Source organism: Nyctereutes procyonoides, unplaced genomic scaffold (assembly GCF_905146905.1).
Source record: "Nyctereutes procyonoides isolate TBG_1078 unplaced genomic scaffold, NYPRO_anot_genome, whole genome shotgun sequence".
Taxonomy (NCBI): domain Eukaryota; kingdom Metazoa; phylum Chordata; class Mammalia; order Carnivora; family Canidae; genus Nyctereutes; species Nyctereutes procyonoides.
Genome location: NW_026575042.1, coordinates 5,170,793 through 5,242,881, shown reverse-complemented (window position 1 = coordinate 5,242,881; position 72,089 = coordinate 5,170,793).

Below are 72,089 nucleotides of genomic sequence, written 5' to 3'. Positions count from 1 at the left end.
TAGATATGTCTCCTGAGGCAAGGGAAACAAAAACAAAAATAAAGTACTGGGACAATATCAAGATAAAAAGCTTCTGCACAATGAAGGAATCAATCAATAAAACTAAAAAAGCAACTATGGAATGGTATAAGATATTTGTAAATGACATCCAATAAAGAGTATCCAAAATATATAAAGAATTTATAAAACTGAACACAGAAAAAAACAAATAACCCCATTAAAAAATGGACAGAAGACATGAACAGACATTTCTCCAAAGAAGATATCCAGATGGACAGCAGACACATGACAAGATGCTCAACATCACTCATTATCGGGGAAATAGATATCCAAATTACAATGAGATATCACCTCACCCCTGTCATAATGACTAAAATCAACAATACAAGAAACAATGGGTGTTGGTGAGGATGTAGAGAAAAAGGAACCCTCATGCACTCTTCATGGGAATGTAAAATGATGTAGCCACTCTAAACAGTATGGAATTTTCTCAAAAAGTTAAAAATAGAACTATCGTATGATCCAGCAATTGCACTACTGAGTATTTATTCAACTAATACAAAAATACTAATTCAAAGGGATATGCACACCCCTATGTTTATGACAGCATTATTTACAATAGCCAAGATATGGAAGAAGCCAAAGTGTCCATCACATTGGTGAATGGATAAAGAAGATGTGAGCTATATATATAATTCAGTCATTAAAAAGAATGAAATCTTGCCATTTGCAATGACATGGATGGAGCTAGAGAGTATAATGTCAAGTGAAATGTCAGTCAGAAATCATGATATGATTTCATTCATATATGGAATTTAAGAAAAAAAACAAATAGCAAAAGGAAAATAAAAAGAGAGGGACAAACCAAGAAACACACTCCTAATTATAGACAACAAACATGGCTATGAGAAGTGGGTAACAGGTTGGGTTAAATAGGTGATGAGATTAAGGAGTGCGTATGTCATGATAAGCACCGGGTAATGTATGAAATTGTTGAAACAGAGCAGCCCTGCTGGCTCGGTGGTTTAGCGCCACCTTCAGCCCAGGGCCTGATCCTGGAGACCCGGGATCGAGTCCCACGTAGGGCTCCCTGCATGGAACCTGCTTCTCCCTCTGCCTGTGTCTCTGTCTCTCTCTCCTCTCTGTGTATCCGCATGAATAAATAAATAAATAAAATCTTTAAAAAAAAGAAATTGTTGAAACACTATACTGTACACCTGAAAGTAATATAACACTGTATTTATTTATTTATTCCACAAATATTTATTGAGCGTCTGTTATGTGCCAAATATACATGACATGAAAATTATTTCTTGAGAAACTAGTGTGCATGGTAATGCACAAGGACTAGAACTACAAGCATTAAGAAACCATAAACTTGTGTTGTATGCCACCTTATTCCAGATATCATTCTAGGGACTTTTGCTCAGCAAATTATTATCCATTTACCAAGACTCAATTCAGGCATCAAACCTTGGTGGTATTGCCTTCTTTACACAGACTGGGATTACCTCTGTCCTTTGAACATACTGCTGTTATGGAATTAATCAGTCCATAGTACCTATGTACCCTGCCTCTTCCCTTATTCAGGCTTCATGAGGCAATGGCTGGCATCAGAAACATCAGAAGTTTCCTGGTATATAACATCTCCTCACAATATTTGTTTAATCAATATCCTTTCTATAAGGGATATTGTGGTGTTCTGCACACTCCACCATCTTCTTTCACAGCTGTATACCTTGCCATAATCATATACGACTCTGAACGTCCACCTAGAGCTTCTTACTACATCAACGGAGGCTTCAAATTAGTTTCTCCCTCTGCCATTAAGGCCTCTCTTAATTCCTTGCAGATGTGTCCTCTAAAAGTACTCACTGAGGAAACGTGTACACAAACTTTCATCTTAGAATCTTTTCTAAGAAACCCAACCTAAGACAGCTGTCTTACAATGTTTTCTTTCTTTATTTAAAGAAGATTTTATTTATTTATTCATGAGAGACATAGAGAGAGGTAGAGACATGGAAGAGGGAGAAACAGGCTCCATGCAGGGAGCCCATTGCAGGACTCATTCCCAGGACCCTGGGATCATGACCTGAGCCAAAGACAGACGCTCCACCACTGAGCCACCCAGGTTCTCCATAAAGGAAGAGTTATAATTTTACATAGTAAAATAAGAACTTTGGTTTAGTCTGTGTTTAAATCACAGGTTTGACTCTCTACTTCATTATATTACTTCAACCAAGTGGCTATCATTCTGAACTGCTGTTCTTGTATCCGTGGAATGGAGAGTTCAGTATACCATGGCAGGACTTTAGAGATGATTAAAAATAATATGTGAAAAAAATGTCTGCCACATGATTGACATTCTGATAGTATCAACTGTTATAATTGTTTAGGGAGTGGGAATGAAAGAAAAGGCTGCAAAGGGGCACATGGTAAATCCAGGTTGGCTGGATCAGAGGCCATATTTATGTACTATAAATAAAACTAAGGAAATATATGAACAAAACTGCCCTAGTATCTGGGTTTTTTTTTCCTGGCTATATTTTGCTTCTATATTAAAGTAAATTTTTTTAAATTTTTTATTTTATTTTATTTTTTTGACATGAACAGAAATCTCACAGAGGAAGACATAGACATAGCCAACAAGCACATGAGAAAATGCTCTGCATCACTTGCCATCAGGGAAATACAAATCTTTTTTTTTTAAATAATAGACTCAAGATACATCTTGAGGATGGGGAGGGAAAGATGTTTACTTCACAAATTTGAAAGACAACATTACTTAGTAACATGGCTTCAGTGTGCAAGAAATGTTTCAAGTAGGAATTGATTCTTTAATGTGGAGAAACCAGTGAAAATCTTTCCAATGATATTCTGGGGAAACTTAGCAGATGAATGAATGCTAAAAGAGGATGAGGGATTTTTTCTTAGACTTAAAAGACTGAGGCACAGAACTTAGGGACATTTCATTATTTAAAAGGTCACAGAAGACATTCAGCTCCCTTTACTTCTAATTTGAATTCCTTAAAGTGTACAGGGTAATATTAAGAGGATTAGAAGGGTAAGCCCAGAAGTACAGGCTCAGGAACAGATCTTCCCCTCAAACTCTGCATGCTCTCTCATTAATGGTAATGAAACAAGTGGAGTGAAGAGTGGTGTAAACTGTTTAATCCTGTCCTCAGTCACCATGCAAGGAGATGAAGTAATTCTGTTGTTCAATATGATGGTCACTGATGCCAATTACCTTCCTTGGGGGAAAAAAATGAAATTCTAAACACTCTTCTCCTCACCTCCAAAGGTGTTTAGTTTATTATACCCATGACTCTAGTCCAAAATGATTTATTAGCATGGCTCCATTAATATTGCTTCATCATGATTAAATCCTTTATTTCTCTCTTTTTTCCTTAGCTGATAACTAAGCTAACTCTAACCAGCTATCTTGAATAGGTTCTGTATCTTTCTGCTTCTGACTGTTAGGAGAGCTTTTGGTATCGATTTTTTTTAATTTTTATTTATTTATGATAGTCACACAGAGAGAGAGAGAGAGAGAGAGAGAGAGAGAGAGGCAGAGCCAAGGCAGAGGGAAAGGAGGCTCCATGCACCGGGAGCCCGACGTGGGACTCGATCCCGGGTCTCCAGGATTGCGCCCTGGGCCAAAGGCAGGCGCCAAACCGCTGCACCACCCAGGTATCCCCTGGTATCTAGTTCTTACAGCAATATTAAAGTAGAGCAGTAACCAGAAGCCAATTAAAAATTCAATGAAAAACAAAACTTGGAAATTCTTCTCCTTGTCTTAAATGCACACCTTATGATCTGAGCTGATTAGTAAAGCCAATCAAAAACTGAAAAATACAGATAATTGAAGACGTGTTCAAATGTCAGTATATTCCTCCAATCAATTTTGTTTGGCCCCAGAGTATAGTTCTAGACATGAATTAGGAGCCCACTGACCATGATGATAACATAGGCAATGTATTCCTCATTTGGTCATCTGTGTGTAAATCTCAAACTTGTCTGTTACTAATTTCTAATTTAACCTAATTGCAATCAGAGAAACCTCTTTATTACTTTATTTAAAATCGTTTTAAGTTTCTTGAGTCTTCTTTTCCTTTTAAGTCCTGGCATATAGACTATCCCTGCATGAAGTTTCATGTATACTTGAGAGAACGAACCACTGATCTCCTCTTCTTTCAGGCAGAAGAATGCATGTCCTGCTGTTGCTGCGTGGATTTTTCTGTCTGTCAGGTCTGGTTAGTCGCAAGTGTTGTTCACATCTTTCATTTCCCTGTTGATCTTCTGCCTATTTTTTTCTATCTATTATTGAAAAGGGTTTTTGAATTCTCTAACTACTCTTGTTGAATGGAATTTTTCTCCCTTCAATTATGTCAGGTTTATATCTGTTTTGTAGATGTATATATAGAGTTGTAATATCTTTCTTTTTTGACTCACAACTTTATCATAATAAATATCCCTCGTTTTTTCTAATAAAAAACTTCTGTCTTAAAGGTTTTTTGGGTGGGCATCTAATATTAGTATAGTACTCTGGCTTTCTTTAGGCTGCTGTTTGTATGGTATACCATTTCCATCCTTTTACTTTCAACCTGCTTTTTTTTTAATAAAAAGTGTCACTATATAGTAAACATCTATTTAGATATTTTTAATGCCATTCTACCAATTTCTACACTTTTATGGAATGTTTGATCTCTATATTTAATGTAATTACACAGAAGGCTGTATTTACATTTGCAATTTCACTATTGGTTTTCTATACATCTTACGCTTTTGTTTCCCTGTTCTTACATTATTGCCTTCTTTTGTGTTGACTAGATATTTTTCTAGAGTTCTATTTCTATTTTCTTGCCTTTTTTAAAAAAAAAAAACTGTAATTCCTGAGATGTTTTCTTAGTGGTTTTCCTGACAATGGTAACTAACACAGTAACTTAAAACAATGCATTTCAGGTTAATACTATCTTAATTTTAGTACTATACAGAAATATTGTTCCAGTATGCCAATATAATTTTACAATTTCTGCATAGTCTATTTTTCTTTAAAAATATACCCACACTTATAATATATGTATTTTTGAAGATATGTCAATAATTTTGCTAAAATTCACCCACAAATTAGAGCCAGTAATATCAAAGAGACAAAGGATTCATTTTATAGGAAGCAGAGCAAAGGTCATATCAGTTAAGGTATTCCCCCCAATTCTTACATACTGATAGTATTCAGTGCCAAGGTGTCTTATCCCTGGACCAGTGCTCTTTCAATCACAAGGAAAAATGACCCTTTCTCTGGAGTATTTTAGCTCAGAAATTCATTTTTACAGAGATGTATCATTGATGATCTGGAAATTCTACTGACTCAAATATTCAAGAGATACAACTGTGAGTCTCTGACTCTCCATCATTACTCTCTTCATTTGGAAATGTTCTTAGTTCCCCTGAGCAACAAGGATCCTGCCTGCAAGGAAATGATGATTTTAAATCTTTATTATTTCAATTAACACAAGAATCTAAGTATAAAAGTAAAGTAAAAAAATAAATAAATATCATCTACATCTCCTCCTCAGGTGAGCAAGTCATTAACTTACTGCCTACTCTACCTTCAACTCCTCAATCCCTTAGTGTGTATTTGTATTTATTATTACTCCACTGACCTAACTACAAAACATAAAGACAGCATTGGAATGGGGGAAAATGCCCTTGAAATGAAAAGAGGAGAAGCTCCCCCATGCAGATACCAGAAACCTCATTAGAATAAATGAAAAGAATCACTGGACTACAGAAAGCACATCTTCTCACACAGAGGGCTCTTCATCTGAGGGCTATTCATACCCTCGGGATTAAAATCACTCTGTGGACACTTGATTATAGAATAAAGTCCAAAAATACCAGTTCTTGTCCTGTCACATGGCTCAACCAATTCATCCAGGGGCTAACCTTTTATTCTCTGTATAAGTCATGAACTTGATCATCAACTGCATCATCTGTATGATTTTTTCCCTGTTACCTTGGCTTCCAGCTCAACCTTACATAGAATATCACTGAAGAAAGTCTCTTGGCTTCATTTCTAGAATATTGAGAGTTCATGTGTGTATCAGTCAGTTTAAGTCAAGTTAGTATGCGATAATAAATATTAAAAATAGTGAGTTGAAACAAAGATTATTTTTTGTCCACATTAAATATTGATCATGGATGTGTTCAGTTCTCCTCCATGTTGCCTTCACCCAGGGACTCAGAAGAAGTCCTGTTTTCAAACACTGCTTGCTTCAAGACTGAGGGAAAAGATCTCATAGTAAAATACACACTGGCTATTAAAAATGTTTCCTTAGGAAGTACACACATTGTTCATATGCTCATAGTTCACTGGACAAAGCAAATCATCTGACCAAACTTGATGACAATGGGGCAAAGGTATATATAATTCCCCTGCAATGAAGAGTTCTATGTGCAAGGTACTCCATGAAGAGACATGCAGTAAAGAAGTAAAATAATCCATGAAAATTAATATAATAAAAAAAGAAAATTAATATAATATACCACAAAATTTCATTGTTATATTTTCTCTAAGAAATTGAAGCTCAAACGTAATGCTTCCCAATAGAGTTTTCAGTGAAAATGAAAATATTCAATATTTGCAATATTTAGTATGGCAGCCACTAGCCACATTAGTTGTGGCGAACTGAGAAACTAAATTTTTAATTTTGTGTAATTTTTATAAATTTAAATTTAAATAACCACATGTGGATCTCAGTTACTAACTATATTGGGCAGCCCTACTCTAAAGCTTATATTTAGAGAAAAGGAACCAGAATACCACCAGGTCCTAAATAAAATGAACATGGTAATGATGCTTGGGGGAAGACAGAATGGCAGGAAATGGAGGGAAATCACCCAAGAAAGTCTCCATATGGGTTGTAACAGTTTAAAGCAAAGTGGAGTTTGATCCTAATAAGTTCCCCTATAGAGGTAGCTGGCTGCTTATGGATCATAGAAAAAAAATGCTGATGTGGCAGTACAAAATGCTAATGTGATCTTGAAAAGCAAACAATTTTTTTTAAAAATGAAAAATGACTCCATGTTTCTGGAATGAAGACCAAGAACACTTCTCTTCAAAACAAGAATTTGGAAAGAAATGTATTTTGGAATTTCCAGGACTATCCAGAGTCGTGAAACAGATTTTTCAGATTTCAAGAAGCAACACTGTCCTAAGACTTTAGCCATAACAAGTTGTATCCATGCCCTCCTTGAAACAGGCTTTACAATCCATACTCACTGTACACAGAGTAAACACAAATGCTTGAGGGTTTCTCCTGACTGTGGGATACACACTGCTTGAAGCTCTATATTCTGATGCCCTTGTCATTCTGCATGTTTAGTAGAGACATAGCCCTGTCTCTTCCTTAACCTCAGCCCAGCCCCGTCTTAGCTCCATTCCCAGGCTTAGGACCCCTGATAAAACCTGAAAAAGCTAGTCCAGAAGTGGAGTCTGCACTTGTGTTACAGAAGGGAGTGGTGGTGAAGGATGAGGCTCTGGAATCAGGGACCCAGTTTGAGTCTCAACTTTGCCACTGAAAGCTATGTGACCTGGAGTAAGTTGATGAACTTCTCTGAGTCCCACTTACCTCATGTGTAATATGTAGACAACAGCACCTACACCATTCCCTCTGAGGAATATATGAACTAAAGCTTTAAAGTGTTTGGTCTATTTTCTGTCATAAGGAAAAGTACTCAGTGAATGGCAGGCTTATGTCCATAATTTATTCCAGCTCCTAAATTTTTTTTAAAGCTTTGTTTATTTATTTGAGAGAGAGAGAGAGAGAGAGAGAGAGAGAGAGAGAGAGAGAGAATGCACACAGAAGCAGGAGGAATAGAGGAAGAGGGAGAATGAATCTCAAGCAGACTCTGCACTGAGTCCAAAGCAGGGCTTGATCTCACCACACCGGGAGATCAGGACCTGAGTTGAAACCAAGAGTCAGATGCTTAATTGACTGTGCTATCCAGGCACCCCTCAACTCCTCATTGTTTTTTAGTGGGAGTTAGCAAAAGGGGGAATATTTATTTAAAATTAATTTAAATTAATTCACCTAAGTCTAAACATTACCACATCTAATTTATCAATTATGCCTCATTGTACACCCCTTGACATACATCTTTTATGTATTTGCATTGAAAAGGATGCCAGAAAGACTTGAATGTTAATTCTAGCTCTAGCATTTCTTAGCTGGGTGTATGCACACACTACCTTCAGATTGGTCCCTTATCTTTGGAATGAATATAATCATATCCACCTTGTGGATGATTAAATGATTAATTGTACATAAAGAGCCTATACCACAGCATCTAGAAAAGGTACTCTGAATTTCTCTGTACTCTTACTTCGTTGCTGCATTTGGAGATTTCCGATACACAAAAACATTCAATATCCTCTAATTTTATTTTTAAATTTTTTAAAAAGATTTTCTTTATTTATTTGAGAAAAAGGTAGCAAGAGAAAGCACAAGCAGGGAGAAGGGGAAGAGGGAGAGAGAGAAGCAGGCACCCCGCTGAGCAGGGGCAACCCACTGAGCAGGGACACTCCCCTCCTTTCCTCCCTCTCGAAGCAGGACTTGATCCCAGAACCCTGGGATCATGACCTGAGCTGAAAGTGACTGAGCCATCCAAGTGCCCCTGTCTCTAATTTTATAGTCGACTTCTGCCTTGTCAAACACTTATGATCATACCTGTCATCTGAAACAAAACTCAAAAGAGTACATTTTAATAGTAAGGAGGGAAACCTTATATAAGCCTAAGCATTTACTCTACTGGGGCAAAGAAAAATGCAAAGTTTAACAGTACATTACAGTTACATCATATAAAAGGGGAATTTGATTCGTGTTGATGGCTTAATCCTAATATAACATAGCAATACTCCTCTGGCTGCATGAAAACTGTTTCCTTTGACAGTATCTTGAGACTTTTCTGCTTAAGACAAAGATGGAGACAACAGAGAGAAAAACACAGAGATATGACCCTAGAACTGGTATTTATTTCAGGTACCACCAGCGTTCTATGAATCTTTTGGGGGGAACATGCAAACTTGGTGGATAGGGATTTGCCTGGTACACTGACTTGTCTGACATGAGGTCAGTACTAATCAAGTAGCAAAAATTTATTATTTGAGCATGGATGAAATGTATAAATTGTCCAGCCTTAGTTATGGCTGTTTCAGTAGAAGCATTGGGAACACTAAAATTCATAACAAGAACTATAATATATGTCATTGTAGCCTCACCAAATTATTAAAACTCAACATACTTTACTGCATTGTTGTATTTCAAAGAGATAGCATACTTTTAAATGTCTCTAGGAGATCTAATTGGAAACTGATTTCATTGATTTATTATTCACTTCATTATTCAAATATATATTAGAAAGCTTCTATATCTCAGATACTAGACTAAGTACTGTAGATCCTAAACAAACAGAACACACTCTGGCTCTCAATGTATTCAAATATTTTTTTGGCGGGGGGGGGGGAGGGAGGATGGGTCACCTCAGTTCAACTTGGTATATATCAATACAAGTCATGACTTAAGAACAAGCCAATCCACTCAGTCATTACTCACCCCCCATTTTTCCATCAACCTATTTCCATTCCATCAGAACACTTGCTTCTAAAAGAAAGAATCATTATAAAAGTAAAAAATGTGAAAAAAAATGAGCATGCAACTGCTAAGGATGCCTTAACAAAATACCACAAACCGAGTGACTTAAACATCAGAAGCTTATTTTTTCACAGGTCTAGAAAGGTCTGGAAGTCCAAGATCAAAGCGTCATCAGGGTTATTTTTTGATAAAGATTCTCTTCCTGGCTGGTAGATAGTTGCTTTTCCACCATGTCCTCTCATGATCTCTTCTCTGGGTATGCTTGAAGAGAGAGAAAGAGACACAGAGAGAAAGATGGAGATAAAGAGAGGTCTGCTCTCTCTTCCTCTTCTTATAAGGACACCACTCCTGCTGAATTACAGCCCATCCTTATGACCTAATTTGACCTTAATTACCTCCTCAAAGACCCTATGTCCAAATACAGTCACATGGGGGGCTAAGGTTCAACATAAGAATTTGAGGGGGGACAAAATTCAGTCCATAAGAATGGGACTGTTAAAAGATAAAATTTTGAAATTGCATTGTGCATGGACTAGGAAGAAGCAGAATATTAATTGAATGCCCATTTCAGACATTGCATCCACTAAAGACATTTGTAATCACTTAACTGAAACACAACTCACTTTTTAAGTAATTTATAAGCAATACACTCCTCACTAGGATTTTGAAAGTAACATTTTCTTTCCATTCCTTCAGCTCACATTTGATTGTACTGGCAGGAAATCAAGACTCACAGAGCCACCTCCTGTCTAATAAAAATTAACATACAGTAATAATTGGAGGGGCACTTGCACATAACATAGAATGGTGCCAGTTAGAAATATTGCACTGAGTTCAATGTGTATATTTTTCTAAAGGCTGGAGAAGGCAACTTCAGTCTCTATGTCAAAGAGTAAAGATTATTTTTGAAAGTAGGAAGAGAGGGCAGCCCTGGTGGTGCAGTGGTTTAGTACCACCTGCATCCTGGGGTGTGATTCTGGAGCCCCAGGATTGAGTCCCATGTCGGGCTCCCTGCATGGAGCCTGCTTCTCTCCCTCTGCCTGTGTCTCTGCCTCTCTCTCTCTCTCAAATAAATAAATAAAACATTTTTTTAAAAAAAGTAAAAAGAGAACAATTCCTGAAAATCTTTCTTCATCAGTGTATTTTTATGAGATTCCCAAGGTTAATTTATTCAGGGTCCCCGAAGTATCCCAGCACCCACAAAAATGCAAACATTTGTGTAAAAGTGTTATGAAGAGCAAAAAAGCCAAAACGTCTTGAAGTTTTGTGATTTTTCTGGAAAGTACCTTGAGAAGAACCTGACTAGAGGTTCATGCATGGTCTTAAGAAAAGTTATCTCCATTCCTGCTAGGGAAGCTGAGAATTCTGATTAGAAGTGATCTGACTTGGGAAAAATCATGCATTATTCTATTCAGCCACTCCCTCACTGAGTCTCATCACAATCCATCTTTCCCCATGTTGAAGCAAAGTTTACCAGATTGAACCAGTTATTTTATTTTTGGCAAAATAGCAGGGTGTCTAGACTGATCTAAGAGCTAAATAAATATTCTCCCTGAGAAAGCAACTTAGAGCCAAAATTAATCGGTTTCATGCTAAAAAATTTTAAAATTAAATAATTACTAATTGAATGAAAATTCCAGACAGTTATTACTTTCATTCAGCGAAGATTCAGAAAACACAAATGTCAAGAGTTAACGATGCATGTCAACAACTCTATTAATTTCAGAAGTTATTCTTACTTAAATGCAATGAAATCTGTATTTCTTTAACAATCTACCAGCATGACGAATTTTCTAAAGTTTTAATGACAGATAAAGACATGTTAGAAAAAGCTTATACAATAAAACCTAACTACACTGTTCAAGCTAGGAGGCTCAATGTCAAAGAAATAGTGTTATTGTTTCTTTCTACTGAAGTAGCTAACATGTTTCATTTTCCAAGAATCTTGGCATTCTCTAAATTCAACATAATATAGGGCCTAAAAATTAACTTTTCAAAAAATGCTGAGCGTCAAATGTCAGGTGTAAAGTTTTCTTTTTTATTCCCATTGTATTTCCAATGTTATGGGAAATAAACAGAAAGTGATTTCTCCTTTTATTGAAGAGGACAGGCAACATGTAACAGTGCAAGAGGAAGGACCAGGATATGGTATCACACCTGTTAAGGTTGACAAAATCGTTTCATCTGGGACACAAAAGACAAAAGTGTCTGTCAATTATGATTCAAGCAAATAAGACAAGGGAAAATGCAGAACAATAGCAAATAAACAGGGATTGTCTATGAGGAAGAAGTGAAGAAGTAAATTCATAAGTGTCAGCCAAGTCTCAGCAACAGACTCACACCAGAGAATGCATGGGAATAAAGGAAACATGAAGACCCAGATAGACACTCTGGTCTCCAACAGCTGAAAATGTAGTCTGCAGAGCAGCAGCCCTATTGTCACCTGGGAACATGTTAAAGATGTAGAATCAGAGGCCCCACCTGAGGGCTACCAAATCAGAGTCTATATTTAACAAAATCTCTAAGTGACACATATGCATTATGAGACTTGAGAGGCATTGCTTTAGTTTTTGCTTCCTGATCAAGCTGTGTGTCATTACAGCATTCATAATCTTAGATCTCATGTAAATTATCTACTCTCTCAAAACTCCTTTCCCCCCACCCTGCCATCCTTAACCTCTAATGATACACTTTTCATCTTCTTTTAATAAGTGTAATAAAATTCTTTTTTTAAAGATTTTATTTATTTATTCATGAGACACAGAGAGAGAGGCAGAGACACAGGCATGTGAGAGAAACAGAGAGAGAAGCAGACTCCATATAGGGAGCCCGATGGATACTCAATCCTGGGATTCCAGGATCATGGCCTGGGCTGAAGGCAGGCATCCAACCATTGAGCCACCCAGGCATCCCAAGTGTATTAAAATTCTTATTGAAAACTTAAAACAGATACTCATGTGTATTTGTAATTTTTGGCATATAATTTTGGTCAAATGAAAAATTAAGGACATTATTATTTATTAATTACTATGGGATTAAATATTTTCCTATTGGGAAAAAATTTGTTTCCACCATGCATGGTATAGAAAACAATTTCTAAATAGATTAAAAGTTACGTGTAAACAAAGACCCTTAAAAACCTAAACAAGATGTACTGCCTTATCTCAAAGTAAAAAAGCCTTCTCCAAATATATTTTCAAAACTAAGAGACAAAAGGAAAAAATATTTATCTTATTATATAAAAAGTGAAGACTACTTTATGTAAAAATACAATAAACAAAAGTAAAAGAGAAACCACAATCTGTGCATATTTGCAAAATAAAATGGTAACAAAAAGAACAATAAGCTCATTAAAATGAAAGCTTTTACAAACCAATAAGAAATACGAATGCCATGAACATGCCATGAATTTCATGCTAGAACATGAAATAAATAAGCAATTCATTAAGGACAGCGTTAAATGCCAATATTCGAAAACCTATTCAGGACCATTAGTTAAAAAGCATATAAATCTCCCCCCAAAATAATAATGAAGCACACTATCAGGTATCAAGACCCATTACATTTTCTGAGTAATTGTGACAAGGTAGTAGTGATGTAAAGAGATATAAATGGACTCTGGAACAGAATAGAGGCCAGAGTACCACACTTCTATGGTCAATTGATTTATGACAAAGGAACACTTGCAGCAGTGGAATAAAGAATGATACTTACAATAAATTGTATGGAGTGAACCAAACATTGTTGTTGAAAACATGCATCTTGATTCCTACTTTATATCATAAACAAAAGCTTTTCCAGATGGATTGCAGACCTAAATGTGAAAGGCAAAGAACCAAAAATTTTAAGAGAAAGCACAGGAGCATATCTTTATGCCTTTAGAATAGGTAAAGACTTTTTAAACAGAACAAAGATCTGCAAACTATAAAAATTGGTAATATTGGATTTGTTGAGATTAATATAGTTGAATTTCATCAGTAGTTATCATTAAGAGAGGGAAAAGGTAAGCTACAGGCAGAAAATATTTGACTGTATCTAATTGAAAAAACTCATCAAAAATGTATAACATTATAAATCAGTTCAAAAAGGCAGTTAAATGAGAAAAGAATGAGCAAAAAATAGATAGACACACAAATGTACATATATACATAAAGTGTATCTAAGGTGTCTAAGACTCTCATGGTTTTTTGAAAAAAAATGACTCCCTTTCTTTTTCTTTTCTTTTTTTAGTATATTTTAAAATCATGACCCCAGAGTTAAAAAAGAATGGTTATATTTCAATCTTCACAGTATAGGAATCATGTCCAATATCCTTAATTCATAATATTACATTTTAAATAGCACCATCAAATCCATATCTAAACTGATTTTACCCATGGAAAATCTTATTCCTAGCATTAAAGTAGGCTAATGGATCCAACTTTTGGGTTACAAAGTTATTCATCACGTCAGCAGAAAATCAGCTCCATGTTGAATGCAAAATACTGTACAACACATCTCTCAGTATAACTAGCACAATAATTTAGATTATCAGCCTCCATTAGATTCTTAAGTGTGTGTGAACACTATGATAACATTTGCATTTTGAAAATAATGATTTTCTTCTTCTCTCTCATAAGTTTGGTCATTAAATTGTTATTCAAACCCTAGCCCCAAAGTTAAATGGTGTTCTAGGGAAGTTAAAGTCAGTATCATGGACAGGAAATATTTAACCCAAATGGCTTAGGGGATGCTGGACTGCCTTATAGTCTGTCCCTACATTAACCTAGATATAGACAACCAAAGAAACCTGGAGATAAGAGTGGTCACATCTCAGAAAGAAAAGAGGTTAGCTTCTCTCAGATGCTTTTGGTTCTGTTGAACACGGACTGACCAAAGAATTGAGCCATGTCAAGAGAAATGGTGCAAACAGCCTAACATAGCAACCAATGGAAGTTACGGAAGCTTCTCAGAGACATTTGTAGTGTGAGCAAAATAGGAGGTGAGATTGAGTCTGCTAGAAGCCACAAAACTGAACAAGTGGAGAAACTGGAAAAAAGATCATTTAAGTATTTTAATGCTGTGTAAATAACCATACCAAAACATAATGTCTTACTTGCTCACAATTCAAATAAGTTAGGAATTCAGCCAAGAGTGCACTGGAAGCATCTCCACTCTATTGCATGGTATCAGGGTCCTCTACCGAGGTGGCCAGATAGAGGGGGCTGACTGGGATTTCTGAATGAGGGTCACATGTCTGAGGCCTCATTATATCTTCTAGCTTCCAGTGCTCCTCCAACCTCTTCCATTTGTCTTCTCCATGTAACTTGGGATTCCTCAGAGCATGGTAGTCACAAGGATTCAAATAGTGTTCCAGAAGGATGAGCCTCATTGTGAAGACCTTATTAGGAATATGCTGGCATCACATTTGCTAATGCTAAATTGTCCATGGCAAGTTACATATCCAAGCCCACAATAAAGGTGAAGGGGACTATCCCAGGATGTGAATTCCACTTCTGTCATCTGGAGATAGTGGTATATTCGTAAATGTTTAACAACCAGCTCTCCAAGTAAAATAGCTCTGATTTGTCACATTTGACAAAATTCCTACTGTGACCCATTGACGTTACCAAAGCCATGAGCCAAAATAACAAAATATGGAGCTGGGTATAATCTGGAGTTGCCTCTCAAGAGCCAGTATGTGCTATCTCAAGCACACTACTGTCCGGACACTTAAGCTGTGACAGCATTCACTAGGGACTAAACCTAGACCAGAAAGACAAGAAACATGACTGGTGAGATCAGAAGAGCTGAAATAAAAAATGCACATACATTCCAACCACACCAGTCACCGACCCAAATGCCATGCCTTGGAGTAGAAAGGTGGGAAGGATTTTAATTCTGAAAGTACAAACATTGACATATTTAAACTTCTACATCAAAATCAACTCAATGGATTGATCTAAAATATAGCATTCCCTATGCTCCAGTGGGATGTGGGTTTGGAATACAGATCAGATCAATTAGAAAAAAAAATAACAAAATTGTATTTTGAATGAGGATTTTTATTTGAATGGACAGTGCATCTCCGATAAAACTAAGGACAATCCCTAAAGAAGAATTTGTAATTCTAATTCTAGCAAGTTAGGGTTGGGGGGTGGTGCAGAAAAAAAGATTAATCACTTCTCTGAATAATAATGGGAATTAATAATTACAAGGAAAGGAGAAAGTACAGTACTAACGATGAGACAGTTAAATAACTGCTCCTTCATTATGGATTTAGTCCAGATTTAGAAATCAAGCCCTGAGGCCCGGAACAGCAAAGGAGAAAAGTTAACATACACCCTCTTCCCACAAACGTATGCACACACAAAACAGCATACACACACCACATGCACATACACACACCACACCCCATACACATACATGCACACCACACACACAGACCCCACAATGCACATACCCCGTAATGCACACACATGAGTGCTCACAAACTCCCTACATCACACCCTATACACATACATACACATATCACACATACCACATATACACACCCCACACATGTACACACACACTCCCCACACCACAGCTCATACACATACATGCATACCCACACACACACACGTACCCCATGTACTATACCCACAAACATGGGCACATACACTCATGCCAACCCCATACACATACATACACACACACCACACACTCGTATACATACACTATAAACATCGCACACATGCATGCACACACACACATTCCACACACCACATAACCCACACCCACACCACACACACCCCACAGCACACACATGCACACACACCACACCCGATACACATATATGCACACATACCATACACAAACCAAACACACACACAAACACACACACATCACCTGTGCAGTAATACATGACATTCCACACTTGGCCTTAGGAACTGGGGATAAAAGGAACTAATGAGAATGTGGCAAAATAAAAATGATATGCCCAGTCCAGGGAGCCGGTATCTTTTCAAGCCTATTTTTGCCAACTGGAATGTGGCCTTGTTTTGCTCCATATTCTCTTCTTTTTAAGAGAACCGGGACATACACATGTTTAAATGAAATCCCAGAACTTCATGTGTCTTCAACAGACTCAAATTTCTATTCCTTTTCTCTTCCTTTCTTCCTTCTTTCCTTCCTATTTTATGTTTGTGTTTGTTTGTTTAACATCATATGGTTCAATGTTAAATGTTAAAACCAAGCAATTTTACAGGTTTTGGTCAACTGGTTTGTAACCTCTGGTTTAGACAGCACCTGTCCTGCGGATCAACTTCTGGACTTCTAAGGAATTCATCTATATCTTTGATTTAGTCTCTATGAGAGTTCTTCCCATACAGGTGCTGGTAGGAATTAGTGATTAACTCCAAGCCATACAACTCCACATCTAGTATCATTTCCACCGCGGCATGATGTGTGTTAGGCTATGGAAATATGATTTACCTACTCTTTATTAATATGAAACATTAAAACATGATATTTTATAGGAATATGAAATTTTAGGTCTATGGTCATGATCAAATATATTTAGTTGATGTATTAGGCATACATGCAGAAGGCCTTTCTTAAAAAGAGTGGCAAGGAGTATTCTGCATCCATCTTGTATTCCTCAGTATATAGGGTCACCCAAAGTTCCACAATGACACCACTCCAGAGTCTCAGGACGCTGAAAGTTCTGTAGCAGAGCAATTACCAGAATAAGTCTGTTGATGAGTGGCATTGGGTTAAATCTCAGTTCCAATGTTAATTTACAATAGAAATTATGCGGGTGTCCCAAACTCCCTAAGACCCATTTCCTTTATTGTGGAGATAAAGGTAATAATGTTATATATCTCAGAGTGTTACGTAGAGGGAAAAAGGAAATAACAAATGTAGAGACTTTAGCACAGGGACTAAGTCCTCAATTTTGTTATTTTATTACAGAAATTGTGAGTCAGCTTGTGGCAAAGACTCAAAACATTCTGATTACTCTGAGAACTTGAAAAAATTATATTTGCTACTCTAATCAGACTCAGAAGATGGTATAACTTTCATTTTTACTGCTACTGCTTTTCATTCTGACTTACTTGTACAAACACCCCTTCACCCAAAAAAGGAGGAGAAAAAGTCCACAAGAAACTCCTGTGATAATTGTGTAACATATATCTATATTATAATACTGTATTCAGAAGTTTTCTAATTTACATATAGAGTATATTTCTATCTGCAGGAGTCCAGTTGGACCCTGTCTGAATTTGGACAATTGTTTAGGAAAAACTCTAAGTCAGCTTAAGTATCAAACAATTCTTTCTACATTGATGGGATTATAGGCTCTTTGGCTCTTTAAAAAATTTTTCTTCTCATCTCTTTTTTTGACATTTTCTTATTTAATAAACATGATATTTTTAAAACCACAAAAATGACTTATTTTTAAATGAAAATAATTAGTTCAAGAATGATAACATTTGCAGGTGTTTCATTGTTCTTTATATGAATTAATATAATTAAAATAAAGCTATATCAGTACTTGCCAGTATTACTGAGACATTTTTAGCTTTCAGAATTTGACCAGGATGACCTTGAAATGCAGACTGAAGTTTCCCTTAGGTAGAAAGAACTGAAAATTCAAGCCATTTACATACAGCTTGAATTGCATAAAAACAAATTTATATATTTTATTGAAAAAGTGACTTAGCTGGGCTACTACTCAGAGCAAGTGTTTTAACTGTTCTTGCTTGTAACATAATAGTTTAAATCCTGTATAACTTAGCTGTTTCTGTGTAATAAGTCACTCCAAACTTGGTGATTTAAAATAAGGAACATTTTTAGCTCATAGATCGGAGAGTAGGGCTAAGTGGTTCCTTTGATGTAGCTTAAATTTAGCTGATTTCAACTTAGCTCACTCATATATCTGTGGTCACCTGGTGGGCAGCTAGTCTAGAATGGCCTCACTCACGTGTCTGGTGATTAGCAGATTGTTGGTCTGGTGAAGAGGGTGATGGATCAGCAGTCTCTCTCCTCTTCCAGTAAGCTAGGCTGGAATTGCCCAGATAGTGATTGCAAAAGTCCCAAGGAAGTAAAGCCTAGGTCTGGAACCAACATACCATCACTGGTACTAGGTTCTTCTGTTCAATAAAAGTTACAAGGCAAGGGCAGATTCACAAGCTGAAGAAAGAAACTACCTCTTGATTGTAGGAGTAGAAAGTCATATTGCAAAAGGCATCCATCAAAGAAGTAAAGAATCAGGGCACCTGGGTGTTCAGTGGTTGAGCGTCTGCCTTTGGCCCAGGGCATGATCCTGGGGCCGTGGGATCAAGGCACACATCGGCTGCCCACAGGGACTCTGCTTCTCCCTCTGCCCATACCTCTGACTCTCTCTGTATCTCATGAATAAATAAATAAATTTTTTTAAAAAAGAAGTAAATAATATAAACTATAAACCTTGCTTATATTCACAAATATGGAATCAAAACCCTCATAGGGTCAAATTGCTGGGACTTGAACATTAATAGTATTCATACAGTAGGGACAGTGTGGCAGTATGTAGGGACATCAACATTTTAAGTATAAAATATATCTAAGAGCCTAATGACAACTCATTCTCGTACTGTCACTTTTCCATTTTCATGGAAATGGAAATGTCACTTTTTTGTTTCTCTTATCAAAAAGAAAAGAAAGGAAAAGAAAAGAAAAAAGCAAGAAATTCTGTTTAGAAGGGCCTCATTCCTTCAGCATGCCTTTAATGTAAAACCTCCCAGCTAGGACCAGCAATCTGTTTCCTCTTCTCTTTGCAAAGTTAAAATCAGACTGTGGGTCTTCAACATGCTGTTCACAGTTTTACTCAATAACTTCTGTAGCAGCTCCAGACAATAGCTGTGTTTTGATGGAGAAAATCAGTGGTGGGCTTTAAATGAATGTAAATTACATGATTGACTACAGCTATAAATTGAGCAAGATTATTTTGTTAGAAGTAAACTTCACTTACTGAGATGTACAGTAAGCAATTAGAAAGTGTGTTTCTCTTAGGTAAAACTAAGTTTATATAGTAGGTAGTAGTTTATTTGTTAAGTTTATATACTAAGGCTGGGTAGAAAGTGGAAGTTGAACAGCAATGCATCTGATACTGCTTTCCACCTGCCTAACATACTTCCCTTCCTATCTAATGGAAAGACAATCTAGGGGGATGAGAATGTGGCTGGCACCAAAGTGCCCAGCACTGGGTGATTGATCATGGTTTGTCTAAGCTTATATTGCTAAACTTGTCCTTACCTTTCCTAGCCTCCTTTATAGATAGGTTGCCATGTCACCAGTTACTGAAAACTGGAAAGATCTGCCAAGGGCAAGAATTGGAAAAATTTGTAGTTTTTAAAGACTGCATAAATGCATATTTCTTGCCCTCTTAACTTATTTTGAAATATACTACATATGATACAATATGTGTTACTACATATATATTACATTACAGGCCCTATAACACATAGAAATGCAATATATTTGACAATAACAGCAAAATGGAGCTGGGTGGGCAAAAAGTTGTATCAGAGTCCTTACTCTGATAAGGTGAAAAGACATCATAAGGTAATTGGATTCTACAGGAACAAATGAAGAAAACATGAAATTGTAAATGAAAGTTATGAGATAAATGTATACTTGCTCTTATTTCTTCTCTCAGCTTTATTCAAAGACATAAAATTATATAAAATGATAATGGTAACATCATGCTATTGGGCTTGTAATATATATAGATGCAATACTTACTACAATAACAATACATAAAGGACAAAAGAGAATATGACTACAGAAGAGTAATATTTATTTTTTATTAAGATTTTTTATTTCAATTCTAGTATAGTTAATGTACAATGTTATATTAGTTTCAGGTGTACAATAAGTGATTCAACAATTATATATATTACTTGGCACTCATCATAAAAGTAGTCTCTAATTTCCATCCCCTATTTTACCCAGCTTCCACTCTCTCCCCTCTGGTAACCATCAGTTTGTTCTCTATGATTAAGAGTCTATTTCTTGGTTTGTCTCTCTCTATATATATTTTTTTCCTTTGCTTGTTTATTTTGTTTCTTAAATTCCAGGAATGAGTGAAATCATATGGTATTTGTCTTTCTCTGACCATTTTTTTTTTTTACATTTAGCATTATACTTTCTAGGGCCACCTAAGTTGTTGTAAATGGCAAGATTTCATTCTTTTTTATGGCTGAATAACATTCTATTGTATGTGTATATATGTATATCATCTATCTATCTATCTATCTATCTATCTATCTATCTACACCACTTTCTTTTCCATTCATCTATCAATGGACATTATGGACACTTCCATAATTTGGCTATTGTAAATAATGCTGCAATAAACACAGAGGTGCATGTAGCCCTTTGGATTAGTGTTTTTGTATTTTTTTGGCAAATAACCAGTAGTGCAATTACTGGATCATAAAATAGTTTAACCTTTTTGAGGAACTCAAAGGAGTAATGTTTTTATATTTATATTTTTAATTTTATATTTCAATAGAATTTACCATAAATCTGAAGTATATATTAATAAAGTGCATATAGCAAGTGCAGTAAAGGAATTAAAATATTACACTTGTTTACTAAAAATTATTAAAAGTGCTTGAAAAAAATTGAAAGAATTTAAATAAATGGTAAGCCATCTCACAATCATGCTTTAGGTTATTTATGCAGATTACAATGTCCCCAAACTAATATACAAATTTAATGCAAAATCTATCAAAATCCCGGTCAACTTCTTTGCAGAAACAGATAAACTGGTCCTAAGTTCATATAGAATTTCAAGGGAATCAGAATAGCCAAAACAATATTGAAAAGAAAGACAAAGAAGATTCATACTTTCTGATATTAAAACTTACTACAAAGCTGTAGTAATCAAGATAGTGTCCTCTGGCATAAGGATAAATATATAGATTAATAAAATAGAATTAAGAGTCCAAGAATAAATTCTCACTTTTCTAATCAATTGATTTTTCAACAACGATGCCAAAAATATACTATTGGAAAAGAGTAGTCTTCCACAAATGGTGCTTAGAAACTGGTTATTCACGGTCAAAATACTTAAGTTGGGTTTCAACTTCACATGAAACAAAAATTAACTTGAAATTGATCACAGACCTAAATATAAGTGCTAAAACCCTAAAACTCTTAGGAGAAAATATGGGACTTTGAGTCAGCAAAGACATATTATATATGAACTCCAAAGCCCAAGCTATAAAGGGAAGAACAGATAAATTGGACTCAAAATATTTGTTTCAAAGGATGCCAGCAAAAAAAGTGGAAGAACAGATGATAGAATGGAAGAAAATATTTTCAAATTAAAGATGTGATAAGAGACTTGTGTTTAGAGTATATAAACAAATATTAGAACTCAATAATAAAATGACAAAAAAATGAGAAAATCCAAATAGATATTTCTAGAGGGAAGATACAAAAATGGGCAATAGGCATATGAAAAAATGCTCTGCATCAGTAGCCATCAGAAAAATGTAAATCAAAACCACTGAAAAACATCACTTCATCTGACAAGGAAAAATTAGAACCTTTATACATCGCTTCTGTAAATGTAAACATGTAGGTGCTTGGCAAAAACAGTGGCAGTTCCTCAAAATGTTAAACATTGAGTCACCATATGAACTACCAATGTCAATACTATGTATATAACCAAGAGAAATGACATTTGTTTATAAAAAAAAGTCTAGGAAAAATATTCATAGCATCATTGTTTATAAAAGCCAAAAGGTGGAAACAACCCAACTGTCTTTCAACTGACTATTGTATTAATAAAATGTCGTATTTCGGGCAGGCCCCGTGGCGCAGCGGTTTAGCGCCGCCTGCAGCCCAGGGCGTGATCCTATAGACCCGGAATCGAGTCCCACGTCAGGCTCCCTGCTTGGAGCCTGCTTCTGTCTCTGTCTCTCTCTGTCTGTCTGTCTGTCTCTCTCTCTCTTTGTCTCTATGAATAAATAAGTAAAATCTTAAAAAAAATAAAATAAAAAATAAAATAAAATGTCATATATCTATAAAATGGAATATTATTTGATAATTAAAAGGAATAAAACGCTGGAATTCTGACAACATGGATAATCCCTGAAATCATGCTAAATGATAAGCCTCACAAGAGAACATCTGTTATATGTTTCCAATAATATCAAATGTCAGAAAAGCAAATTTATAGAAACAATATAGATGGGTTAAGGACAAGAGTTTTAGGGAGAAATGAGACATGCTTACTAACTGATATGAGATTTCTTTGGGATAATTGATGAAAATATTAAAAAATGGGTTGTGATTCTGGTAGCACAACTCCCTGAAACTGCGAAAATAATTGAGTTGTATAATTTTAGTGAGTAAATATATGGTTTGTGAATTTTATCTCAATAAATATGTTACTAAAAAAGTCATTCCAGGGCCTCCTGGGTGAAACAGTTTCTGTGCTCAGGGCAGAGTGTGCTTCAGATCCACTCTCTCCTTCCTTCTGCCCTTCCTGCTCATGCTCTTTCTCTCTCTCAAATAAATAAAAAATTTTAAAAATAAATAAATATTAAACAGTCATCCCAGAAACTGATAAAGTATATAGGTATAGTCACTAATTATGGACTGCTTAAAATTAATAACTTTGCTTAAGAAAATGTAAATTAAATTCTATAGCTTTAAAAACATGAAGGTAGGATTATAATTGGTAATTAAAGCATGTTAAATGTTCTTTGAGGTTCTAGAATAGAACTAATGCTTATAATTCTTTATTTGTTAAAAGAAATTACTTGACATATTAATTTTTTAAAGTTAAGATGTATAAGGCAAAAACTGAGAAGTTTACAATGATAAATTCACTATTCTACAATCACTTTGGGATATTTTAACATCTATATTTCATAAACAAATATATTAAACAAACAGAATATTAGGAAAAATTCAGGAGACTTGAACAAAAGTAATATAGTTCAACATCAGCTCTCCCACCAAAGTAGCACACATCTACATTCTTTTAAAGTATATAAGCAACACTTACAAATATTAACCATGTACTAAACCACATAAGGAGTTTCAAATTGACAGCATACTGGCCACATTCTCTAACCAAAATAAAATTGAAGTAGAATAACATAACCCAAAAACAGTTGACAAGAAGAAGAAAATACATTGAGAATTTAAAAATAACTCAAGTAAATCCTGGTTTCAATAGGAAATCATAATACAAATTTCAGAATATTTAGTACTAATAGTCAAGGCATTATATAAGTGTCTACAGGACATACAATAGAGCAGCTCAGACAGGGGTAGGCATTTAATTTCCAAGGTATTTATTCAAAGAAACAAAATACAGTGAAGATAAATGTGTTAATCTTTTAATTTTAAAGTTATAAAAAGAAGTGAGGTACTCCTATTGAGTGGAAGAAAGGAAATAATAATAAAAACAGACTTTCTAAAAAAATAGAGATGAATTAAAGCAAAGGCTAAATATATTTCTTACATGTGAACATTTAGACCTTATTAGAAAATATCATAAGAAAAAACCTGAATAAAAGAATAAATATATTGTCCTCAGAGATGGACAGAAATAATATGCTAAAACCATAAAATTTTTAAACATTAATGTACAATCCTAATATAATACCATTCAAGATCACACAAGGGTTTTCATGAAACTTAAGCTCAACCAGAAGTTCCTAGAGAAAAAAAAAAAAGGACAAAGAATAAACAAGATATTTTTTGAAGGATAAGGAGGGAGACAACTCATTATCCCAGCTATTAAAAACTTAATTGCAACCCTATAATAAAAATCTGGGAGGCAAAAAGCACAAGAATAAATAGACCCATCAGTAAATAAGAGAGGAAGTCCAGAATAAAACCCAGCATAACTAGTTATACGAGAGCTGACTTAAATTATGGAGAAAGGATAAACTCTTTAGCATATTTTGCTCACATAATCTCATATTCACATGGAGAAAAATGTAAAACAAAATAGCTAGTTCACATGGTACATAGAAGTAAATTCCAGGGAGTCAAATCCCATATTTTGACAGTTTAAAACTTTTAGAAGGCAATAAAGGGCAATAGCTTTATGATCTTGATATTCTGTAGAATTCATTTAATAAAACGCATAAAGTAATCATAAATGTTTTAAAGGTATTATTAATTTCCATGAAATTAAAATATTTGAATAATATAAAACACCAATAAACAAGTGAAATAGAAAGCCATCCATTGTGGCTGTTCACATAAAAGACAAAGGTTTATCCTAGTATAAACCTTTCTGGAGCCAGTTGGACTGGATTTATAACTGAGGGCTGTGCAATCTTAAGCAAGGAACTTAATTCTTTAATACCTGAATTTCTTCACCTATAATATATGTAGATGTTATTACCTACCTCAAAACACTACTGAAACAATTATTGTGTTAATTTATCTAAAACACTCAGAAATACCAGAAACAAAGCTCTGGTGAGAGTTTAGCTATTATTATGATTAGAAATATATAAAGAAATTCTACAGCTCAATAAGAAAAATAGGAACAACATCAGTTTTAACATCATTGAAGGATATGAATGCACAATTCACAGAAGATAAAATCAAGTGACCAACACATATAAGAATATGCTCACACCTCCATAACCAAATAAATATGAGTTGATTGAACATGGAATTTCTAGTTCCTATCTCTTAGGTTGAATTAAAAAATTAGGGCTGGCAATACCAAGGGCTGGCGTGGTATATACTGACAGAGGAAGTGTAAATCGACACAATATCTTTGTAGATCACTTTGTTTGTTTGTTTTTAAAATTTTATTTATTTATTCATGAGAGAGAAGAGAGGCAGAAACATGGGCAGAGGGAGAAGCAGGCTCCATGCAGGGAGCTTGATGTGGGACTAGATCCGGCGACTCCAGGATCACACTCTGGGCCAAAGGCAAGCGCTAAACCACTGAGCCACCCAGGGTTCCCCCTGGAGATCAATTTGAAAATATATGATAAATTTGAAGATGTGCATTATTATAACCTGGAAACTTCACATCTAGGTTATAACTTTCTTTTAAGGTTCCCAGATCCAATTCCAACACCGAGAGGGAGGCACATCCTCCACGCAACAGCAGGTGTCCAAGAATTCAACTCATTTCTGACACTTTCTACCCAGAGATAGCATCAGATGCCACGGATTAAGAGCTCATTACTTGTAGACTCCTCACCACCCACCCACTTCAGACACCAATGACAAACCCAGACCGATATTTGTTCTTGTGACAAACTGGCTATAGATTGGAGGTTTTGATTACCTCTTTGGTTTGATTAATTTGTGAGAGAAGCTCACAGAACAAAGAACAATTACTTGTTTACCAATTTATTAAAAGATATGATAAACGGAATCCCTGGGTGGTGCAGCGGTTTGGCGCCTGCCTTTGGCCCAGGGCGCGATCCTGGAGACCCGGAATCGAATCCCACGTCGGGCTCCCGGTGCATGGAGCCTGCTTCTCCCTCTGCCTATGTCTCTGCCTCTGTGTGTGTGTGTGTGTGTGTGTGTGACTATCATAAATAAATAAAAATTTTTAAAAAAGATATGATAAACTATATAAATTACCAGTCAGATGAAGACATGCATAGGCCAAGATTCCTGAAGAGGGATTTTCTGTCCTGGTATAACTTGGGGCCCAGTTTGGTGGCATATGGTAGTGTTCTGCTTTGCCAAAGCATGAAAGTTCTTCAAAAAACCTGAAAAGTTGTCCTCTTAGGTTCTTGTGGAGGCTTCATGATTGACTAACTGGTCATTGACTAATTCAACCTTCAGTTACCTTTGCCTCTCCAGAGTTTGGGGATGGAATTGAAAATTCTAACCCTCTAATCACATTATTGGTCCTCCTGGCAACCAGTCTCCACTCTAGAGTGGAGTCCAAAAGTCATCTTCAATAATAATCAGACACCCGTCTTACCTTTATGGTTCAGAGGTGTTTTCAGGAACTGTGGGTGAAGACTAAATATATCTGAGGAATATATTTTGGTCATCTGAGTGACCAAATATATATTTCTTATAAATCATTATATTGCAGAAGTGTAAATTGGTACAATGTCTTTGGAGATTAAAAATACATAAACTTTAAAAATACATAATGTTGGAGATATACATTATTGACAACCCAGAAATTCCATTTCTAGGTCCATAACTTCGAGAAACCCATAATGTGCTAAATGAAATATATACCAGAATACAAAATTAGACTGGATGCCACCTAATTGTCCATTTTTAGGAGAATAAATACGTAAATTTTGAAATATTTAAATAATGGAATTCTAAATCATTATTAAAATGAATGAAATATGGTGCAGCCACTTTGGAAGACGGTCTGGCAGTTTCTTTCAAAACTAAACATACTCTTAACATATAATCCAGCAATCGTACTCCTTGGTATTTACCCAAAGATGTTGAAAACTTATGTCTACACAAAAATCTGCACATGGATGTTTATAGCAGCTTTAAGCATAATTGACAAAACTTGGAAGCAACCAAGATGTCCTTCAGTAAGTAAATAGATAAATAAATTGTAGTACATCCAGACAATGGAATATTATTCAGTGCTAACAGGAAATGAGCCGTCAAGCCATGAAAAGATATGGAGAAACCTAAGTGAGAGAAGCCAATCTGAAAAGGCTATGTATTATATAATTCCAACTATATGACATTCCAGAAAAAGCAAAACCATGGAGACAGTAAAAAGATCAGTGGTTGCCATGAATTTGGGAGGAGGGAGAGAAAGATGAATAGGCTCAGTACAGGGTTTTTATGGCCCTGAAATTATTCTGTCTGATAACTGTAATGGTGGATACATAACATTGTGCATTTATCAGAACCCATAAAACAAAAAACACAAAGAATGAATCTAATGTAAACTATGGACTTCAGCTAATAATAATATAATATATTAATATTGATTCATCAGTTGTCATAAATGTACCACTCTGGTAAAATCTGTTGATTGTGAGGGAGTCTGGGTACATGTCAGGTCATGGGGTGTGGAAATAGGAATTCTCTGTACTTTCTGCTCAATCTTTCTGTGGACTGCTTTAAACTGCTTTAAAAAATACAACTCTACTTTAAAAAATTAAAAATAAGAATGAAGTAGAATTCATGTATGAATTTAGACAAATCTCAAAAATATTTTGTAAGTAAAAAATATATTGCAGAATCGTACATTTAGAGTAAGATTATTATGCAATCTTGAAAATGGAAAGGTATTGTTATTTACTGTTTTAAAGGATACTTATAAAGTGTCATAATACAAAATTATGCAAGGACTAAAGAAATATCAGGTTCAAGATAGATTTTCTGGAAAAAAAAAGATGGGTGCCATGAATCCTCAATTAATATATGTCATGTTTTCATTTGTAAATAATCCAAAAGGTATAGAATCATAAAACCTTGCTTAAGTGGTTGTTTATGAAGATGAAATAGGATATAAAGAATGGAAATACTGGACTTGTTTCTGATACAAGGTGGCCCCTTATTAAATGCTCTCTCCTGACTCCCCCATCAAGTCCTCTTTCTTCAAGGTCATGCTCCCTCTTTCCAAGGACTGTGGTCTGCCTGAGGCAAAGTGAAAAGTTGGCTTAATGGAAGCAGAAAGGGGCTAGGAGGCAGCCAAACTAGACTTGCATGTCAAGTCTACCACCAATTCTTTGTGTACCCTTGAGCAAGCCACTTAACCCCATAAACTGCTCTGAAATGTAAAGGTTGAATCAGGTCATAGGTGACATTCCTTCCATCCTTAATGGTCTGTAGCTCTGAGTTAAGAGAGCTCCAAGTTGCAATTTGAAGTTGCCTATTTTTATAAGTTACAGTCATTCACAGAATATTTGACTACCTTTCAAAATCATTTTTATTAACTCGTACAGCATGTAGTAACATTCTCTACAATAAATTAAACAGGTCTCTATTTCTGGTCAGTGCTGTGATTAAGATAAGGCATCTGCAATCTACATTCCTGAGGAACGTGCTCTGACCACTGGACAGGAGAGGACCTATATGATCTATCAAATAATGTGTCCACATGACCCACCACCAACACTCTTTCTCCTTCCTGACTTTATCCTTTTTTCTCATTAGCATTTCACATTATAGTATACAAATATGTCATATTTTTGGGTTTTTGAAATCTTACTTGTTGTCCATTTTTTCCTATTATAATGTAAGCTCCATGGGAATAGTTTTTTTTGCCTGTTGTATTTTCCCCCGGACCTAAAAAAATATCAGGGATAGTAGATGCTCAGCAAATATCTATTGAAGGAATAATTAAGAGAATATATCTGAGGCAGACTCCAACTTGAGGGACAGTTTTAACCACCCATCTACACCCAAAGGTCACCCTAAATTCTATCCATGACCCTCTGCCTATTTTATTATCCCATAGGCAAAACATTAATTATCCTTCTATTGTGTTCCAACAATATCATGTATGTACCTCTTACAACATTGATCATATCCAGCATCATCTTCTCCCTGGTAGACAGTAGGCTAAACTGGAATCTATGGTATTATCATTCCATCCTCCTCATTTTTACTTTCTCAACCTCTCTCGCACACACTTGCTGCTCATTTTTGCTCTTGCCCCCTTTCTTTTCTTACATATATCCAAAGTAAATGCCATCTTGAATCAATCCCTTTCAATCAATCAATTCCCTTTGGGAATCAATCCCAAATTCACTCTCCTTTATCCCAAATTTTAGCCTGTACTGAATAAAATACCATAAGCATGTAAACAGTGGTTGTTAAACAAGTTGCTCTGTAATCAGGATGCAATTTCTTTACCAGCTTCTGATCAGATCCCATCCCAGCCTGAAGGTGCTTTTCAAATTTGTTTATCTTGCATTAAGGCTAGTCTGGTAAAAGGTAGAAGTTTAGATGTAGACATTGTTACCAAAGAACACTGTACAGACTCTCTCTCAGGGGTTGTTTCTAATAATATTAACAATGAATATTTACTAAATGCCGATTATGTGATAAACAATATCCAAAGTACATTATATGAATATCCTTTAATCCTTTAATACACTCCCGAGGTAATTAATGTTACCATCCCCACTTTACTGATGAGGAAAATGAGGTCCAGAGTTAACAAACTTTCCCTTCATCACACAGAATGAAGGAGTCAGGAATCATAGTCAGTCTGGTTACAGATCCTATGTCCTCAGTGCATGTATACATATAATAAACATATTCTTATTTATACATATATGTATATATATGTATTGTGTGTGATGCACACACAAACACACATACACATTCTTAGATGTGAGATAGAAAATTTGTGAGTTTAGAAAATTCCCAGAACCATACATAATTTGTAACATTTGTGACCACTACAAATTGGGACCGAAGTGTTGAGGGTGGGAGAAAAGAATATTACTGATCACTATTTTGATATATATCATAGGTATATATCACTTTATAAGTACTTCAAAGTTACTTTGTTTTATTTAAATAAAAGCCTAATGCATTGAGTAACTTAAGAGAAAATACAGCTGGGAAAAATATAAGCCTTAAACAGGACTTATTTTAATTATGAAAGACAACTATATTCTAAATATTGGCACTTATTCTGGCATATTGAAAAAATTTAAGCATCAATATTTCTTTATATCTATATATATATCTATATTTATATATGTATTTATTATCTATATATTCATACCTATCAACCCCTCAACAAATATGTTTATGTATGGGACATATGTCATATGTGTTTAGTGTTTATTTCTAACACGAATATGGTTCATATATAAAAGATGATATTTGCGTGTGTATATAAGTTCTTACCCTACTTACTGCTTTATGAACTATGGTAATTTATATACACATCTACCAATGAGTAGACATTTAGTTTCTTTCAATTAATTCCTTTTTTTAATATATACTATTTTATTAATTTCAGGTGTACGATATAGTGATTCAACAATTCCATGTGTCACAGTGCTCATCATGACAAGGGCACTCTTAATCCCCATCACCTATTTCACCTATTTCTCCACTCCTGTCCCCTCTGGTAATCATCAATTTATTCTCCATAATTAAGAGTCTATTTCTTGGTTTATCTTTCTCTCTCTCTTTTTCTCTTTGTTCATGTGTTTTATTTCTTACAACTTACTTCTCTGAGCATTATACCCAATTGATTCTTTATCAATAAATATTTAGATTATTCTAGCTTTACACCATAAAACAATGCATAGGGATGGCTCTCTGCAAATGAATACAAAGTTAAAAAGGAAAAGGAAAAATCTATAAATAGGATAAAATGGTCAAAAACATACACAGTATTTTTTTTAAGATTTTATTTATTTATTCATGAGAAACACACACACACAGAGAGAGAGAGAGAGAGAGAGGCAGAGACAAAGGTAGAGGGAGAAACAAGCTCCATGCAGGGAGCCTGACGTGGGACTTTATCCTGGATCTCTGGGATCAGGCCCTGGGCTGAAGGCAGCACTAAACCGTTAAGCCACCTGGGCTGCCCCATACACAGTTAATTATCTCACATGATGCTTACTTCCAATCTTTAAAGCAGATGCCTAGAAGATACGAATTTTCAACCATGTTAAGAATGTGACCAAATTTCCATGTTGGACAACTAATTTTAACCGAACACCTTCAGAGATGATTATCCTCTTTTTGTATGTTCCCTTTTTGAGAGTTCTGATATTTCTTGGCCATATTTTCTATCTTGAGTCCACTTTATCATCACTTTCATACTCCTCTTGGGTGCTGTCAACAACTTAAATGCCTTCAGTTGCAGGTGTCACTCAAACCTCTGTCTCCAGATAAATGGTGGCCCTGGAACTACAAATACAGAAGTGACTACTTTACCCAATCAGGCCCCTGAGGTCTTTCCCCACTGAGTTGTGAAAAGGGAACCATTACTTCACCACAAATTGGATTATGTTTCACTCCCTTTTATAGCTCCATGGTCCTCATCCTACACAGCATATGACACAGAGTCCTCCCTTAACTAATTTTTAAGAAAACTCCTTCTGCCCTATTTCTATTTCCTTTTATAGAAAGTGCCCCAAATCCACCATGTTGCTTCCCCTACAAGCTTCGCATGTTACTGATTCCTTTACATGGATTATTGTCCTCCCTCATATCCTGTGTGAGTACCAATTCCTCTCTCTCCTCAGCTATTACAGGTCTTCAGCTCAGGTACCAAGGAGCACCCCCAACTCCCTCACAATTAACTAATTTTCCCTCTTCCTTGCCCTTTTCAGACTTTACATTGTCTTCTTCTGTTTCTTTTTTTCAGGTCAGACCCTATTATCCATTTGAGCCCAATTTTATGAATGTTTATTTATTTATACTATAATTAATTTTAGAATTTTTGAGGCAATACACAGATTGAACAAAACGATATATATGCATACATAAAAAATCAGGCATTTAAATTTTCTATATGAGATACGTAGGAGGAGGAAATAAAACAGTGTGCAAATTATAAGATACTACATGGTTTGTGGCTTTAACTTTGTCACTAAATGTCCACTTGACCAAAGCAAAGTTAAAGATTTTATAATTTTTCATTTTCTTTGTGAGGCAAAATCTCATTAATTCTTTGTGAAAATAAAGTTTGAAATTTCTAGAGACCTCCTTTCCTCTGTCCTCTCTTCTTCTCTCATCATGTCCACTGTTGACCTTTGCCTCAGCCCCACTCTGTGGGGTCCTTTAGTTTTAAGTTGTCCATGTGATTTAACTAGTTTGCTAGTAGGTGCTTCTCTGGTTTGGCAGACATATCCACCCACAACCCCTTCCTCATGCCCTACTTCAAGGCAATCTTGGTTTTCCCCTATTACCATAGTGCCATGGGCCATTGGTATGCACCATCACCAAATCTCCATTCTGCAGTCCCCTCAACAACCCTCTTTCCCCAGACTTTGTATTGTGTATATTTAGCTCACTAAAATGTAATTTTGTTCATGTTTTTATTCTAAGAAGGAAGATGACATTATCTATTTTAGGGCCAAGGACTTAAAAGTAGAAGTGGTGGGACTCTAAGAGAGAACTCTGGAAGGAATTTGAATCTAAAAAAAAAAAAAGTGAAATGGGAATATGGTGGCAGAATAGGAGGACCCTAGGCTTGCCTTGTCCCACAAATACAACTAGATAACTATCAAATCAGCCTGAATACTCCAAAAATCAGCCTGAAACCTGACAGAACAAACTCAACAACTAAAGGGAGAAGAGGCCACATCAAAGAAGGAAGAAAGTGTGGAGACCTGGTTTAGGGGAGAAACAGATCATAGGTGCTGTGGACAGGAGGGGACGTGGTCATGGAGAAAGAGACAAGAGAGAAAAGATAATACAGGAGAATGCAGGAGAACGTCCCCAAAGCCATTGGCTTAGAAAGCAAAAGGGGTTGAATTTCTTGAGTTCTTACTACCAGCGAGGCTTAGAGCCTGTGCCTGGGTGGCTCAGCTGGTTGAGTGTCCAACTCTTGGTTTCAGTTGAGGTCATGATCTCAGGATCATGAGATCAAGCCCTGCATTGGGTTCCATGTTCAACATGGAGTCTTTTTGAGAGATTCAGTCTCTTCTTCTCCCTCCCTTTCTGCTCCTCCTGCTCATGCTGTCCCCCCATTCTCTGATAAACAAATTAAGTAAATATTAAATAACTAAATAAATGCATGTATAAATAAGTAAAAGATCAGTGGGCATGGTTGGGATACAGCCCTGATGGCACTGCACCACTCCTGGAGATAAGGCAGGCAAATGACTTAGAGGCAGACAGTGTGGACACAGTGATCTGAAAAACACCTGATGCACATATCAGGGAGATTATTTGTTCTTTTTGGAGCATGTCCCTGAGAGGCAGCATTCACAGAGATGCCTCTCTGGGAATAAAGGAGCTGGCTGGCAACATTTCTCTCCCTGCCAACATTTCTCTCCCTGCCCCTCAGCATAAATTTAGAGGAACCTGCAGGAAACAGCTCAGTGCCAACACTGGCTATCTAACTGGACTACACTGAGCCCCACACCTCTGAACATTGGTGGGACTGCCCTTCTCAGTAAGTTTGCCTTAGTCCCAATGCAGTGGGCTTCTCCCCCAGAAAACCAACACAAACCCCTGCCCACACCAAGTCTCCACCAGAGCATTCTACAGGGCATCAGTTCTGGTGGAGGTGGTGTCAGGTCTCATTTCACAAACACACCAAAACACACCTAGCTAAAACTCATCACATTTAGGCCAGGAACCAAATACTGCCCATAGTAGGCAAAGAGAGCCTCTGCAGATGATTATCCTGAGGGATAGAGCAGTCAAAGCACAAGAGCAGAGCAGACACAAAACACATCAGAGACACTCCTGAAGTGCAAATCCTTGGGTACTACATGACATCTTCTTTATAAGGCCATTACTTTCAGGAGCAAGAGACATAGCTAGCTTTTTAACACACAGTAGAAGGCACATACGTAGACAAAATGCCAAGACAAACAAATTTATCGCAGATGAAAGAAGAAGATAAGGCCATGGCCAGAGATCTAAGCAAAAAAGTTTTAAGTAACATACCTGATGGAGAATTTAAAGCAATGACCATAAGAATATTCACTGGATTTGAGAAAAGAATGGAAGACATCAGTAAGACCCTTACCACAGAGATTAAAGAGTTAAAAAAGAATCTAGCAGAGATGAGGAATGTGATAAATTAGGTTGGAAACAGGCTTGATGCAATGAACAATAGGCAGAGGAAAAAAAATAGTGACCTAGAGGACAAAAGAATGGAAAATAATGATTGCAGACAAAAGAGAGGAAGAATTATACAGTAGGAGACTAGTTAAGGGAATTCAATGACTCCATCAAACATAAGAGCATTCATATTATAAGAGTCCCAGAAGAAGAGAGAGAAAAGGGGGCCGAAAATTTATTTCAAGAAATAATGGCAGAAAACTTTCATAATCTGGGGGAGGAAACAGATATCCAGATCAAGATGGCACAGAGAACTTCCTTCAAAATCAACAAAAACAGGCCAACACCAACATATTTTATTTGCAATTAAATATGAAAAATATAGTGATAAAGAAAAAAATCTTAAAAGCAGCAAAACAAAAGAATTCCTTAACTTACAAGAGGAACCCATAATTCCAGCTGGAGATTTCTCAACAGAAACTTCGCAAGTCAGAAGAAAATGGCATGATATATTCAAAGTGCTGAATGGGAAAAAATTGCAGCCAAGAATACTCTATCCAGCAAGGTTATCTTTCAAAACAGGAAGAGAGATAAACAGTTTCCAAGACAAAAACTAAAGGAGTTTGTGAGCACTAAACCAACCTATAAGAAATATTAAAGAGAAGTCTTTGAATGCAAATAAAAGAACAAAATTAACAAAGACAAGAAAGGACCTGAGAAAATCTCCAGATATAATGACAAAACAAGTAATAAAATGGCAATAAAGACAAATTCATCAATAATTACTTTAAATAAATATGGACTAAATGCTCCAATCAAAAGAAATAGGATGTCAGAATGGATAAAGAATGAGACACATATCTATGATGCCTACAAGAGTCTCATTTGAGACCTAAAGACAAATATAGATCATAAGTGAGGGGGTGGAGACACATTTATAATGTACATGGTTATCAAAAGAAAGCCAGAGTGGCAATGCTTAGAAAAATTAGACTTTTTTGTTCTTGTACTGTTTTTAACTTGTTTTTGTCTCAAGGTAATACTGGCCTCATAGAATGTGTTCCCTCTATTGCATTATTTGTAAGATTTTTTTTATTTGTAAGATTTTGGTAAAGATTTTCATTAATTATTTTTTAATGTTTGGTAGAATTCACCAATGCTGTCATGTGGTCATAGATTTTCTGTGCTGGCAGATTTCTGATTCCTAATTTAACTTTTATTTTTGTTATTGGTCTAAGAAGACTTCCCGTGTCTTGGATTCAAGATTCATGATTCAACCATGGTAACTTGTGCATTTTTAGGAATAATCTGGGTTTTTTCCCTAAGTTCTCTGATTTGCTAGTATATAATTGTTTACAGTAATCTGTTTTCACACCATGTATTTCTGGGGGTATCTGTTATCTGGGATTATCTGGGGTCATCAGAGGTAGGATTGATTTCCATTTCTCATTTTGGTTTTTGTGTCAGCTCTCTTTTTTTTCTTAGTTAATGTAGTTAAAGCATCATCAGTTGTTTTTGCTTTTTTTTTTTTTAATAAAAAACACATTGTGGGCACCTGGACAGCTCAGCAGTTGAGCGTTGGACTTTGCTCAGGTGGTGATCCTGGGATCAAGTCCCACATCTGGCTCCCCATGGGAAGCCTGCTTCTCCCTCTGCCTATGTCTCTGCCTTTCTCTGTGTCTCTCACTCATAAATAAATTAAATAAATAGATAGATAGTTAGATAGATAGATAAATAAATAAATAAATAAATAAAATCTTTAAAAAACTCTTTGTAACTTTAAATGTTCTGTTATTGTTTATTCTGTTCTCTATTTTATTTATTTTCTTTGTTATTCCCTTTCTCTACTAATTTTCAGCTAAGTTTCTCCTTTTATCTAGGTCCTTGTTATATTATGTTGTTTATTTGAATTTTTCTCTTAATTCAGCATTTATAGCATAAATTTCACCCTAACACCTGCTTTAGATGCATCCCATAGGCTTTGAAATATTGTATTTTCTTTTTCTTTTATTTTGGAACATATTTCAAGTTGCCATTTTTTTTTGGCTCATTGCTTGTGCAGTAGAGTGTTTAATATTTACAAAAAACACTCAGAACTACTTACTAAAAAAGGGTAAATTTTATTGTATGTAAACAATAATTTCTGAAATGGTGAAAAATGAATTATAAAAAGTGCTTATGCATATACAATAATTAAAATTTAAAAATTAAAAAAGAATGATACCTGAGTCCATCTCCACTCTGTCTCTAGGTCAGGTGGAACCAACAGCCCCGCTATAAAGAAAAGATACCTGATGCAAAAATAGACAAAGAGAAAATGTTGTGTACATTGAAATCATAAAGGCACTTTTATTTCCTTGGTTCCATACTTTTTCCCCCTCAGAATTGAAATGGAGGAAGCAGGGTCTTTGCCTTTCCCAAACATTTCTCTTGGAAAATCTACAACTGGAATGGTTTTAGCCAGGTTGGGGCTAATTGATTTAATGCTGGAATCACAGTGTCTAGAGGGAGTGATGAATAAGAATAGCAGTATTTTTCAGGCTCTGGAGCCTTTGCTTAAACTGTGGTATCAGAGGGCTTTGTCCTGCTTTATGGTGATTTTTTACTTGTATGGGCCAGGGTCCTGGGACTCTCTTGCTTACCATTATTTCCTCACTATCTAATAAAGGATCTGGTACATGAAAAAAAATATTGTAGTGGAAAGTTCCTTAGAATATGCTCATTAATTTGGGGAATATAAATAATACTGAAAGGGAATAGAGGGGAAGGGAGAAGAAATGGGTAGGAAATATCTGAAAGGAAGACAGAACATGGAAGACTCCTAACTCTGGGAAACGAACTAGGGGTGGTGGAAGGGGAGGATGACAGGGAGTGGGGGTGAATGGGTGGCGGGCACTGAGGGGGGCACTTGATGGGATGAGCACTGGGTGTTATTCTGTATGTTGGCAAATTGAACACCAATAAAAAATAAATTTATTATTAAACAAAAGTTTAGTTACTTTATGTAACACACGTGACTATAGTTAACAGTACTCTACAGTATATTTGAAAGCACTAAAACAGTAGATCCTAACGTTTCTCAGTATGAGAAAATAAAAAACATTTTTGTAACCGTATGAGACAGTAACTGTACATTATTAAAAATAAATGTAGCAAGCAAAAAAAAAAGAATTGTAACTCATTTTCTCTTCTTTCAGGAAGATATCAGGAAGAAAATGGGGGGTATCATCTGTGTACTATCTGAAGTTCAGCATTAAGTTTTTAGGGAAGCTGAAGAAAAGATGTAGGGAAGCTTTTCCTATAGTGGCTCCACGAGCTTCAGCAGCCTACTCAGTAGAAATTTACACTTTTGTAGACCCCATTAATTGTAGTTACGGTGGCAGTTCCACTAAGAAGCATTCCTTTTTATTTATTTCACAAAATAAGCAGAGTCACTCAGAGCCTTCCCCAGGAGAACCCCATGTGATGCAAATGCTTTCATTGTTCATTATATATAATCCCTCTCTGGATTTCTAGCCCAGATAGGAATTGGAATACAAAAAATTCTGGATACACCTAACTGTATATCTGGACTTTTCCATAGAGCTAGAGTAGAAGCTAGAAGGAAAATGCCATTTAAATTATTTCAGCACTTTAATCTCACTTTTCAAATCCTGATTGATTTTTCCAGTGTCATTAGGTCTGTACTAATCAGGAAATATGAATTCCTTTAAAAACAGACACTTTACCACATCTCTTTGGAAATCATTTTTTCTCCTCTCCAGGTAATAGAAGGCCCTGCCATAGATTAAAATGTGTGTTATTGATATTGGCTGAGCAGAACAGGTATCAGAGAGACACCTCGATCATCTTTGAGAGGAAGGATCAGCATGAGACACAAAATGAATAAATACCAAGAAGAGACTTGTGTAGGTTTCACTTAAATAACAGAGTACTAACTAGATCACTTGGAATGACTTTTCTATTGCAGACAACTTAAAACCTGGACCAAGAATATCAGCTTGAAAACATCTGAACATTTTCTCATGATAGTGAGTAACAGTTTCAATTGTGGGGTCTGACTTTCTTGGGGGATATCTGCCAGTCCTGACAGAGGCAAGTGAGATGACAAAATAGTGATTACAGGGGTGCCTAGGTGGCTCAGCCATTAAATGCCTGACTTTTGATTTCAGCTCAGGTCATAATCTCAGGGTTGTGAGATGGAGCATCAGGTTGGGCCCCATGTAGGGCTCCAAGCTGGGCATGGAGCCTGCTTAAGATCTTCTCTTTCTTTCCCTCTGTCCCTCCCCTCCAACTCTCTCTCTCTCAAAAAAAAAAAAGAAAAGAAAAAGTGATTACAAAGGGCACCGAGATGGGTTCTGAGGTACTGAAAGTGTTCTGTGTCTTGCCTTGGGTCATGATACATTGGTGTTTGGAATATAGTAATTCATTCATCTGTGAGCTTACATTTTATGCATTTTTCTCTATTTTAAATATTTTTCAAGTGCCTTTGGTGTTTTACTAGGCAAAACCCCCTTCAAAGCAGTTGAGATAACTTGCCTCTTGCATTAAAGTTGAGAAAAGAAGATGCCACATGAACTTCCAACCAATCTTCCTTTTCCAGACTTTTGTGTCATGAATATTGATTCCTTTAAAGAATTCTTATTTTTCTTCCTTTCTGAGAAGAAATAAGGTCAAGGACTTGAAAACAGAGGTGATAGAACCTTAAAGCAGAAGAAGGAAGCTAGGTTTGATTTTGCACCCACAAAGGTATAATGCCTAAAATTTATGGTTACTCTGTCTCTCAGTTAGATGGAATGAGGAAACTGGCCCAGGAAACAGTGTCTACTGCCAAAGTGAAACTGTACTCTACTCCAGCTCTTAGAATAGAAGACCAGTCAGCACCCATCCATGTACAGTCTACCTTGGCCGGTTGCCAATCTGTTGAGCTAGTCATCTTGGCCACCTTCTGAGACAGAGTTTCATTCATTTTGAATTTCAGAACTGCCTTTTTGGCCAATTCTTCTATCTGGTATGTACACAGACTTGGGTTCTGAACCCTGAGAATGGACTGTTTACATTGATGGACCACTAGCCTAGGATGTGGGAAGGAGAGCTGAAAGAGGACTGCCGTCTCTAATGCGTATATATTGTAAGGGTGAACCTGATGCTCTCCAAGTGCTGTCTTGTTCATAGTTTTATGGCTTTTCACAGTTCTGGCTTCTTCCTACCAATTTTCCTTCCTTATCATCACTTTTCTTTCTCTTCTCGACTTTGCTTCTTGTGAAGTCAAAGCTGGAGACCTCGGTTAGAATTGATGGTATTTATTCATGAACATACATTTGGTATTTCCCTACCTCCATTTCTGTTTCTCTACATTTAAGGACTACTCACAAGTACATGCAGCCAGATGACTTAGCCCACGAGAAATGTCAGGTGATCCATTTCCATGTGGTTTAACCTCTTCAACTAGTAAATTTATTAAATTACAATAATCAAAGATGGAATATTTACAGTGAAGTCTTTATTAATTTAAATTTTACCCTTGAAAATAGCAATAATTTGAGGCATTAGAGCACATGCCTAATATTTACCATTGAAAGTTATTCTAAAGTTATTCTATTTCTCTGTCTTGGTTGGGCTTGCATTCTGAAGATAACTGCACAGAGGTCTGATGATTAATAATAACATTATCAGTTGATCTGAGTTTAGTCATCGTCATTGTACAGTTATGGCTATGGAAGATGATGATTTAATCCAATCAGTATCCATATAATACCTGCTGTAGCACTATGTGCTAGGCACTGCCAGAAAGATAAATGAAGCAAACTCCCTTCCTTTTTAAGGAAAACACATACACAATTGATAATAAAATGAAGATTAAATATGAAGATAATGTTAAAAGAGTCTGAAGAGGGGAAAGATTCAGCCTTGTTCTGTGTAGATGTTGTGGAAAGCATGGATCAGCCTCAATATTGGTTGCCACATCTATGTGTTAAAAGACAGATTACTTTTTGGCTGAATGAATTTTAAATACAAGATAAACACGTCATAATGAAAAGAGCACCGAATTAAGAGTCAAAGTACATTGGCTTCCACAGCATAATTGTAGCATATAATTAAATGAATGTGGATGGGAAATATGTATTTTGACTTATTAATGTTGAAAGAAATAACAGCTTTTCTTGTCATGTGATAAGAAAATTATATTGTAAGTTTCATTACCAGTCAAAACAAGTCTCAACTTTAAAAAAGATAGAAAAGAAGAAAACAAAGCTTCTAAAGTCGATGAGAATTGAAAATAAGTGACTTACTCTTTGTTGAAAATTGAAAACAAAAATGTCCTCACCTGATTATTGATACTGAAATTATAAGATAGATTTAATTCTGAATTGTGATTTTGGATAAATTCAGAACACATCATTTGGTATACATTTACAGGGTAAAAGCACTCTCAATTTAAAATACTATGAAAAAGTCAAAACAACAGCTGCTGAGCTCTATTAACTTAGTTATATGATTTGCAGACTAATCATTTAATTTTTAAAACCTTATTTTCCATTGTGCAAACAAGAATAACAGTAATAATAATAGTGTTTCATGACTCAGAATTGCAGTTAAAATTATATCCAAAAACCTTTTCTTATAGCAATCTAATAAATTATAATAAACATTAAAATACAAGTTGTAATTTCATATTTTATTAAAAACAAGGGGAAAGGAGAGAAAATGAGTGGGAAATATCAGTGAGAGTGACAGAATATGAGAGACTCCTAACTCTGGGAAACGAACAAGGGGTGGTGGAAAGGGAGGTGGGCGAGGGTTAGGGTGACTGGGTGACAGGCACTGAGGGAGGCACTTGATGGGATGAGCACTGGGTGTTATGCTATATGTTGACAGATTGAACTCCAATAAAAAAAAATACAAAAATATACAAATAAGTATCTCATATCGTTGCCTTATCATTTGCTTCCTGTTTCTGAAATCTGGATTCAGAATTTTAAAATTGCTACTTGAGATTCAAATGTAGAAAATCTGGCTTATCATTTTTTCATGTGGGAAATCAGAGCTATTTATCTCTAATTTCCCTATAAGTCTTCTGTGATTTTTCTTTAAACTAGACTTTTCTTTTTGAATGGGCTACATACTTAGTTTTCACTGAAATGTTAAGATACCTAGTTACAATGTTTGTTTTACGTCTTCTCCCTTAAGTTCATGCATCAAAGCTTCTTTCATCTATCAGTTACCATAATGACTCTAGTTTGCTCTTGCTTCCCATTTCCCTGCCTTTTACAAATGCACTTCCCTCTTTGTGCCATTTTACTCCTGATAAGGGCATGGGGCTAGCTTCAGCCAATGCGATGAGAGGGGAAAATTGAGAAGCTCTTGTTTTTGTGTTTTGTCCTCTTTGTTGCAGTTGGAACTCTGTGACCACCACATGAACAGGACTAGCCTGCTGAAGGATGAGAGACCCCATGATTCCATGGGTGCCAAACATTCCAAACATTCCAACCATCTCAGGTGAAGCCATCCTGTATCAGTGGACCGATTCACTGATCATGTATGTATAAGCAAGGCCCAAAAAAGGTCAGATGTACCCAGTCAAAACTTACAAGAACCACCCAGCTGAGCCCAGCTCCAACTGCCAAACTACAGAATCACAAATGAAATAAGCAGTTAAGTCACTATGTTTTGGATAGTTTGTTGCCCAGCAATAAATAATCACATAGCAGCTAATCAGTGGCAGGGGAGTCTGTTTCAGGTTACAACTCTACTTCTTAATTAATGGTCAGATTGTGTCTCAAGGATGAAAGAGACAAGGAAGCAATTAGTATGAATAATTCCCCAATTGTATACCCAATGCTTAGAATATTATGAGCTTTTCTCTTCTTTGTCTTCTTTGTTGGCCTTAGGCTACCTTATCAAACTGTGCTTTGTTCAGTTGGTCTGTGATTGAGAAAGGAAATGAGCACTAGATGCAGTAAAAGACACCAGCAAAGGACACTTTGAAGTCTGTGCTTGGAGTACAACTGCTTTTCTTCTGTGTGTATTACTTTAGTTTGATCACGATATAGATGAAAGCTAGTGTCACACATTCAAAGTTAGTATGCTAATCTCTGAGATAAACAACTACCTGGGAACCAAATTTCAAAGAAAACTGGTAGTTTGATTGAATTGCCTACTTCCCTGTGTTTTTTCCAGCCCTCATCAGGCGAATCTAAAGACTATGTTTAACAACAAGAAAGAATGAGGGGGAAAAAAGTCATTGAATTTAAAGAAGTGGCCAGCAAACATTTACATATGTGAAATAGCATTCCTTACATACTTTATACGGACTGATTTTATTTATATCTGAAGGGATTGTTTAATGTTGCAAAAGTTTACAACGATTAATGATGCTAAATTTGCTGGGAGGAGAGGACAGCAGGTGAATGTTCTTTGTAATTATTGTTTTTGTTATTTTTTTGCCTGAATCATTCTATTTCTTATTTAAACTGATCATTTCTCTTTGAATTTCTTCAAACCCTTCCTATGAACAACAAAAAATGGTTCTATCTATAAGAGAATATTTTCTCTTCTTTATATCTTTGCTACTTTCAGGCCCCTTGTAAAACTCCAATTTTAGAAAGATATTATTATTGATGAGAAAAATCTGCTTCAGACCATAACTCTGATATACATTCTTGTCACTTCTTTATGTCAACACTAAGCATATTAAATAAAAATAATTTAAAAAGATTCTAAACAGAACACATAAGAATGGTTAAGATGGTAAAGTAAATGTTATGTGTATTTTACCATAATTAAATGTAACATAATAAAATAATCAAAAAAGACCAATTCTACTTAATATATGAGTGCTGTTGCCATAAAAAATTCCTGATTTTTTAAAGAAATACAGAAAAATATTTTATGTACCTAAACTCATTTCCATTTGCAAAATTAAAAGAAATCTCAGATATTATACAGTATAATTGCTATCTATTAGTTATAGGTATGCATGTGTGAATCCCTGTACATGAAGCCATAGGCACACACATTGCTATATGAAACAAAACAATTTATAACACGATATAACTATGTACTTAGAAAAAGCAGGCTAGGAATTATGTGTACACACTACTGCAGGAATATAATCACAAACCATGCAAATGTTTATATGTTAAATATAAAATATTAACATATAAATGTAAAGAAAAAGTTTTCTAGTTGCTTGTATTTAGAACATCTAGAATGAAATTACTTGAAACACAACTGAAGTACTTAAAATTACTTTTAAGTAAATATAGATTCATAGGAAGTGGCAAAGAGAATATAGAGAGGTTCTACGTACCTTTCTATCATTTTCTCCATGAATTACCTCTAGTATAAGTATAAAATACCATCAAAACTGGAATTTTTCATTGATGTGAGGCTGTGTATAGTTTTGTGTCATTTCATCCTGTGTGGCATATAACCACTACCACAATCCAAACTCAGAACTGTCCCATCACTACAAAGATCTCTATATGCTTCACTTTATAGTTACACCTCTACCCTCATTCTAGCATTCCCTAACCTCTATTCTCTTTTCTGTCTGTGAAATTTTGTCATTATAAGAATGCTATATACATAGAATAATACAATCTGTAACCTCTTGAGTTCTATCCATGCTGTGTGTACTAAGAGTTTGTATCTTTATATTGCTGAGTAGTATTCCATTGTATGGATGTGCCACGGTTTATTTAAACTGTAATCTATTGAAGGACATTTACATTGCTTCCAGTTCTTGGCTATCATAAATGCAACTGGTATAAATGAGCGCATACAAGGTTTTATGCAGACCTAAATGTTCATTTCTGTGGGATAAATACTCTGGAGTGCCATTGCTCTGTCATAGGTATTTGTATGTTTAGTTTTTTAAGAAACTGCCAAATTATTTTCCAGATTGACTGTACCATTTTAAATTACCACCAGAAATGTATGAATGATCCAGTTTCTTCATATCCCTTGTCATATTTTTATTGTCTCTCTTTATTTTAGCTGTTCTGATAGTTGTATAATGACAGATATGTCATTGTACTGTTACCCTACATTTCCCTAATGACTAGTCATGTTGGACATATCCTCATATTCTTACCTGCCATCCACATATCCTCATAAGTGAAATGTTTTCTCATCTATCTTGCCCATTTCCTAATTGGATTGTTTTGTTTTTTAGTATTGAAATCTTAGCGTTCTTTATATATTCTAGATGGGAGTCTTTTGCCAGAGACATGAATTGCAAATATTTTATCCTATTCTGTAGCAATTTGTCTTTTCATCCTCTCATAAAGGCCTTTTGCAGAGCAAAATATTTTAATTATGACACAGTCCATGTTATCAGTTTTTCCTTTTGTGATGTGCTTTGTGTGTCATATCTAAGAATACTTCACCGTGCCCAAGGTCCATAAGATTTTCTTCTGTGTTATCTCCTACAAGTTTTATAGTTTTATGTTTTCAGTTAAATCTGTGATCCATTTCTCAGCTAATTTTGTACAAAGTGTGAGGTTTAGATCAAGGTTCATTATTTTGTCTATGGATATCCAATTACACCAGCACCATTTGTTGACCCTTCCTTCAATGGCTTTAGCAATTTCAGAGCATAGACAGTGAGGTATAAATTGATAGAGGAGAAGCCTGAGACAAAAGTAGGGGTCAAATTATGAGCCATATATCATAGTGAGTATCTTTTTAAAGCTATGATGAGCTTCTGGATAGCCTTAAATAAGAAAGTGGCTTAATTGATTTACATTTTTTAAAGATTTCCCTGACTGCTATGTGAACAATATTACATAAGGGGAGAAACAGCAGTAGAGAAACCAGTTAGGAGGCAATTATGGCAATACCCTGGACATAAACCTGAACTTGATGATTTCTTATGATTTTATATTGGGCATTAATTCACAATTCCCTATCCCCTCCATCTATACACACGGGAAACACATTTAAAAATAATGCTCAAAGATCCAACCAGTGTCTTATAATAGGTGCTCTGCAATTTATCTGCAAATCACAGCCATAGGTACAGTTCCAAACCTTTCTCTCCCACTCAAGAAAGCATATGAAGATGTGTGTGAGTCAGAGTGATACTACTATAAGAAAAACCTAGAATCTTTTTTTATTTCAAAGTATTTTATTATCAGTTAATTATGACATATTTCACAATTGATTCAGATAAACTTGTATTCCTCAGCACTATGGTTAATCATTCAAAAAAGATTCAAAAAGAAAAAAGAAGGCTCAAGGAAACAAAATTGGATTTGCTCACAGAATTTCAAGAATATATTCATAGCATATGTTTTTTTAATTAAACATTCTTTAAGGATCTTGATATTTTTTTTTCATATCTGATATAATTTTCAGGTAAATTCTTCTATTTTCCAGGTCTAAGGATATCACCAACTATGCATATTCCCAATGTGGCCACATAATCACAGTCAGTATAAATTGCCCTCTTACATACCTTACTGAAAGATTTTGGTAAATTAATCCAGTTTCAAAGTAAATAAAAATAATTTATTATGAGATAACTGACTTACGAACAAATATTAAAGGAAATTAAAATGTTCGTTAGCCAAATGATGTCTGGAGGTGAAGAATGGTGGTATAAGTCTACAAATATTTGGAGAGCCTAAAAACTTGGTAAAGAGACATTTTTAATTAAAAATTTAGTAGATACTAACTGAAATACTGCCAAGAATAATATTCCATATGTATTGAAGCAAATATATAAAAAACAAATATCTAAACATGTTCTCCTAAAACAACAGTGAGTCAGAGCAAAAGGAAACAGAGTTCAGCTCAAGCAAACAAATGTTATGTTTTACAGAAGAAGATATGAATAACCAGATAGAATAAGTAAGACGTGCAAGCACTAAGGTACATAAAGAAGTATAAAAGTACATCTTGTATAAATTATTTGAAGCTAGATGTGATTCTATTCCCTTAACATTGCTGATAACAGTTTTGTAAATGATGTATGTATTCCCAGCAAAAACAACAACAACCAAAAAAAAGCTGCTGTTAATGGCATTTGTTTAATGAAATTTCATGGATGAGCAGTAGAGCACTTATGTTGATATCTAAAATTCCCAGTCTCTTCTGCAAAACGTGTATCTTTTGTAAAAAAAAATTAAAAATTTATTTATTTGAGGGGGTAAAGTGGGCAGAGGAAGAGGAGTTTAAGCAGATTCTGTGCTGAGCTGGGGGCTGGAGGTGGGGCTCAGTCCCAGGCCCCTGAGACCAGGACCTGAGCCAAAACAAGAGTCCGATGCTTAACCACTCTGAAAAATGTATATCTTATTAACATTTGCATTTGGAATCATGTAGTTGGCATAAAGGTCACAACAGTACCCAACAAAACATCATCTACCCACCAGCAGCTTCCTGCAATCTGGGGAGGAGGGCGGCCAGAGGTCAGGCAAACACTGAGTAAATGAGAGAAGGCAGAGGACTTCCAGTTGCCAGGTTAGACAGCAAGAAGGATAATGGCTCTGTTTTTCTTTGCATGTAATTGTGTTACCAGATGGAAATTTGATTGTAATTACCAGATTTTGTGATAGTTTATCTGATATCTGGAAACCAGCCTCATCTACCTCTTTCTATAAATGTCACCCCTCTATCTATACACCTACTATAATACTACACTATCCTGTGCCTGTTGGTACACACTGATGATTTTTTTAAGATAGTGCATAAGACACAGTAAAAGTTATAACCGCTCATTTCCAGAATGATTTTAACATGTGCCTCTGTCAGTAAAACAATCCCCTATTCGTAAAATAAATCCCAACTCCTAATTCATGTTTAGTATAAATTATCAACATTTGCTAGTGTATTGATATAACACTCATATTCATAAAATACAGAAATAGAAATGTTTAAAAATAGATAAAAATAAATACCAATAGAAATGTAATATTCTTTTCACTACATCTAACCAGAGGATCTCACAAAATCCTGGGGAACAGGCTCTTCTCCTGGCACCTGCTATTAGAAAGAAGTTAGATCAATTGCCTACATTGTAAGTGTTGGGGATGATGAGGCCTCATCTTGTCACGTGATTTTCTCCACATCTCTTGAAGTATCTAGCATTGATGCTTGTGCTTCATAGGCATTCAGTTTTGTCAAGAAGAGATTCCAAGTATATACGCACTTTGCACTGAAGGACGAGAGGATGGATTGTAGAGGAAAGGTTTTAGAGTCTCCAGGAGTTCTGTTGGGCTTGCCTTTTAGACAGGAGACATATAGTTAGATATCGGAAGACAGGTGAGTGAGTGAGTGGTTTTATTTTCAGAACTCTGCAAGTCAGTCTGTGTTGCCTGTCGATGGCTACAATTTGCTTTATCCAGAAAAGTTCTAACCAGAGTTCCTTTTTAATTTGCTTTAACTTCAAAATCCAGGGAATTATATTTCAGAAGACATCATTTGTCTGTCTAGTAGATAAAGAATGTCATTAAATCTGCCATATTCTTGTTACTCTCTAGCTCTCTCAAAAAGCAGGGAAGGGGTGATACAGTAAAGACACTCAAACTGACAATAATTCATAAGGTCTTTCTTCACCAGGAAATAATTTTTAGCTTCTAGATTATTTTTAGTCATATAAATAATTTCTCTTTTTATTAAGGCAGACATCTATTTTAGTCATCTGTGACAAACTGGATGTCTGCTTCCTCAGTCCATAAAAACAGACTTCTTTGTTCAGTCCTAGAGGCGGCAAAAGCCACATAGATGTCTTTAAAAGAATAAAGCTTAAAAAGTAAGTCCAAACCTAGTGTTGGATTCTTGCTTCTACATTAGGTAATTCATTCGCTCATCAGTTCCTAACTCTGAACACTAACCATGTGTCAGACCCCGTGCTACTTTCCAATTAACCACTAACCTTTGAGCATAAGGATACAAGCAATATAACTATAATAGAAACAATTTACCCAAATACAGAAAAAGAAAATGCATTTAGTGAGTTAAACCTCTCTCATTACCTTCCTCTCTCCTTACCTTCTGCTTGTATGTGCCAGATACAGTTCCTTTTATCTTTAACCACAGGAAACATTCAAGGCACATGCACTACCTAGCTCATGTCTTCTTGACCAAGAACACCCAGGACCACTGGAGAAGCAGAGGATTAGAATAGTAAATTTGAAAGTTCAGAAAGTGAAACCTCCATTCTCTATATTCTATAAAACCCGGTCCATTTATGTCTACAATAGAGCTCATGGGAGGATTTCCTCTCCAGGATCAGCTAGAAAAAGATGAGTGGACCCTCCTGCAATAGCCTCCATCCTCTCATTTGATTTCTGCATATTTCAGCAATTCTTTCTGACTTCCACAAAGGTCATTTTTCCAAAAACTTTTCAGAAAATTGGGAACAAACAGTCTATTTGAACTCTAATTCATTCATTAATGGAACACATATTGAAGATATTATTAAGTGGCAGTTCATGAACTAGGACATAACTATATGCTACCCACAACATGTACATACTTATATGGAGGAGACACTGAGCAAAATTCAGGAGGAGAATGAGGTCTATTGTTATTTATTTTAAAATATATACATTAGTTTTTTTTTCTAATTTTTTTAAACCAGAAAGCATTTAAAACAAAAGTAGAAAATCCAAAAGAATTAACAAAGCAAAACAAAACAGAATAAAAACCTCCTGGAAATATGAAGCAATTATACCAAGGTTGCAGGATACAAAGTCTATTAATTTACTAACACTGCCACAACAAGATACCAGAGACTGGGTGGTTAAACAATAGAAATTTATTTTCTACCATTTTGGAGTCTAGAAGTCCCAGTTTCAGGTGTTGGCAGGATTGGTTTCTTCGGAGGCTTCTCTTCTGGCTTGTAGGTGGCTACGTTTTCCCTGTGTCCTCACATGACATTCCTTCTGTGCACCCACATCTCTTGTGTATCTCAGTGTGTCCAAATCTCCTTTTCATATAAGTGCCATTAAAGAGATAATTAACTTAAAATAAAGTCTTTAGAGCTGATCCTAAACCAGTCTGACTGGTATCATTATTAGAGGACACACTTAGAAAGACGAGAGAGAGAGAGGGAGAGAGAGGCCGAGAGAGAGAGAGAGAGAGAGAGAGAGAGAGATATGCATGCACAGACCCAAATGAAGAGATGGCAAAACAGTGGCCATTTGGAAGCCAAGAAGAGAGATCTGAGAGGAAACTAATCCTGCTACCACCTTGATCTTAGACTTGCAGCATCCAGAACTATGAGATACTAAATTTCCACCGTTTAAGCCCCCCGATCTGTGGTATTTTGTTATGGCAGCTCTAGTAAAGTAATACAATGGCTAACAAAAAATTGAAGGAGGAACACAAAGAATGCTAACACTGTCTGATAACCTCTAAAGTCATAGCAACAAAGGCATGTGCCATTTTGGTGGAAGAATAGACACATAGATGAATGGAGAACCTGAAAATAGACACATGAAGATATGGTAAACTGATGTTTGACAAAAGAACAAAGGCAACCAAGTGAAGAAAAGATAGTCTCTTCAACAAATGGTACTGAAACAACCAGACATCCATAGGTTAAAAAAAAAATCTATCCACAAATCTCATTCTCTTCACAAAAATTAACTCAGAGTGGATCATAGACTTAAACGTAAAGTGCGAAATTATGAAACTCCTACAATACAACATTGCAAGGTACCTAGATGACCTTGGGTTTGGCAATGACCTTTTAGATACAACATCAAAGGCTTGAGCCTTAAAAGAAACTTTGATTAAGTTGAACCTTGTTAAAATGAAAACCTGCTTTAGAAAAATCCTGTCAAAAGAATAAGCCATAGACTGGGAGAAAATATTTGAGGAAGCTATCCTGAGGAAGGACTGTTACCTAAAATATTCAAATAATTCTTCTTTAAAAAAATATTTTATTTATTTATTCATGAAGGAGAGAAAGAGAGCCAGAGACATAGGCAGAGGGAGAAGCCAGATCCCTGCAGGGAGCCCAATGAGGGACTTGATCCCTGGACACAGGATCCCTCCTTGAGCCAAAGGCAGATGCTCAACTGCTGAGCCATCCAGCAGCCACCCAAATAATTCTTAAAACTCAAAAATAAGAAAATTAACTACTGGTTTTAAAATGAGCAAAGGATTTGACTAGAAAGAAACCAATTTCAAAAGAGTACATCCTGCATGATTCCTAGTATATAGCATTCTGGAAAAGGTAAAACTTGGGAGATAGTAAAAAGATCTGTGATTGCAAGGTGTTTGGGGAAGCAAAAGTTGAACAGGTGGAGCAAAAGGGATTTTTACAGCAGTGAAACTGCCATGTGAGATACTATAACTGTGGATGCTTGTCATTATACATTTGCAGAAAACCCATAGAACACCCAACACCAAGAGTAAATACTACAGTAATCAATGGACTTTGGTTGATAATGACGTGTCAGTGCTAGTTCATCCATTGTAACAAATGTAACGCTCTGATGTGGGATAATGATGATGGGGAGGCTGTGTGTTTTGGGAGTGAGGAGCCATATGGGTCATCCTTATACTTTTCTCTTGATTTTGCTGTGAGCCTAACACAACTGTAAAACAAAATTAAGTCTGTATCTTTTTTAAAATGTTAATTTTTTACTCCTCCAATCCCCAGTAATTTGGGAAATATAAAAAGTACCAAAAATTTGTTTTGAATCTTCTTCCAATTAAATCCGCAACTAACCAAAGACACACACACATACACAGTATATCTATACAAAAAGGATTGGTCACTGTAACTGATCTGTGCCTGGCTTTTATCATTTACGAATATATTTTGAAAAACTATTCATAATAGTAGATTCCACTGTAGTATACTTATTAAGGCTAAATACAATTTTGTTGTTGTTTGGGTATATTTTATTAACTAGTACCCTATAGGTTATATTTATGTTGATTTTTTAACTGTTAAAAACTAAACTCCATATCATGGTACAGTTTGGCAAGAATGTCCTTAGGGCTAATTCTGGTAATGTAATTGTTGGGCAAAAGGGTATGTGCTTTTAAAACTTAGATATTGCCACATTGCACTACAAAGTGGTATATTTTGGACTTCAAGCTTATGGAAGTGCCCATTTTCCAAGATCCTTGTTGGAATTAACATTATCAATTATATTTGCTTTTTCCAATTTGACAGGTGTAAATGCTATCTAAGTTTACTTTTGTTTATTTAATATATGAGGCTGAACATTTTTATATTTATTAGTAACTTGTCTTACTTTCTGTAAAATTACTCAATTTATGACTGAAATATTTGCTTTTAGTCATTTTTATGATTATTGCACATATTACAAAATTTTGTGGAGTTTACTTTCATTTTTCATATTACCATGCTTTTGCCAAGACTCAGTTTTTCATTTTTACATAGTTACTTTTATTGATATTTCCTGTATAAATTCAGTGATTTTTTTTCAATCCACATTGTCTTTACAATGTTTCTAAGGCTTTAGTTTTTATATTCATACAACTAATAGATCTCAAATTTATATTGAGAATGAAGCAGCCATCCAGGTGTTTTTCCCCAAGGTCAACTCCTGTTTTACAGAGGTGTTTTTATTTTAACTAATCCATGTTTTCCCACTGCACAAGATGTCATCTTTATCGTGTGTAATATATTCGTGTCTCTCTAGATGAATATTTTCTAGATTTTGGATATTATTCCACTGAACCTATTGATTTTTTTCTTATTTTGGAGAATCATTATAGAAATTTTACACATATATTCCTCAAAAAATATGATGCTATAAAGTTTTCCTCCAAACATCTCACTGGTATTCTAATTTGGATCGCATACGCTTCATAGATTAATTTTAGGAAATAATACCCTTATATTATTGAGACTTTCCATCCAGGAATCAATTCGAACTATTTTTCTAAATCTTCTTCTATAATCCTCAGAAGAGTTTTAAGGTTTCCTTCATGTAAATGCTGAATATTTCTTGTTCGTTTTTTTAAATCTTTTTCTTGGTATTATAAGTGGGATATCTACCTCATTAAATTTTATTTTTACCATTCATATATAAGAAAAGTAATGATTTTAATATGAATTTTGCAACCAGGGAATTTTCTGAATTTCCTTTTTTTATTTCTCATAGTGTTTCAGACAATTCCCATGAGTTCTAAAAGTATACAATCATATCATCTGCAAATAAAAGTAATTTAATGTCCTCTATTCTCACTTTTAGAGCTGTTTTTCTCCCACACAAACTGCATTAGCTAACACTTTCAGAGCCACAACGATGATGACAATTGATATCCTCTTGACTTTCCTTTTAACTTAGAGCATATGGGCAAGATTTGTCAGGATGTGCCCCACGCGCCTACTTTTTCCTTTGTATTGCTTATGGGGAGGAAATATTATTGGGAACATCTCCAAGCTTTGGGTACTTCTGCACTTTTCTTTCTTTTTTTTTTTTTCTTTCTCTTGTTTACACTTTTAAAGGATTCTAGTGAAGTTGTGCCACTCCATGTGTTGATTGTGGCTGGTAAGCAATAAGATGATTATTTCTCTTCATATTTTCCAAGCTACATAGAGTGAGGCTCTGACCCAACTTTTCTCTCTCTCTCATCTTATGGCAGAAATGTTATTGTTATTATTGACTGTGTACCTATCAAGTGCCAGACACTTCACTGGGGGATTTATATGCACTGGCACATTTAATTCTCACAACAGACCTTAGAGAGTCTTTATTATCCCTAATCTACTGATGAAGTCTTGAAAACAACTTGTTTTAAGTTATACAGTTAATTAGTAGCAGATACAGGACTTGAAGCCACATTTCTCCATCTCCAATCTCCATCTCCTCACTCATTGCTACATTCCCTTGAAGCTCAAAAAGGCTGAAACAAGGGATGTACAAAGTTCTGGATGAATATGGAAGAAGAAGAGATCAATTCTGCTTGAGGAGGGCCAAGAAGTGATGCATCTGCTCCAAGAATCAGCCCTGAAAGGGATGAACACAAAATTGACTTGCCACAATGATCCAGGAAATACCTGCCCCACCTCAGAGGAGAAGTAAGCACATCATCCTCTCACAATAGCCCTTGATTGATTTCCCTCTGGGGCCCAGGCAGTTCCTCAAGTTATAGCTTGGTCAATTATCTTCAAGTCCAAGCTTACTTGCCTTAAGAGTGGGCACATGTTCAACAAGTCTCTTTGGGGAGGAAAAAAAAAAACAAACTTGTTTTTACCTGAGGAAATTTAATTCAAGTTTTGAACGCATTTCTTCTTTCAAGCAGCTTCTATTGTAAGCCCAATTCTGTGATGGGATTTATTGAAGCACAGAACAGAAAAGACATTTTCTCAGAAGTAACTCAGGGATACAATGTGGATTAGAACTGGAAAAAATAATAAATCATAAAGCTACTGAGTCATGAAAACACCGAGCCATACTTGAAAGTAGACTGAGATTTGGACAGGTGAGCTATTGTTAGATGTACATGAATATGTCAAGAATTATATCTGATTATGTCCATCTCAGCAGTTTTATTTAGCATCTAATTTTTCTCTTAACTCTCTTTAACCCTATTAAAGGAAACATTAGAATCTCCCTTCACTCTTTTATAGACGAATAAATAAAGAATAATTGGATTCCTAGGAGTCATTCGGGAGATAACTGAAGTCCTATAATTGGAATGGATAATTCCTGATCAGAGGGTCCTTTAATTCCTTGGTTGAGGGTTGCATTTTATCATGCCTTATTACGAGGATACTGTGAATCTGAGGTTCATAGTGGACATTTTCCTGTTCTCTCAATTTCATCCAGCCTCTGGATCTTCTGCTCATCTAAGATTAGCTATTTTTACAAGGGGTCAACTCAAAAACCCTAGACCAAAGGTAAGCAGCTGGAGAACCTCACGATAACACTCATACAAGGTGACATAATCAATTGTTAATTTAATGGCAATAAAAGTCAACGGTTATTTATAGATCACTTCATCAGTCCTGGCCTAGGTACAGACTTTTCTTGAGGGAATTTTGGCACATTTCCTTCTGTAATAGAGTAAGTAATCTAATGTAGAGACAAACGTTATACAGATAATATAGTTAGAGAACTATCAACATAGAATAATAAGACTATAAATATGTCAGAAAGAGCATAATTTGGGACTAAAATAGGAAAAGACATTAAGCTGTCTACCATAGTAGTTACAAAGAGTATCTGCAATAATGGGGCTTGCCTATATGACAGTAAATATTTATTTATTTATTTATTTATTTATTTATTTATTTATTTATTTATTTTTGGGAAGTCAAATTCCGAATGACCAATGTATTTATCTCGTACATTTCTATCACAAGACTGGGTTTTCTGAAAAATGGAAAAACGAGATCCAAATGTGCATCTCCTTTATTCCAAAGAAGAGTGTTTTATGCCAAATGGTTTAAGTAGTCTCGTTGTGTGACAGTTATGGAAATAGCAAAAGATGTCCAAAGATGTTAAGGCTATGACTTTTATTGGCTACCAAAGGATATGGAAACATACCAACATGGAGACTTTGCTATACATTCTCAGTTGAAAGCCAAAGTTTCCAGGATTTTCAAAGTCCTCTCTGAGATGCCCAGTTGCCCATGATTCTATCCTGTAGAAAGTTCTGACTACAGTAGAACCACCACTTTCCTCTTGAGAAGGGACATGTATAATCTTCTGAGAACTCTGGCAAAGCATCTTTCTCCTCACGAGGTTGTACTTACTGTGAAAACCATTCCCAGAAAACTTACGTCTGGGTTAATCAAAGGTCAGTTTCCTGACACACCTTGACTTTTCTATCCTTTTTCAGGACCAAGCCCCAACGTACCAAAGGTCCAAATTCTTACAGAAACCAAATTAATTTCTTGTTTTTTCTTTCAGTTTTTATTCATTCTCTTCTTCTCATTCCTTTATGTATTTTTAATCATATTTCACTAAATGACATCTTTTAAAGAGACTCGAGGGCTATTACAAAGATATCTAGTAAGAAAGAATAAGAATATACATAGGAAATTAGGTCAGGATATTAGTCTGAGAACACACACCTATATCTTTTACTTCCCTAGAGAAGACATAAAAAGTAGTATTAGGGCAAGCAAAACTGTAACATTAGCAAAAATAGTAGTCTCTTTGGTGAATCAAACTTGTTAAAGAATCCATGGAAGTAAAATGCAGAAAGAGTCAGTTTGACAGGAGAGACCCCTGATCAAAGAGCACAAAGAAATGATAGGTGTAAAAAGCAAAGCAAAAACATTTCTAAGGCATCTCCATGTCAGAAGTAAAAGATAAAAGAAGGATAAAGGTGTGCTAAGACCAACTACCAAAGTGATTTTAGGTAGAACTAAATTCATACAAGTTTATCTTTCCCACTTTGGTGATGAAAACTTTTGGGCAGTAATGTGGGATCTTGTGTGGGAGAGGCCAAGGAGTGCCCAAATGGGTATACTCCAGAAAGCACAGAGAACATTCTCCCTCTAAACACCAGCCATTGGAGAATCACACTGATAAACATCAGCCGCATGATCACTGCAAGCAGACTGTAGTATAAAAATATAAATGAAATCCCAGAAAGATTTTAAAAAATAAAAAAGCAGACATTTGAAGAAAATCAAGAGTGTGACACAAGAGAATAAAAAATGTAAATAAATAATATTCAAAAATGAATATTTGTGTAATAAGCTAAAGCACACGAAATTAGATTTACTATAGAAAATATTGGTAAGAAAGAACTTATTAAGCAAAACATAAAATATGAAGCCATGGGGGAAATATTCTTAATTTTAATTACATAAAAGTAATCAAATTCTTTCTAACACAGGCATCATGAAAAATACTTAAATTGGCAGGTAGAAGAAAATAATTGCAACACATGTAATAAAGAATTCATATGAAAACTATCTGAAGAAATTATTTAAATGAATAAGAAATTAAAAAAAAACTAACCCTCTGAAAAAGTGACTAAGAAATTTGAGAAGACACAACCTCACAAATTATCAGGAAAATAAAAATAAAAACAATATCTTAAAAATTATATAATACTTTTTCACCCCTTAGATAAGGACTGACAGAGATTTGGTTTGTTTGTTTAGGTCCTGATATCAAAGTACATCTCTGTCAAGACACTATCCAAACACAAACTACAGAGAAATCAGTGACATTAAGTAACAAAGAATACAGTCTTTGCAAAAATAGTTTGCAAAAGTCACTTAAATGGTTGACTACAGATTTCAACTATCCATTCTTCAAAAAGATATACCAATTATACAAATATACATGCAACTGAGTCCTCAAATACATAAGCAAACACTGATATAATTAAAATAGAATTTAGAAATAAACATGTCTAAAATAATATTTGAAGGCTTTAATAACCTCTATTTCAATAATGGTTAGATGTTCTAGACAGAAAATCAATAAGGAAATAGTGGACTTGACAATATATTATAAACCACTAGATTTGACAGACATATACAGAACACTCCCCTAAAAAAAAGCAGAATAATAAAAAAAAAAAAAAGCAGAGTACACATTTTCAAGTGCACATGGAGCATGATCCAGGATAAACCATGTTAGATCACAAAGCAAGTTTCAACAAATTTTAGAAGATTGAAACTATACAAACTATCTTTCCTAACTGCAATGAATAAAGTAAAAATCATCAACTGAAGGAAAACTGAAAAAAAATTACAAATATGTGAAAATTATACAGCACACATTCTTTTTTTAAAAAAGATTTTATTTATTTATTATTTGAGGGAGAGAGTAAGAGCACAGGGTTGTGGTGAGAGCAAAAGGACAAGCAGACTGCACAGTGAGCACACAGCCAGACATGGGGCTCAACATTAGAACCCTGAGATCATGACCTAAGCCAAAACCAGGAATTGGACACTTAACTGACCGATCCACCCAGGTGCCCCCTATACAAAAGTCTTAATCAATGGGTCACAAAAGAAATTCAAGTAAAATTCAAAAATATTTTTAGATAAATGGATATGAAACAAAACATAGCAATGCTTATGATATGCAGCAAACGCAGTGCTCAGAAGGAATTTCTTTTTTAAAAAAGATTTTGTTTATGTATTCATGAGCAACACAGAAAGAGAGGCAGAGACAAAGGCAGAGGGAGAAGCAGGCTCCCTATGGGGAGCCTGATGTGGGACTGGATCCCAGGACCCAGGATCACACCCTGAGCCAAAGACAGACAGTCAACCACTGAGCCACCCAAGTGCCCCTCAGAAGGAATTTCATAGCTGTAAATGCCTACATTAAAAAAGAGTTCAGATATATAACCTAATTGTATATCTTGAGAAATTAGAAGAAGAGCAGGCTAAACTCAAGGCTAGTGTAAGTATACAAATAGTAAGGATTAGAGTGGAGATAAATAAAATAAAAAACAGAAAAAATAATATAAATCACTAACAAAACCAAATGTGGAGTCTTTGAAAAAAAATCAGCAATTTGACAAATGCAAATAAACCATATGAGATACCACCTTACACCTAGTGGGATGGCTACAATTAAAGAATGGAAATTAAATGTTGGCGAGAATGTGGAAAAATTGTAACCCCCTCTTTTGCTGGTGGGAATATAAAATGATGCAGCCACTGTGGAAAACAGTTTGGCAGTTCCTCAAAAGTTAAACATAGAATTACCATATGACCCAACAATTACACTTCCAAGTGTAAAACCAAAGGATTGAAATCAGGGATTCAAGAAGCATGTGAATATTCATAACTGCATTATTCACGATGGCCAAAAAGTGAAACAACCCAGTCCATCTACAGATGAAGAGACAAAGAAAATGCGGCATATACATACAATTGAATATTATTCAGTCATAACAGGAAATGAAGTTCTGACAGATTCCATAACATCAAGGAATCCTGAAAATGTTATGCTAAGTGCAATAAGCCAGAAGTAGAAGGACAAATATCATATGATTCACTTATATGAAATATCTAGAAGGGGTGAATTCAAACAGAGAAGTAGACTACAGATTACCAGAGGTTGGAGTGAGGTGAGAACAAGGAGCATTTCTTCATAGTTATAGAGCTTCAGTTTGGGGTGATGAAAAAGTTTTGGAAATATATTGACAATAGTCATACAACATTGTAAGTGTAATTAAAGCCATTAAACTAGGGATCCCTGGGTGGCGCAGCGGTTTGGCGCCTGCCTTTGGCCCAGGGCGTGATCCTGGAGACCCGGGATCGAGTCCCACATCAGGCTCCCGGTGCATGGAGCCTGCTTCTCCCTCTGCCTGTGTCTCTGCCTCTCCCTCTGTCTCTCTGTGACTATCATAAATAAATAAAAATTAAAAAAAATTAAAAAAAAGCCATTAAACTATACATTTAAAATGGTTAAAATGGGAAATACTAGGCTTAATTTATATGTCATATATACATATAAATACACAATAAAAATTCAGAAATAAAACAATAATTGTGATACGGTGAGGAAATCAACGCTCATACACAGGAATGTAAATTTATATTTTCTGGAGGACAATTTGGCAGTATCAAAATTTCAAATATTTGTGGTTGGATAAAATCTATTCTTTCAATTGATTTGTAGGTCCTGAAACTCATAGAGTCACTTTCTGCTAGAAAAGCACAGCCTTAAGTGGGAAGTTCAGTGGCTCATCACAACCCCTTCCTCCCTGGTGGTGGGATTTGGATGGCCAGGAAGGGGAATAGTATCAAACAAAAACCACTCTCTTCTCATGACTCAAAATTTTATACTAAAGGTAGAATGTGGTGGGTAGAAATTTTATTTCTCTCTTATCTCAGGAATAGACATACTCTCCAAAAGCATCATGGGGAAAAATATATAAGTGGAGCCAGCTAACAATTTACAATCACCGAAGATGGTGGAAGAGTAGGGATCCTCACTCACCTGGCCCCACAAACTTACCCAGATAACTTTCAAAACATCCTGAACACCTATGAATTCAACCTGAGATTTAAAGAGAGAACAGCTGGAATGCTACAGAGAGAAAAGTTTTTGCTTCTAACAAGGTAGGAAGGCAAATAATAATAATAATAATAATAATAATAATTAATAATAATAATAATAATTAATAATAATAAATAAAGTGGGGAAGGGGAACCACGACTAGCAGGGCTAAAGCAGAGTGGTGAAAGCCTCCAGGGCAGGAAAGCTCAGCCCTAGAGAAGTGGGAACATTAAAAATCTGTGCAGAGTTTTCCTTGGTGGAAAAGTGCTTGGCAGGGTAATTGGGCAGAATCCCAGAAGGGGCAGTAAAACCTCAAGATTCCTGGAGTCACTATAAGAGGAGGGTCGCCCAGGGGGAAAGCTCACCGCAAACTGCGGGCCAATATCTGTAAAGGACTGGAGCTCCGCACCCCTCCGGGGTACTTGGGAGAAGCCAGGTGGTTAGGTGGCGAGCTCTAGAGCTCCCTTTACCCTAGAGCCTGGCAATGGAAGGAGGTGGCTGTACCCCGGTTCCTTCAGGAGAAGTGGCCCCTGGGAGTGCAGGTCAAACCACACAGGGGCCTAGATCCTAGGTGCCCCCGCGGACAAAAACGGTGATTCCCCATCCCCCCTGGGACAGGCAGAAGTGGAGAGGGCATAGGACAGTGAGAACTCTCCTACCACTGGGTGCCCCCAAGCTGTGCAGATCAGTGCACCCACACCTGCCCCCCAGGAGCATCTAGGCCAGTGTGGACTGTTAGGCTATGGTTACTTACTCTGAGGGAGCTCGACTCCAGAGCTGGAGATCTGGCAACTGCCATTTATATTTTTCCTCTTTGTTTCACCTTATGCCTGGGGAGAGGTGGGGCCTCTAGGGAACAAAGGCCTCACAGGATAAACAGCTCCCACTAAGCCCAACACCTGGCAAGGGGCAGGGCATCTCTCCCAGACACACACCCTGAGAATCAGCACAGCAGGCCCCACCCTTAGAAGAACTGCTGGAAGAACAAGAGAAGAGCACGTTTATTAACCTAGCAGTGCTGGAAAGCTCCAGGACTGAGGGAAAATAGTATGTAGAACTAGAGGGTCCTTTCTTTTTCTTGTTTTTTTTCTTTCTTTTTCCATTATGAATTGTCTTTTATATCAGACTAAAAATTTCCAATATTTTTTCTCTTTTCCCATCTTAACTACAATATTTTACCAGCTTATTTAAGTTTGTTCCTTTTGACTTCCATATTTCTACAATTACATGTCTTAGATACATTGTTCACTTCTGGAGTCTCTTCAACATATTCAATTTAATTTTGGTAGATATGTGAGATAGGGATTTTTGGTTTTTTTTTTTTTGTTGTTTTTTCTCCTTGTTTTGTTTTACAATGGTGGAAATTAGTACCTTCTAAAACATGACCAACATGCACCGAGAACCAAGTGGAATACCATTTTGGTCCATTCTGTGAGATTATATTCTCTCTTCCTTCCCATTGTGCCCCCCACTCTTATCTTGTTAATGTTTTTGTGGTCAATGTTGGGGTTTTATATAGGTATTGCTGGTTTATATAAATTTGGGATTGAGCATCTTCTAATATACAAAACAAAATACACTCAGAACAAAGAGGTTCACCCTCTAGGACCCCTCAGGGACTATATTCTCTATCCACTACAGTTCCTCACCACCACCATCCCTCCTTTTGTTTTTCTTTTTCCTCTTTTTTTACCTTTTTTTTTTCCTTTTCCTCTTTTCTTCTTCTTTGTTTTTGGTTTTTGGCTGTTTATTTTTATGACTTTATTTTAAAATTTATTGTTCACTTTAGTGGTCCTTTTGTTTATTTTGTTCTGATCTTTGTTTTCATTTTCTGGTCTCTGACCCTGTCAGAATCATCTAGGATGTATTTCACTTAGGTAGTGGTTGATATTTTTCACTCATACAGCCACCCTGCACTGGACAAAATGACTAAAAGGAAGAATTCACCACAAAAGAAAGAGCCAGAGACAATACTCCTTGTCACAGAGTTACAGAATTTGGACTTCAATACGATGTCAGGAATTCAATTCAGAAGTACAATTATAAAGCTACTGGAGGCTCTGGAAAAAAGCACAAAAGATTCTAAAGGCTTTATTACTGCAGAATTGAGTTCTAATCAGACAGAAATTAAAAATAGATTAAATGAGATTCAATCCAAACTGGATGCTTTAAGTGCTAGGGTTAATGAGGTAGAAGTGAGACTAAGTGATATAGAAGACAAATTGATGGTAAGGAAGGAAGCTGAGGAAAAAAGAAAAAACAAGAGCCCACAAGGAAAGGCTTAGGGAAATAAATGATGCCTTGAGAAGGAAGAAAATACATCTAATTGGGATTCCAGAAGAGGCTGAGAGAGAGAGAGAGAGAGGACCACAAAGTATCTTTGAACAAGTAAGTCATAGCTGAGATCTTACCAAATCTGCGGTAGGGAGCAGGCATTCAGATCCAAGATATAGAGAAGACACCCCAAAAATCAATACCTCCACATTTAATAGTGAAACTTGCATACTTCAAAGATAAAGAGCAAATTCTTAAAGCAAGATGAGATAAGAGATTCTTAAATTATGAGTAGAAATATCAGATTAACAGCAGACGTCTCCACAGAGACCTGACAGGCCAGACAGGGCTGGCATGATATACACAGCGTACTAAATGAGAAGAACATGCAGCCAAAAATACTTTATCCAGCAAGGCTGTCATTCAGAATAGAAGGAGAGATAAAGAGTTTCCAGGATAGGCAGAAACTGAAAGAATATGTGACCACCAAACCGGCTCTGCAAGAAATATTAAGGGGGACCCTGTAAAAGAAAGAGGGAACCCAAAAAATTAATCCACGAAAACAGGGACTGAATTGATAATATGATGACACTAAATTCATGTCTTTCAATAGTTACTCTGAACGGGATTAGGCTAAATGATCCCATCAAAAAACACAGGGCATCAGAATGAATAAAAAAGTGAGACCCATCTATATGCTGTCTACAAGAGACTTATTTTAGACCTAAGGACACCTCCAGCTTGAATATGAAGGGGTGGAGAACCATTTACCATCCAAATGGCTCTCAACAGAAAGCTGGGGTAGCAATTCTCATATCCAATAAATTAGAGTTTATACCAAAGACTGAGGTAAGAGATGAAGAGGGACACTATATCATATTTAAAGGGTCTATCCAACAAGAAGACCTAGCAAAGATGAATATTCATGCCCCTAATGTGGGAGCTGCCAAGTATATCAATCAATTAATAATCAAAGTAAAGATATACTTAGATAATAATACTCTAATAGTAGGAGAATTCAACATGGCACTTTCTGCAAATGACAGGTCTTCTAAGTGAACATCACCAAAGAAACAAGGGCCTTATATGATACAATGGACCCAATAGATTTCACAGTTATATACAGAACTTTCCATCTGAATGCAACTGAATACATATTCTTCTCAGGTGCACAAAGAACTTTCTCCAGAATAGACCATATATTGGGTCACAAATCAGGTCTCAACTGATAGCCAAAGATTTGGATTGTCCTCTATATTTTCAGACCACAATGCTTTGAAACTAGAACTCAATCACAAGAAGAAATTCAGAAGATACTCAAACACATGGAGGTTAAAGAGTATCCTACTAAAGATGAATGAGTCAACCAGAAATTAGAGAAGAATTAAAAAGATTCATGGAAACGAATGAAAATGAAGATACAACTGTTCAAAATCTTTGGGATACAGCAAAGGCTGTCCTAAGAGGGAAATACATCTCAATCCACGCTTCGCTCAGGTTTTTGGAAAAAACTCAAATAAGCTCACCTCTCACATAAAGGAATTGGAGAAAAAACTAAAAATAAAGCCTACACCAAGCAGAAGAAAGATAATAAAGATTTGAGCAGAACTCAATGAAATAGAGACCAAAAGAACTGTAGAACAGATCAACAAAACCAGGAATTGGCTCTTTGAAAGAATTAATAAGATAGATAAACCCCTAGCCAGCTTTATTTAAAAAAAAAAAAGACTCAAGTTAATAAAATCATGAATAAAAGAGGAGAGATCACAACCAATACCAAGGAAATAGAAACGATTTTAAAAACGTATTATGAGCAGCTATATGCCAACAAATTAGGGAAACCAGAAGAAATGGATGCATTTCTGGAAAGCCACAAATTACCAAAACTAGAACAGGAAGAAATAGATAACCTGAACAGGCCAATAACCAGGGAGGGAATGGAAGCAGTCAACAAAAAACTCTTAAGACACAAAACTCCAGGGCCAGATGCCTCCCAGGGGAATTCTATCAAACATTTAAAGAAGAAATAATACTATTCTACTAAAGCTGTTTCAAAGGACGTAAAGGGACAGAATACTTCCAAACTCACTTTATGAGGCCAGCATTACCTTGATTCCAAAACCAGACAAAGACCTCAACAAAAAGGAGAATTATAGACAATATCCCCAATGAACACAGATGCAATAATTCTCAACAAGATACTAGCCAATAGGATCCAACAGTACATTAAGAGGATTATTCTAATGGCTGAGTAATATTCCATTGTATACATAAACCACATTAGAAACAACAAATACCCACCATTTGCTTCAACGTGGATGGAACTGGAGGGTATTATGCTGAGTGAAGTAAGTCAGTCAGAGAAGGACAAACAGTGTATGTTCTCACTCATTTGGGGAATATGAATAATAGTGAAGGGGAATATAAGGGAAGGGAGAAGAAATGTGTGGGAGATATCAGAAAGGGACACAGAACATAAAGACTTCTAACTCTGGGAAATGAACTAGGGGTGGGGGAAGGGGAGGAGGGCGGGGGGTGGGGGTGAATGGGTGACGGGCACGGAGGGGGACACTTGACGGGATGAGCACTGGGTGTTATTCTGTATGTTGGTAAATTGAACACCAATAAAAATTAATTTATAAAAAAAAGAGGATTATTCACCATGACCAAGTGGGATTTATCCCTAGGATGCAAGGCTGGTTCAACACTTGTAAAACAATCAATGTGATTGATCACATCAACAAGAGAAAAAACAAGAACCATATGATCCTCTCAATAGATGCAGAGAAAGCATTTGACAAAATACAGCATCAACTCCTGATCAAAACTCTTCAAATTGTAAGGATAGAGGGAACATTCCTCAGCATCTTAAAAGCCTTTTATGAATATCCCACAGCAATATCTCCATTCTCAATGGAGAAAAATTGAGAGCCTTTCCCCTAAGATCAGGAACACGACAGGGATGTCCACTCTTACCACTGCTATTCAGCATGGTACTAGAAGTTCTAGCCTCAGCAGTCAGACAACAAAAAGAAATAAAAGCCATTCAAATTGACAAAGAAGAAGTCAAACTCTCCCTCTTCACAGATGACATGATACTGTATAGAGAAAATCCAAAAGACTACACCCCAAGATTGCTAGAACTCATACAGCAATTCGGCAGTGTGGCAGGATACAAAATCAATGCCCAGAAGTCAGTGGCATTTCTATACACTAACAATGAGACTGAAGAAAGAGAAATTAAGGAATCAATCCCATTTATAATTGACCCAAAAGCATAAGATACCTAGGAATAAACCTAACCAAAGAGGTAAAGGATCTATACCCTAAAAACTACAGAACACTTCTGAAAGGAAGTGTGTCTCCTGAAGGAAGACACGAAGAGATGTAAAACAGTCCATGGTCCAATGCATGGTTTGGAAGAATATATATTGTGAAAATGTCAATGCCACCCAGGGCAATATACACATTCAGTGCAATCCTTATCAAAATACCATGGACTTTCTTCACAGAGTTGGAACAAATAGTCTCAAGATTTGTGTGGAGCCAGAAAACACCCTGAATAGCCAGAGGAATATTGAAAAAGAAAACCAATGCCAGGGCATCACAATGTGTAACTTCAAGCTGTATTATAAAGCTGTCATCAACAAGACAGTATGGTACTGGCACGAAAACAGACACATAGATCAGTGGAACAGAGAACCCAGAAATGGGCCCTCAACATTATGGTCAACTATATTCAACAAAGCAGGAATGAATATCCAATGGATAAAGGACAATCTCTCCAAAAAAAATGGTGTTGGGAAAACTGGACAGCCACATGCACAAGAATGAAATTAGACCATTCTCTTACACCATACACAAAGATAAACTCAACATTGTTGAAAAATCTAAATGTGAGACAAGAATCCATCAAAATCCTAGAGGAGAACACAGGCAACACCCTTTTTGAACTTGGCCACAGTAACTTCTTGCAAGATACATCTATGAAGGCAAGGGAACAAAAACAAAAATGAACTATTGGGACTTAATAAGGACAAAAAGCTCCTGCACAGCAAAAGAAACAGTCAACAAAGCTAAAAGACAACCTACAGAATGGGAGACGATGTTTGCAAATAATATCAGATAAAGGGCTAGTACCCAAGATCTACAAAGAACTTATTAAACTCAATAGCAAAGAAACAAACAATCCAATCATGAAATGGGCAGAAGACATGAACAGAAATTTCACAGAGGAAAACAAAGACATGGCCAACAAGCACATGAGAAAATTCTCCACATCATTTGCCATCAGGGAAATACACATCAAAATCACAATAAAATATCACCTCACATCAATGAGAATGGCAAAAATGAACAAGACAGGAAACAACAAATGTTGGAGAGGATGTGGAGAAAGGGGAACCCTCTTGAACTGTTGGTGGGAATGTGAACTGGTATAGCCACTCTGGACAACTTTCTGGAAGTTTCTCAAATTTAAAATAGAGCTACCCTATGATCCAGCAATTGCAGTACTACTGGGGATTTACCCCAAAGATACAGATGCAGTCAAAACCTGAGACACCTGCACCCCAGTCTTTATAGAAGCAATGTCCACAATAGCCAAACTATGGAAGGAGCCTCGGTGTCCATCGAAAGATGAATGGATAAAGAAGATGTGGTTTATGTATACAATGGAATATTCCTCAGCCATTAGAAAGGACAAATATCCACCATTTGCTTTGACGTGGATGGAACTGGAGGGTATTATGCTGAGTGAACGAAGTCAATCAGAGAAGGACAATCATCATATGGTTTCACTCATATGGAAATATAAGAAATAGTGAAAATGACTATAAGGCAAAGGAGGGGAACTGAGTGGGAAAAATTAGAGAGGAAGACAAACCATGAGACTCCTAACTCTGGGAAAGAAACAAAGGGTTACAGAAGGGGATGTGGTCAGGGGGGTGGGGTAACTGAGGGATGGGCACTGAGAAGGGCACTTGATGGGATGAGCCCAGGGTGTTATACTATATGTTGGCAAATTGAACTTAAATAAAAAGAAATGAAAAAAAAAAGGTTACAATGACTGAAAACTATGAAGTAGGGACTTGGTTGCCTGTTTTGTTTTTTAGCATGAAATACTTGAAAGTGGAAGGGTAGTCCTATATTTATCTGACCTGGTATAAGCAGTTTTCATTTATCCCTCTCCTGTATTCTAATAAATTGTAAACCCTCAATGACAATGTGCAAGGAGAACCCCCCCCCCACCACCAATGATTTGAAATAAAACAGAGAACCCAGGCCAAAAACCAAAGATAGACTAAAGTTTGAAGCATGGAGAGGAGAGGAATTTAAGAGGCTGAATATTCTCTAGGAAAGAAAAGAAAGAGGGAGTAATCCAGAAACCTAGGGAGGATGTTTGAACAAACCAAGAGCCAAGAATAACTCTGGTCCCCTCTATGGTAGGAACAGAGCGACATGTGTTCATTTGACTATTTTGTCAGTTAATCTTTTTTCCTGAGTACAAACCATCTCAAAACATAGACACCTAAAACAACAGCCTATCATTTAGTTTATATCTCAATAGATTATTGGTTTAGCCCTGCCTAGTTGGATGGTTTCTCTGGTCTGATCTGCATTTCTTATGCATCTTTGTTTAGTTGCTAGGTCCTCTGAGGGGCTAAATGGGCTCACATGGTGCAGCCAAGTGGGCTGGTTTCTGGTGTACATAGTCCCTCATCTTCCAATGTACCAGCTCAAGACAGTTCACTGAACAGTTGAGCAACTTCCCAAGAGATAAAGCACAAGAATTCAAGTTCTCCAAGGCTGGGGCTTAGGATAGACACAGCATGAATTCCCACTGCATTTTATTGGTAAAGCAAATTCCAAGTTCAGCCCAGATTCTGAGGGAGGAGAAATGGATTTTACCTCTTGTTGAGAGAAGCTGCAAAATCACATTACAAAGGGATGTCTATACAGGACGGGAATAACTGTAGCCATGTTTGTATACTGCCAGTATACCATTTCATGTCCCCAGTCAATCAAGAAGCAGAAACTAAATTTCCATCTGTATGTAAGGTTGCCCCAGGAGCTATGGTAAAAATAATGTGGTTCTTGCTTGTTTGTTTCTTTTTTTCTTTTTCTTTTCTTTTCTTTTTTTTTTTTTTTTTTTTTGAGAATCTGAATGTTCTCTCTGAAAACTTTTCTCTATGTACTTATGGAGGGTAAATTATGTTCTGAGACTAAGAGAAGGTACATATGTTTCTTCTTTTTTAATTTACCCAAACAGCTATGACTCTGAAGCTCAGATGTCAGAAATAATGGTCCAGTTGTTGTCTTTTAGTGTCTTAGAGTCTATCGGGAACCCCAAATGTAAACTATGCCTGGGAAACAGAGATGAAGCAGGGATTCATTCTGCTCTTGTAAGAGGATGATTTGATTAGGAATTTGCCAAACTATGAAGGTCAGGAAATATAGTCCAGATGGAGAGGATACCATGGTAAAATATAAGGAGGTTCAGCACACTCAGAAAAGTGCAGGCAATTCCACATGGAAGGCTCATCTGGAAGGATTGCGGATACTGGCTGTAGATTCTGATCTAGGGGGTTCTCCCACCACATGCAAAAGCATCTGTGTAGACTCCCCCAATTCACTCTGATCACCTGCTTTACTAATGACATAGTTCATGTCTAAGACTACATTGAAAACTCATAATTCTACTGAACACCACCATATTTCTATGAAGTCAGATATCTTATTGCCACATTGTTCTAGTCATCATTTATTCACTAGATTCTGTAGCAGAATGGGAACATCGCTTGCTTTAAAATTGCCTCTCAATATTAGACACTCCAAAATTGAATTATCAGCTTTGAATTGGGATGACACTCTTCTAGCACTTCCCCCACTGTCATTCCATGCCAGAAAAGTTATTTTTCTCCAGAGACTTGTACTTGGTGTAAAATTGGATCCTGGCATAATCTTGATTCCTATTGACAAGCTTCCTTATTTACTATTGTTCATCCTTAAGATGTTGCCTCCTTAAAGACTGAAAGGTTAACAACTGAACCCTATTTGCCTTGAGTAAATCATACTCAATTTTCTGGAGCTCATTGCAAACAATCTGCTCCAAAAGAACTAATTAGGACTGAGAATACAAAATGAGGATCTAGACAGCACCATTCTGCATAGTCTCAATTGCAGGCTACTTTTTCTCCTTCACATAAATAAAGCCATTCTGTGCAAGTCAGTCTTCTTTTTTCTCAGAAAAAAAGATGTGTGCTGAAGATATGGATCCATGCACTATTGTATTCTAATGGCAATTATGTCTACAATAGCAGGATGTGTGCCATAAAATATATGAAAAACTTGTCAGTTCCCTAGAGATGTGCTTATAGTTACTGGCAGGCTTAGAAAGGTGCTGGGACTGTCATTCATATGATTAGGGACTGCAGAGTAGTATTTCTAAGTGCATCTCAGTTGCAAACATTGGGCACGCGCACTCTCTCTCATCTTCCCTCCCTCCCTCTGTGTGTGCGTGTGCGTGTGCGTGTGCGTGCGTGTGTGTGTTTGGGGATGAATGTAGATCTCGTCAATTGATAAAACTAGTTCCTATCTCATGTGTCAGATTTTGCAGCAAACAAACCACTCCAAACTATGGCTTTACACAACACTTGATTGATGCTCTTAAGGCTATGAGGTGACTGGATAATTCTGCTGATCTGAGCCTGACTCAGCTGGTCTAAGCTGGGCCCATTGATGAGTGCATAGTCAACTACCGGGTCTGGTGGAGACCAGGATCAGCTTGGATGGCTCATCTCTAGTCCATATGGTATTTCATCCTCCCATAGGCTAGCCTGTGCTTATTAGCATGGTGGCTCAGCAGGGTTCCCAGGGAGTGAACAGAAGCATGAAGGTCTTCTTGGCCTGGACTTGAAACTGGCAAGGCATCCCATCCACCACATTCTAGTGGCCAATGCAAGTCCCAGAGCCAGCCTAGATTTGAGCAATAGAAAAAACTTCATCTCTTGAGGAGTTACAAAGTTAATGAAAAAGGGCACAGATATTTTTAAATGATGGAGAGTTTGCACCATTTTTGCAATCTATCACAAGTCATAAGTGATTAATCTTTGTTATGACCAAAATCTCAAGATAAAATAAATGATGTATTCTTTAGTTATTTCTATAAGAGGGTACATTGGGGTTGTATTGGTGTATGAAGTAGGGTAGGTTGATTCTTCATCCTCTTCTCCAACTTGTTCTTCTCTAGTTTTGTAAGCTCTTTTATAAATTCTTTAGCACATCAAATTGTGACAGATAACTAGGAAGTGTGAATAAAGAGCTCCTCTATTTTATAGCACTTAATAAGATCCCCCCCCCTTTTTTTTTTGCATTCCATCAGACACAGAAACAGCTCAGGAAAGCAGGTAATGATAGTTATGTAAAATAAGACATGTGAATGAGCAGCCACTCAGATAGGATTCGTTCTTTACCTCCACATAACCAGCATTAGATAAAGAAGTGGTAAGGTCTTGAGACTTTTAATTCCAGGGATTCCAAAACAATGTATAAGGAATAGCTGAATGCTGGTGTTATGGAATAACTTTGACCAATTCTAGGAAATTTAACATTCAATATTTAGGATATCCAAAGGATTATGGGTTGGGTTTCACTTAACAAACAAGAAAGGAGATCTTCATTCACAGTAATCTTTGAAAAAAGCATCATGGCACAATGGGGAAAAGTAGGACACAAGGTTTAGAGTCTAATAAGGTATGTTTGGTCAGTTTGAATTGCAGGGAAGACAAGCAATGATACTCTACCTGGATAGAAGGCATAGGGCTGCTGAAAGTTCTAAAAGGTAAACAATAAGGGCCAAATTAAAGAAGACCATATCTCAAAGCACCATTGAACCTGCAATAGGTTTATCATCCCTCCCCTACTCTGGTATTCATTGGCCTGGATTCAAAGCAGCCCCAAATCAGAACTGGTCTTCAACACAAACAGAAAGAACTCCAAGAGAAGTCTTCTACTTCTTGCTAAAGGATCAGAAAGGGGAATTTTAATGCTCTGAGTGGAAGAAATATCCACTATTCTTTTTTAAAAATAAATATGTGTTTTCTTTTTCTCTTATGCCTCATGGTAATCTTGCTATGGCAGCTGTGGTGGTAGTAACTGCAGCAGCTGTGGGAGACTGCAGGCACCTAAAATTCTGAGGCAGAGGAACTATCTCAGCAATATGAGAATCTCTGGCTCCAACAGTGGTTCTAATATCTATTGCTTTTTCCCCTCTCTGGCCTTGCAACATCTGGTCATAGAAGCAGCTGCAGTCATGGGGAATCCAGAACACAGCAGAATAACTATAGCTCCAGATTTCTGGCTGGAGGAGTGAAGAAGAGAGTACCAGAGAACCGGTAAGCATCAAGGAGGTCATAAAAAAAAGCTTAGGAAAGCAAAAGTGTTTTAAAAACTCCTAGGCTCATCACCAAGCTGCAACATGTGTGAATCCAGTTCTAAGCGGCAAGCTGAAGACTTCGAACCTGACCAAGATAAAACACTGGCAAGTGAGAACACAGACAGAGGATTGAACCAAAGAGCTCTACAAAGGGAAGTAGAAAAGTGGTCCAAACGTGACTTGGACTCTCCCAGGAGCATTTCTTATTAAAAAAAAAAAAGTCAGTGTTTTTGATAGAACTTAAATTAGACATACAGTCTCATGATATAATATTCAAAATGTCCAGAGTATGAATCAAAATTACCTATCATCGGAAGAACTAGAAAAAAAAAATCTCAGCTTGCCTGGGAAAAGTCCATTAGCAGATGCCAATAAGAAAATGGTGAAAGTGTTGAAATTATTCAACAAAGACACCAAAAAGCATGTAATATTTTAAAATGCCCAAATAAATATCAGTAAATACTCTTTAAACAAAGAAAAAGATGGAAAATCTCTGAAAAAATGATAAGGAGAACCAAATGGATATTTTGGAACTGAAAAGTACAATAGTTTAAAGTAAAAAAAAAAAATCACAGAAAAGGCTCAATAGCATAATGTAAATGACAAAGGAATGAGTCAATGAACTTGAAAATAGATGAAAAAGTTATCCAATATGAAAAAATTAGATAAATATTTTTTAAAACCTGGACACATTCTCAGGAACATTCATTCATTGGTCAAATATTGATGTCACTGGTATCTCCAAAGGGAAGAAGAAAAGAGGGAAGAGAAAAACTATTTGGAGAAATAATGGTTAAGAATCTCATAAATATTGGAAAGACATAAACCTACAGATTTGAGAGTTTCATCAAACTTCAAGCAGAAAAAATGCAAAGAAGTCAAAATATATATATATATATATATATATATATATATATATGTTTAGAGACCAAAAAGAATCCAGAAATAAACCAGAAAAGGATGTTTCAATTACAGGGAAATCATGATTCCAACAGAAAAATTCTCATGAAAAATGATGAAGTCTACAATAAAGTCAAATAACATTTTTAAGATACTGAAAGTAAAGAACAATTTACCTACAATTTTATATGCAGGAGAAATATTCTACTATTTATTTATTTATTT